General features: G+C 42.3%; 4 protein-coding genes across 4 annotated transcripts in view; all 4 read left to right on the forward strand.

Moving 5' to 3' along the window:
- Positions 1-5,727: 5,727 nt before the first annotated feature.
- LOC124264085 (sister chromatid cohesion protein PDS5 homolog C-like) lies at positions 5,728-38,902 on the forward strand. Its single transcript, XM_046698807.1, has 3 exons — positions 5,728-5,824; positions 20,187-20,254; positions 36,066-38,902. Exon 3 carries the CDS (start codon positions 36,104-36,106, stop codon positions 38,885-38,887), a length of 2,784 nt encoding a protein of 927 aa, XP_046554763.1. The 5' UTR covers positions 5,728-5,824; positions 20,187-20,254; positions 36,066-36,103; the 3' UTR covers positions 38,888-38,902.
- Positions 38,903-42,767: 3,865 nt separating this feature from the next.
- Positions 42,768-50,021, forward strand: LOC124264086 (zinc finger protein 208-like). The gene is made up of 4 exons (XM_046698808.1): positions 42,768-45,693; positions 45,774-47,264; positions 47,819-48,624; positions 48,698-50,021. The coding sequence occupies exons 1-4, from the start codon at positions 44,292-44,294 to the stop codon at positions 49,928-49,930; spliced, it is 4,932 nt and encodes a 1,643-aa protein (XP_046554764.1). The 5' UTR covers positions 42,768-44,291; the 3' UTR covers positions 49,931-50,021.
- Positions 50,022-50,672: 651 nt separating this feature from the next.
- On the forward strand, positions 50,673-51,923 carry LOC124264087 (zinc finger protein 431-like). The gene has a single exon (XM_046698810.1). The coding sequence runs from the start codon at positions 50,673-50,675 to the stop codon at positions 51,921-51,923; it is 1,251 nt and encodes a 416-aa protein (XP_046554766.1).
- A 17,172-nt stretch (positions 51,924-69,095) lies between these two features.
- Positions 69,096-72,089, forward strand: part of LOC124264088 — a 17,436-nt gene continuing 14,442 nt past the window's right edge. Inside the window, exon 1 of the mRNA XM_046698811.1 lies at positions 69,096-69,231. Within this exon, the coding sequence (XP_046554767.1) occupies positions 69,096-69,231 (136 nt within the window). The remainder of the gene's footprint in view (positions 69,232-72,089) is intronic.

A 72,089-nucleotide genomic window follows, 5' to 3' on the forward strand; every position in this document is an offset into this window, starting at 1 on the left:
GTTGAGACGTACAATGTAGAACAAAGTTTATGGATAATATCTTCTTTATTTCGTGAGTGTGACGGTTCGATAGTTTCTTGTACTGTTGTCACTCTGTATCGAAGAATCTGTATCGAAACGTCGCACTCACGAAATAAGAAAGCTGTTATCCTTACAATGTGAAGATCCGGGTTAGAATGTGCCCAAGAGGCGACTAACGGGATCGGGTGGTCAGGCTCGCTGACTTGGTGGACACATGTCATCGGTTCTCCATTGCGCAGATCGATGCTCATACTGTTGATCACTGGATTGTCTGGTTCAGACTCCATTATTTACAGACCGCCGCCATATAGCTGGAATATTGCTGAGTGCAGCGTAAAACTAAACTCACTCAGTGTATACTGGTAGTTCTTGACCGATTGTAATCAAGCACCCCAGCAGTGTACATAGGCTTATCGTGTTCTCACATGTGTGGATGGCATGATTGTTGTTCCAATTGGATCCAAGTTCGCTGGGTTTTTTAATCCAGGATGTTTTTATTATTGACGATGAAAGTAAAATATATAATACAGTATAAACAAAGTAAATAACTGGAGAACAGGATGTTTTTATTATTGACGATGAAAGTGAAATATATAATACAGTATAAACAAAGTAAATAACTGGAGAACAGGATGTTTTTATTATTGACGATGAAAGTGAAATATATAATACAGTATAAACAAAGTAAATAACTGGAGAACAGGATGTTTTATAACAGTTATTTTTCCTATGACTTTTTTCCATGACGTTTTTTCCTATGACTTCTTTTCCATGACTTTTTTTCCCATGACGTTTTATCCTGTGACTTTTTTTCCGTCCACCCATCTCCATGCAGGCGGCGTATGACGTCTGGAGGGGCCCGTCTTGAGAGGCGTTTTGGAAGTTGGATGAAGAAAACCCAAGTTCTGTGGATTGTCATGTCGGATCACATGCTGATAACGGTGTTAATACTTGCACCGAAACGTCGCACTCATTGCAATAAAGAAGTTGACTATCCATAGAACCTCATTTTCTAACTTTTCGAACTTCTAAAATGCCTCTCAAGAAGTAGTATGCGACAACTGTTCAAGCTTGGACTCGAGTATGTAATGTGTCTGCGTGATATGGAATCCTAGATGTTAGCATCTGGATCAACACGAGCGGGAAATGTGTTGTGAATATTGATCGAGGCGAATTACATATTTGACAACATGATTTTTGTCATGTCTGATATGAATATACTTCATGATTGAAGAACGCTCCGGGCATGTTAGAATGTACTGAGGGCACTCAGGGACACCCAAATAGGGCCAGCGGCCACTCAGGGACACCCCGAATCGGGGCGGTGGCCACTCAGGGACACCCGAATCGGGGCGGTGGCCACTCAGGGACACCCGAATCGGGGCGGTGGCCACTCAGGGACACCCGAATCAGGGCGGTGGCCACTCAGGGACAACCGAATCAGGGCGGTGGCCACTCAGGGACACCCCGAATCGGGGCGGTGGCCACTCAGGGACAATTAAACGAGTTCGGTTGGCGGCCACCCAGGGACAACCGAATCGGTCCGGTGGCCACACAGGGCATAACTCCTCAATAACGGGCTTATTGGCAACAAACCTTAAAGGTCACATGCAACCAAAAATCAAACATAATTAAAACACAATTATCACTTATTCATGACATATAATATACATTGCTGATTATGAAAAAAAATATAAGCGTACAATCGTAAATCAAAAGTGCAATACTTTGTACTTGGGTTTACTTCCCTAGAAACGAAGCAGCCGGGATACCGAACCCAGTCAGAGCGGGTGGGTGTGCACTCAAGTGTTACGGCTGGTTCATTTGCAGATGCCCTCACGGCTCATTTGTGTGTATATATAGAAATGTTAGGTTTTATAAATATATGCTCATTTTTTGTGTATAACATTTTGCAATCAACAGACATCATAACCTGTCATGTGTACAAGTATCAACCCTGCCTGTCTGTGTAATTACATAATGTGACAGAGACCGAACTCGGGCCATAAATCAATCATGCATTTTGTTTATGGTGTATAGCCTGATAGGTGTTACGTTCAAATTGCATGTGGTCAGTGATAGCAGCTGTGTATTGAATATTGTCATTAGCAGACAGGCAGGCAGACACATAGGTGTCAATAAAACAGACATTGAGTTTTGTCTGTGACAACGACATATCTATATCACAGTTAGAAACTCTGCCAACGCTAAATAATGACATTGCTTTTAAAGATCACATATACTCAAGGAGGTACAAATACATAAATCACTAACTGGCATCGCTATAAATGAAACCCTGTCATTAAAACTACTCACTTCGGTCTTTAATTAACTTAAATTGTCCTTTTTGACAACAGTGCACAATTCTCACCCGCGAACGAAATTTCAACCAAACAGAACTGGGCGTCTCTGTGACGTCATATATGAGGAATATGAGGGCCGATGCAGAATTCATCTACATTTCGGGGGGTAAATTATCTTGTTTATAGGTTTGTATAAGCCTGAAATCGTGACAATGTTGTTGAAAATGAAAGCTATATGTTCTCACAATCTACTGTCATTTAATTTTGTCTCCTGCTTTGCCTAGTTTCCGAGTTACAACTTGTTTTCATAGACGATTCTGTCAAAATCGATTGGTGTCGTTAGGCCCTATTTGTATAATGACTGATCCAAATTGATCCCATTTCTGTGGGTTTTTTTTACCTCGATATTTAATCATGTCATGTAAAAATCTGTTTGTATTCTCAAAACAGTGTCAGCCCATAAGTTTCCACATGCAATACAGCAATTAATACTCCCTTGTTGTAACCCGTGTTAGGTGGTATAAACCTACACATGTTATTTGTCATCATTCACTTGATGACCTGTTTGATGGGCATTTTAGAAGTTGAGTTAATGAAGAATAATGACAATAATGAATTTATAACAGGTATAATTAGTGGTAACACACTTAGATTACCCGACAAAGGTTCCCATTTGGCATTTCTTGTGTAAATATTCAACATTATAAACATCGATCAAAGGATTAACCGATATTACGCAGATTGATTAACTACTTTTCTTACACAGCGGAATTGTCAAAAGGTAGTGTTTATGTGTGTAGATTTATGAATCTATACTGAATACACTCTGTCGTGTCGGTGTCTGCGTAAAAACAACGTCCTTCTTTCAAAGGATTAACCGGCAATACATTGATTGATTGCCCATTATTGGGTAACTAAATTACTGTTTTTAAAGAAAGGCGGCCATTATGCAATTAGTTGCCAGGTGTGCTATCTTGGGTGACCAATGAGACTATACACCAGTGTGAAATACCTGAAAAGATTTATCACTTTTTCGTATATTAAACTGTTAAAAGACACATCACTTGGAACAGCTGCAGATGAATGGCATATCACTCGGTTTTGTGGATATTTATGGATACATTCCTCGAACAAGGTAATGGCCTGATGTTGTTCCTATAACTTTAATCTGTTTTAATTTTAATATTTGCATTTTGTTTTTATTCATTTGTCGTAGCATTCAACAGAATCATTGTTTTCGCCGTGAAGTGTAATGAGACAGACAACATACACTAGGGTGTGTGTGCGAATTATGATTCACATTGGCAAACGATAAAATGTCTAGATATTACAGTTCTGTTATAAAATTCACTATAAGTATCAGCAGATCGTCTGCTTTTTATTTAGTTTCAAAATGCATACAAGTATGATAATAAACTAATTAGGATTATAAGACCAAATATAAAGACGCACATTGACTAGTATCTACATACTGGTGAGTGCACGTTAACCACGTGAATGTAGCAAGAAATTTATCGCGCAGTATTGTGACTTCGACCCCCACCTCGCTTCCGTGGAAGAAATCGTTATGTTATAAGTTGTGTCATGCAAAACCCTTTTGGTTATGATTCCAATACATATTTAACTACGAGTAGAAAGTAGTTTTGATTTTCTAACTTGATGAAAACAAACTATAATCTCATTAATTCTAACAGACTTTACGACTTTCAAAAATGGCGGCGCACTATCGGGAACATCCGCCAGTCTGAGGTTACCTATGTTATATTTGGGATTACACTTTCTTAGGAAAGTACAAATTCTAGTACTTTTATGAGTTGAGCCCCATCCGGGATTCGAACTCACACCCTCAGAGTCAGGTACCCAATCGCCAGCACACAAAGGCAGCCGCCTAACCCACTCAGCTACCGCGACTTCCACAAAAATAGAAGTCGGACAACTGGTAGTCTAGACTGCGGGCTTTGTGTACCCCTCTGATAAGTGTTAATTGGCACGGCTCCCACGGGCGAAAGCTATGGTTACACAATGCCATTTAGAAAGTGTACTCGTACTTTTTGAGTTGAGCCCCATCCGGGATTCGAACTCAAAAGTACTAGAATTTGTACTTTACTAAGAAAGTGTAATCCCAAATATAACATAGGTTACATTTGACCACTTTCTAAATGGCATTGTGTAATCATAGTCTGAGGTTAAATGCTATTTAGGTTAGTGAAGCAGGCGACTTTTTGGCAACTTTTAATAGCTCGGTATTAATTAACCACATGTTTTTTAAGAATGAATTTGGTGTTCCGCATAAGTCTAACCACAAATCTTTCATATGTAATAGTTAAAATAGTACCCAAAAAAAAGTTTATTGTTTATTAATGTATGTGTCGGTCTTCAATATCCTTCACGTGACTCGGTAAGAAGAACGAATGGTGAAATAGACAAATGAAATTATATAAACAGTTAAATCGGCAATCTTCTGTCATAACATATACTATAAAAGGCTCGCGCCTGTGAAATATCAACAAAACATTAGAAAAATAGCTCACACCAAAGCCTTCACCGAGTATTCACCGGACAACCCGCTTACAAGCTGCGCGAACCTATTTCACTGCGCACATGCTATGAGCGCAGCCCAGCTACTGAAACCACTTTTCCCCCAAGCGCTGGGGGAAAATTAGTGAATCGTTTGAATTCCGATTTCGCGCGGTATTTTTCATCGCGGTAATTTTTAACTTTATAAGTTGAATTTGCATTTTTGATGATTTGTTTCGGTAAGTCCATACCGAAAGGTATCAGAATCTGCAAAGTTGTGTTTTACGTTGCAAGTGACCTTTAACAATCATAACTCTCTAGAGCGGACCCAGGCATGTTTCTGTTAACAGAATCAATGGATAGAAACATATATATTTAAAAAACAGTAACAACATAGGTGATGGGAACTTTAATATTGAAATAAACGTCACTTTTTTGTAAAGATATGATTATACAGGGACACGTGGAGCAGTACAGATAGATGTGTTCATGCAGAAAACAGGAATATCCTTAACAACATTTAATGAGACTATTTACTTTGGAGGACAGATCATATAATAATTATTATACCATAATATAGTGTCTCTCTGTTCGCAGTTAATGTTTTGACTATTACTCAACAAACACATAATGTATAAAATATATGTTATATTTGCAATTTGGATTACACTTCCTTGGTAAAATAACATATGTTCTTGGTAACTACTAACATATGTTACATTTGACCGCTTTCTTAATTGTGTTAATATAATTAATTTACGCTGGACCATATACATTTTTACTATCTTTACCTCGCACATGCGAACAATTTTGTCGGCAACTTGAAAGACAAACGAACACAACCAGTGTAGCAGCTGATTGGTCAATTCAGCCGAGCACGACCTCTCGTGTGCCCTCTGCATCAGAAAGTCAATTTGCGATGATGTTACTGGGACCGAGGTTTCCTGGTTCACCACGAGCGAAGCAATCGACAGAAGCATAGGGTAAGTTGTTCCAGCGCATTAATATTACTACTTGCGAGTTCTATTTTCAAATTGTGCATTCAATGCAGAAAAAAACACTTCTGAAAAATCAGATAAGACGGAAACATCCCGGGAATCTGGCTTCGGAAATACAGCCAAGGAAAGACAACTGTGGTGGTTCTGATTGCGCAGGATTACACGCGATTGTTTATCTGTGTTTCAGTGAGGCTTCCGTCAAACCTGGTTCATTGTTCACATGCACGTGTATGGGATGTTTGGCTGCAAACTGGTCATTTAGATGTACTCTGCTGGCAGTCACACCGTTCTCGTGCACCACCCGAACAAAGGTGTCCCGTATATAGGTCACTCTCGCCATGTTATTATGGGAAAACCCCAGTTTGGTTTGACCACTGACGTAGCAGCGTGTGTATTGTGTGTATTGTGAGGATAGCCGATGACGTGTTGCCTCAAAGCAAACATATTAGTTCAAAATATGTTAATGATACGTGGAAATGGTGGTTACTTCTGTTTTTGTTATCTATAAGATGAACTGTCGCTGTTCAGCTGCCAGGCCGTTCTGGTCCATGATCAAACAGTTTGAAACAAACACTAAAAAACATGGTCTAGCAACATTTAACAGTGCACCATCCGAAGTTCAGCTGATACGCTTTACCCACGGTATTCATAAACAAATGTGGAAATCAGATCGCTCCAGCCTTAGTGAAGCTAGACGGTATCTCTATATTAAGGATATAGTATTTCGAAAATATGTTACTGTGTTTAATATTCCTAAATATAGATTTGCGCTGCCCCACTTTAGATAAGTTCACACATGTGTCTGATAGAAAGAGGATGGTAGGGTAATATGAAACTTCCCCTCGATAGGCGACTTTGTCATTACTGTGATAGTGATGTTGAAGACAAATACCATGTGTTGTTGGTATGCCCAGTCTATGTCAAATACCATGTGTTGTTGGTATGCCCAGTCTATGTCAAATACCATGTGTTGTTGGTATGCCCAGTCTATGTCAAATACCATGTGTTGTTGGTATGCCCAGTCTATGTCAAATATCGTAAACGTTATTTATCAGCCTGTTATTATTACCACCTAGTATGGTGACATATGTCCAGTTGATGAATATTCCATGCCGAAATGCTATTTAAGTTTATCTACAGTCCGTTTGACTTAATTTGAGACCTAGAATTGCTCACTAACACAAAATCTAATAAATGCAACAAAATCAAACAGGTAATCAACAAGCATGTGCAGGTGTACCTGTACACCTCACACACCTGGCTGTTCTCCCAGCAAGTGGTCCTCCCTCGTAAGAAATAGTGAAAAGTGACAACAAAATCATGATCATTTAAACAACTTTTATATTCGGGTGTCCAAAATTATGAGACAGATCATCAAAGTTGGTCTGTCGATTTCATGTGACTGTGCAAAGTTTGATTTTGTTGCATTTATTAGATTTTGTGTTAGTGAGATTGGATTAGGTGACTCATATACCATTTAGGACATGAATGGTAATTAGGATATTAGAAATCAGAAAAGGGACACACGTAATGATTCAGTTAAGTGTCTTCTGGCGCCTGTCAGTCTGAAGTACGTTTTGGTTATGCACGTTTGAATGTTTCACAAATGACTTAAGCTCATTAACGAGGTAATTTCATAATGGAAGAATTTGATGGTACCGATGAAGGAGGCACTGATCCAGGGCGGTTAATGTCTCTCACCAACACGGGCTCATCAGTACCTGCTCCCTCGACCGTGACGGACACAGGGACTGGGCTACTGTCCACCTTGGCAGAATTTCTTCAACCTAAACAGTGGGACATTAGGAAGGGTGGATGCCTATCAGTAGGGCTGTGCAATATTACCGGTATATACCGGTTCGGTATCTCGCGATACGATTATCGCGATATGGTTCAGATTCTGCAATATATTGGGCCATCCAGAGTTAGCTCCATTTGAATTATCTGCCCTTGATTTCCATAGCAAAAAATGTGCTCTAAAAGTGCCAAATATACTTTTATATCTGTTGGTTTCATGTAACATGTTACAAGTGGAAGTGTGATGCTAAGTAGCTCAAAAATTGCCAAATATTCTACCAAATGATTTACGTTTTGTGTGTTTGAATGGTTTCATTTGGAGGAATTAAGTGGCCTCAAATTGACCAATTTTTATTTGGATTTTTTAATAGAGTCTCCGGCTCTGAGTGACCATTTAACAGTTCACAGTATTTTGTTATTTTTGTTTGTTTCATAATGGGGCAGATGATATCAATTTATCATAAAGGCCTGAGTCTTAGAAAAATTGTAAGACTGTATAATGACATTCCAGTCAAGGATCTTAGTCATTGGAGGTCACATGAGATTGTAATCTCAAGTAGTTCAACTAAATCATGCTTGTGTTTCGTTTTGCAATAGTTCATGTTAACACGTTTATTTTGGAATTGACATATAGTAACAATAATAACATACTGCATTGAAGTGCATTCTGTTTAAGCAAACAACACTGACCATGAAAATCTTGTTATACTATTGCCTTTATCATTATGTTCGTAAAACGTTGTTGCAGTACATTCCACATTAAGGCTCTACAATATTTTATTTATCTGTAAACCACTGGCATACAACCATACACAATGGGGACGGGGAGCCTGAAGGTATGGTGTAACAGCAACTGAGAAGATGATGTCGCACACAGAGAGGTATTGTGAATTTATGATGTACGCACTTGGACAGAAATCTTCCAGTCAATATATCACAATATGTATTGCAATATCTCTTAAATTATTGCAATATAACACAATATGAAAATCAGGGCCCTACCCATCAAATGCCGTTATTTGAAAATATCCCTGATAGTTCTTGTCTGATTGTAATAAAGTATCCCAGCAGTGTAGGCTTTTCTGATTTTATAATGTCTGGATGATATAGTGACTAATCCAGTTTGATCCTATTTCTGTTTTTTTTAACTTAATATTTAATCATGTCATGTAAAAAATATGATGTCTATTACCTATGATATTGAAAACACACATTAGATTTATTTGAATCCATAAACTAAGTAACCCCACTCAGATTGCTAGACAAATCTGACACTATACTTAGGAAAATAGGTATATACAATGTTTAACTTAAGTACACAGCAATACTTATGTGTATTTCTTATGCAACAATGAAGTTCCGTTCGTATCCTCAAAACAGTGTCGGTTCACATGTGTTTCAGTCCTAACATGTGTTACCACTGGCAGATGGTTAACTTCAAAATGTTTTCATTTGTTATCATATTAATGAAGATGAAAATATTATCGAGTGAAAAAGATTTCATCTTTGTTGATCAATCTATACTTATATACTATCAACTGCGGATGTGGGTGGTGCAGCAGAGGTCATGAACCAGTCAAGAATTCTGGGATATCATCTGGGTACTCACGGGAGAAAAACAACAAAAGCAACTATACCAGTCCACGGAAATTGCTCTAAATCAGTGCCCCTTTAAGTCTTGGAAGAGAGGTGATGAAGGTAATTAGTGGTTCAGTTGGGATATGAGTCATGTTTGCATGACATAGGACATTACTTCAGGGGGAGGAGCCAAAATTGTCAAAAGTACTGTTAGTTGTCCGTTGAATGGTGCACAATTCTGGGCCCCACCGTTGACTTAAGTGGTTCTCTCTGTATATTGAGAGAATGGCTCAGATGAACTTATAGCATTAAGAGTTGTACAAGAAATCAACAAGTTCTTCCAGGAAGCAACAAATCTGTGTTGTGTAACCCAGGGAAACTAGGCAATATCTGACGACCTTTGTGTGTGAATTCATTCCAAAATAAATGGACTTGAACACCACACCAGACTTATCTTTGAGTGTTCATCTTAGCTACATCATCTCCAGAACAAGAGTAGATAGAAAGATTGCCTGGGGAGAAGGGTATAACACCCCGACACTCTCAGGAAACACCTGGTGGAGATGCTTTAAGTTCTCTGTTCCCAGGGTATGAAACTCCAACAAATTTCAGCCAGATAAAGGGCTGGTTAGATGTAAAACTTGCCAGCACTGACCAGAACATACCTGCCCACAAAATATCTTCATATAATGTCTAAATTTAACCCGTGGTCAAATGTTTTTCCTGGTGTGTGAAAAGTTATGATTCTGTCGGACTTGCAACTGATGAGGAGAGGTATGTGAACTGTTTCAATCTCCTGCGATGGGCACATGCTATGTGGACCTGGAAGTTGGGTTACTGGAAAGGGTGAATTTTGCCCTTAAACTGCATGAAGACCTCTCCCCATGCCTGACAGTGAACATTAACTCCAGAGGCCCAGATAAGCTGTGTATCCGGGTAAAATACGCATAGAAAATTTCCAATTACGCATTTAAAAATAATTGTTGCGTACCAATTACGCATTTAAAATGTTAGATATGCAAAAAGTTTAAAACAAATGCGTACGGAATATATTTATAAAAATCGCTTGTGTAATAAAAAAGACATCGATTGCTATCAAGTTGTAGTGTTAGTATAGGACTAGGGTTGTACTGTCAGTATCGGATAAGTGATTTTTTTATTAAATCATTTCCATTATATTTAAGTTGGTTTTGATTAGGTATGACATAAGGCAGAACATACCTGCTTAGTTAACTTACTCATAATACTTAGGTGAGTAAAATGACTGAAATACGCACATATTTGAAAGCAGTGGGTAACTGAAAATGAGATACCAACTCAACATTCATAATACCCACTCCAAAAATTTACAGTGGGTACAGTACCCACATGAGCTAAATCTTATCTGGAGCCTTGAACTCTGTGGGCCCCGGGACTTATTGATTTTCTGGACAGTGTGGTCACTACCACTACAGTGTTATTGATTTCCTGGTGTTGGACAGTTTCAGCGGGACAGACCCCAGCAGCCTACTTGTGTGATTAGTAACTTTCTTCAGTGTTCATTGACGGTTTAGCTTGTGTACTGTGAGAGTCTGACTTGTAACGATCGTTGTACCAATTATGTGTTACATCATGATGATGAGGGTACAGTAGTTAAGGTTTCTACTCCCATTAACCATACTCGTGCCTCTCTTGATTTGCCAGCGTTCTCACCAAGTTTCGCTACTTTAACTGATCCAGTTGTTAGATCTCTGATTAGAGTCAGAGGTGCATCCTTCATTTCACCCACTTCTCAGAAAGAGTTAGATTGTTTTGAAGAGTCAGCTGTTGACACGACTGTAAATTTCAAAATGCCGTATGACAACGAGGATGGTGGAGCAACCAAAGTTAAGAAAGTGGGACAGGCTAGTTTAATTTCACAGTATCAAGGTGAATACCCAGATATGCTAGACAGAAGTGTTTGTGCATTGGCTAATACACTTTGTTCTTAATCACATCCATCTTGAGAAATGTGATAGCAGTGAATCGGGTGAGGCCAGTGCTTGGTTGAAACGTTGTGAAAAGTTCACTTCTCTGAACAATTATTCAGATGAGGGCAAGAAAGTAGCATTCATTTTGTGTAGATGGCAAAGCTTTTAAATGGTTCGAGATGAAAGATTTTGAGGATGATTCTTGGGAGGAAGTAAAAGCTTCTTTTCTTGCTATGAGCAGCAAAATTCTGTGAAAATTTATGATATGTTAGATAGGTTGTACAGTAGGAAGCAAAAACTCTGAGAATTTCGGGGACTTCCTACAAGACCTTGAACATGAGGCCAGGAGTTTTGATTGTCTTGATGACAACTTAGTCAAGGATGGTGTCATCAGGAGCTCCAAGTCCCAGATAAGGCAGTTAGTCTTGACCAGGCCTCACGATACAAAGGACGAGGTACTCGAGAGTGCAAGGATGGCGGACGCTGCTTTTGGTAGCACATCTCCCTCCTCAGATAAACTTGTGGCTGTTATAGAGGATCTTAAGGGACATATACTATCCTTAACATCAAGGGAGAACTCAGGGGACCAGAGGGACAACTCCACTGAGTGACATTCCAGAGTGTCATTCGTGACAAGTCAGGATTTCCGCCTCAAGAGCCTAGTGGGGCACTTTTATCACTCTCAGGGACAGAAGCCAGGGGTTCTGTATCGGAGGTCGAAGTCCATAGATAGACCTGGGTACTATGGACCCTAGCAGGACTATATGTCTGGGAACGGTACACAGATGCCACATCCTTGGAGGATATGCAGAGGTTGCGGTAGGACACATGTTAGTATGTCTGAGTGCTTTGCTAAATTATTACAATGCTATCGATGTGGTGGTATAGGCCACATTACCTGATTCTGTGTTTCTGAGCCAAACTTTTGCCAAAGTCACAGTGTGATGCTAAATGAGGGTTATGCGCCTGCTGACGAATTAACACACATTCATGATAATGCCATTAAGAGCATTTACAATTGAAGAGCCAAATCACAGAAAGAACAGTGATTTGAGTGATGTTGTTATTTTGACATGCAGTGTGGGACTATCCCATAGCAGGGTTACTGTTAGGATAAGATCCAGTGAAATCATACAATGTGCTATGTGACTCAGGTGCCTGTTTGAGCTGCATGAAATCAGTTGTTTTCTCATCTAACGAAAGTGAGAATAAATATATATTGAAAAACAAGGTGCAAGGACATTGGTTGGAGCAGATTGGAATCAGGTAGATGTGTTAGGTAGATGTGTCAGGTAGATGTGTCAGGTAGATGTGTCAGGTAGATGTGTTAGGTATATCTCAAGAATTGATCTGGAGTTGCATGTACTTTCATCATTATCTGTCGATGAATTGTTAGGTTTAGATTTCTTGAAGAGACAGAAAACTGCCATTGGTGTAAGCCGCAGTACATTGACTCAGAAACTTACACTTACGGACTTGCAGAGTCGAAGTTCGTTGCTTACTCTTTTGCTACTTCCAGTGTCCAGTACAGAGACACTATGTAGAAGATAAAGCTACTCTGTTTATAATTTTACGGTCCTTTATCGTTGATAAACATTGAAAACAGTGTAGCTTTTTCTTCATTCTAGCACGACTGATAAGCGTTTTAAAACCGAACTGTTTGGCGCGCAAGAACACAAGGCTTGAAGGGGCCTTTTTCCTGGAAATTGCTTAGTATCGTCCCATTGAGGGACAGGTTGTGTAATCAACAAAATGAGACATTTTGAACAACATAAATGCTTTTCAGGAACCAGTATGCTTGTATTTGTTACAAGTAGCATACATAAATATAAAAAAGTACAGTTTATACTGTGAGCAAGTACAAGTATTTGATTTTTCTCAAGCGAATTATTGATCTCCCCTACTGTATGACAATCGACTCGTCCCAATTCAAGCCGTGAAGTTAAAAGCTAAGTTTAATTAAGCGTAACTTTATTCAGGGGAATTTTTAATAACTGTTGATAACCACCCTACTATTCCCAGTTTGGAAAAGACCTAAGATGGCACGTTTTATGTGGGATACATGGACAGTGGAAGTGGAAGGACTTGGCATTACGACCGGGACGGAAGCGGTCAGGTTAGGACGTGTGGTCCGAAGTGTTTTGTCGACGTCAACATACGTAGATCTGGACCCGGTTTGAATATACTGCCGCTTTTGCGCTGCTGATAGATTTTCCAGCTTTGTAGTTTCTTCACTGTGATTAGGTTCCAGAAATATTCCATCAAACCATTCGCTTTTCACTTTAAAAAAACCCAAAGATGCTGCCGAGATAGAAATTGCCAATGTCTGACATGTTTGTTTACAAACAATGGGGTCAACGAGTTCATTGTCTTCATACGCGGTGAATCGGTCACTTTAATTAGCGGTCTTAAACTGCCATTTAAGTACGGTTTTGATGAGCTCTCAGCCAATAAGAATCGAGTATCACACAATGTCTGCTAGAATACCTGTTTAAGTGGATGACCCAGACATTGAATTATGGGTCATTGAACCAATTGAGTCCATTACAAAATCTTTACATGTGTTAGTACTAGATGAATCACTTCACCCTTATATCAAATACATCATTTAGATTGATGAATGCTACCAGTTGAGAAATTCAAATACGGTTAAATATGGTTAATAGACAAAGTTGTCTTCCATAATATGTAGAGTTTGAACAGTGTTGAAGACAGCATACACACCATACAAGTGGACACAGGTGACTGGTGATGTAAGTTGACCCTGACAGTAGGACTCAGGTGCTAGGGGACGGTTCTTTGACTGATAGTGTTGGACATTTTGTGACACTGACATGTCCCGATAAGGTTTCGGCCATGCAGTTAGGTACACGAGGTACTTGCCTCCATGTCGATACACAAAGTGGCCTATCATTACAGTTTGGCTCACCTGTTGACGGCCCATCTATCTGTGTACCCTGTCAGTGGTGCCGGTGGCCTATCATTACAGTTTGGCTCACCTGTTGACGGCCCATCTATCTGTGTACCCTGTCAGTGGTGCCGGTGTCGGTGACATCGCTGGGAGACATACATTTTTTGCCTGGTCAGAGGCCGTTGTGAATATGAAACATACTTATGATTCAGCTGAATATGAATAGAATTGGTTGCTAAACAAACGTAAGAGATTAACAGGAATGATTACCTATGACTCGGACTGAACCGATTGGTGATTAAACAGTTTAACAAGGTCTTTAATATGAAGTATTTGACTAACCCAGAAGTAGTGAAGTACTACATATTATTTTCTCATGAACAGAGACCGTATGAACAATGCACGCTGTTCTGCAGTCTATTTGATGTGGTAAACATCCCTTGTGGGAGAGTGATATGTTGGATGGTACATTGGTGACGACCAATTGGGATTGTTGGATATTGCTTCACTAAGAAGAGATACTGGCTTGATCATAAGGAGAAGGAACAGAGGGTTTGAAATCACGAGCCTTTTTGATGTTGGGGACCATTCAGCTTCACACTTATGTGATGATGACACTACTGACGAAGTGGAACTCAACACCCATGGCGACATGAGTTTTAGATACCTATGGTGTTCATGTGGTACTACCTTTAGTCACAGGTAAGGAATCTGATGTCTGAACAAACACAGTATCATACACTGGTAATAGAATCGTGTGAAAACTCCAAATACCCAAAACCTCTAAAGGACAGAACTACTCACCTACTACACAGCTTCTATGGTACTTTACATCTGACAAGACAGTACTACTATGTCTCTATGATGTTACCAGTAACATCCAGTGACAAGACAGTACTACTATGTCTCTATGATGTTACCAGTAACATCCAATGACATGACAGTGCTACTATGTCTCTATGATGTTACCAGTAACATCCAGTGACAAGACAGTACTACTATGTCTCTATGATGTTACCAGTAACATCCAGTGACAAGACAGTACTACTATGTCTCTATGATGTTACCAGTAACATCCAATGACAAGACAGTACTACTATGTCTCTATGATGTTACCAGTAACATCCAATGACAAGACAGTACTACTATGTCTCTATGATGTTACCAGTAACATCCAGACAAGACAGTACTACTATGTCTCTATGATGTTACCAGTAACTAATGACAAGACAGTACTATGATGATGTTACCAGTAACATCCAATGACAAGACAGTACTACTATGTCTCTATGTACTACTATGTCTCTATGATGTTTACCAGTAACATCCAATGACAAGACAGTGCTACTATGTCTCTATGATGTTACCAGTAACATCCAATGAAAGAAACACTAAACTTTATGAAGTAAAGTCATCAAGACAGTATTAGTCTTCGAGAGCTGTAAAATTAGCAAAACAGAGTTAAATAATTTACACAGACCAACTGACCCTATCTTTATGAATACCTGGATACTGATATGGGACATGCAGTGGCTATCAGGAACTTCATGTCTCAGCTTATTTGGACTCAGTATTCTTGTATGATTGATGTTTAATTGTTATGGACAACTTACTTGTGTGTAGGTCTGAGCTTAAGTCATCTGTCATTCGCATGGGACATGCTCTACAACAGGAGGGGCATGTATAATCAGGCTGTTTAGAATTGAAAACATTTCAATTACATTTGATAAACATTTAAGGAAAATATAAAGTCAAGTAGGGAATGGCCATTGTACTTGGGAAGTGCATTGACCAGAGGAATCGAATTCTTAATGATTCACTTTTCTTGGGGAGTAACAATTTTTCTGAATTGACATGAGTAAGGAGGAAAGGTTCAATCTCGTGACTCTACACAATTAGGTGGATGGACATTCGGGATCTAGATGGTCAGTTTGTCGATAAAGGGGCACACAGAGGATCTAAAATGATTTGATTAAGTATCTTCTGGCACCTACTAGTCTGAAATATTAGTTGGATATGTCAATATTTGGTTGACAAATGGCTTAAAGCTACTTGATGAAGTCATTTCATACTGGAAGAATTTGATGGTGCCATAAAAGTCTTGGAAATATGCTAATGAAAGTAACTTGTTGGTCAGTTGGGATGTAAGTCATATTTGCATGCATTAGGACATTATTTTGTTGGGAGGAGCCAAACCGGTCATGAGTACTATTTTGCTAGTTGTCCGGTGAGGTGTGGGATTCTTGATTTGAGAGGTTCTCTCTGTATTGAGATGAAGCAGAGGATGAATGTTTGGTATTGAGATGAAGCAGAGGATGAATGTTTGGTATTGAAATGAAGCAGAGCGATGAACGTTTGGTATTGAGATGAAGTAGAGGATGAACGTTTGGTATTGAGATGAAGCAGAGGATGAATGTTTGGTATTGAGATGAAGCAGAGGATGAATGTTTGGTATTGAGATGAAGCAGAGGATGAATGTTTGGTATTGAGATGAAGCAGAGGATGAATGTTTGGTATTGAGATGAAGCAGAGGATGAATGTTTGGTATTGAGATGAAGCAGAGGATGAATGTTTGGTATTGAGGAATGAAGCAGAGGATGAATGTTTGGTATTGAGATGAAACAGAGGAGGAATGTTTGATATTGAGATGAAGCAGAGGATGAACGTTTGGTATTGAGATGAAGCAGAGGAGGAATGTTTGGTATTGAGATGAAGCAGAGGATGAATGTTTTGGTATTGAAATGAAGCAGAGGATGAATGTTTAGTATTGAGATGAAACAGAGGAGGAATGTTTAGGTATTGAGATGAAGCAGAGGATGAACGTTTGGTATTGAGATGAAGCAGAGGATGAATGTTTGGTATTGAGATGAAGCAGAGGATGAATGTTTGGTATTGAGATGAAGCAGAGGAGGAATGTTTGGTATTGAGATGAAGCAGAGGATGAATGTTTAGTATTGAGATGAAGCAGAGGATGAATGTTTGGTATTGAGATGAAGCAGAGGAGGAACGTTTAGTATTAGAGATGAAAACAGAGGAGGAATGTTTGGTATTGAGATGAAGCAGAGGATGAATGTTTGGTATTGAGATGAAGCAGAGGAGGAACGTTTGGTATTGAGATGAAGCAGAGGAGGAATGTTTGGTATTGAGATGAAGCAGACGATGAACGTTTAGTATTGAGATGAAGCAGAGGAGGAATGTTTAGTATTGAGATGAAGCAGAGCGATGAATGTTTAGTATTGAGATGAAGCAGATGATGAACGTTTAGTATTGAGATAAAGCAGAGGAGAAATGTTTGGTATTGAGATGAAGCAGACGATGAATGTTTGGTATTGAGATGAAGCAGAGGAGGAATGTTTGGTATTGAGATAGAGCAGAGGATGAACGTTTGGTATTGAGATGATGAAGCAGAGCGATGAAGCGTTTGGTATTGAGATGAAGCAGAGGATGAACGTTTGGTATTGAGATGAAGCAGAGGAGGAATGTTTGGTATTGAGATAAGCAGACGATGAAACGTTTGGTATTATTGAGATAGAAGCAGGCGATGAAGCGTTTAGTATTAGAGATGAAGTAGAGGATGAAGCGTTTAGTATTGAGATGAAACAGAGGATGAGCGTTTGGTATTGAGATGAAGCAGGCGATGAACTTTTAGTATTGAGAGATGAAGCAGAGGAGGAATGTTTGGTATTGAGATAAAAGCAGACAATGAAGCGTTTGGTATTGAGATGAAACAGAGCGATGAATGTTTGGTATTGAGATAAAGCAGAGGATGAAGCGTTTAGTATTGAGATGAAACAGACTGATGAATGTTTGGTATTGAGATGAAGCAGAAGGATGAAACGTTTGGTATTGAGAGATAGAAGCAGACGATGATGTTTGGTATTAGTAGGATGAAGCAGAAGAAGGATGAACGTTTGGTATTGAGATGAAGCAGAGGATGAACGTTTGGTATTGGGAGTTGTACAAGAAATCAACAAGTTCTTCCGTTAAGTTGTGAATCTGTGTTTTGTGTAAACCAGAAAAACTAGGCAACATCTGAGGACCTTTGTGTGAGAATTAATTTAAAAATAAACAGACTTGAACAACATACTGGACTTATCTTTGAGTATCCATCTTAGCTACATCATACCCTGACCAGAAGAGAGACATAGTGTCTAGGGAGAAGGGTATAACGCCCAGACACTCTCAGGAAACTATAACCAGGATATTTAGAGTTGAAAACATTATATACATTTTATGAATATTTAAGGAAAATTTGAAGTCAAGTTAAGAAGGGTGAATGTACTGGGAAAGTGCATTGACCAAGCTAACCGAACTCTTATTGATTCACTTTTCTTGGGGAAGAACAATTTCTCTGAACTGACATAAATGAGGGTGAAAGGTTCAAACTGGTGTTTCTACACAATTGGGTGGATGGACATTTGGGATACAGATGGTCAGTTTGGTCAGTTTGTCAATAAAGGGGCGCGCATTGGATCTGAAATGATTTGATTAAGTATCTTCTGGCACCTACCAGTCTGAAATATTAGTTAGATATGTCAATGTTTGGTTGATGGATAGCCTTAAGATAACTAGCAATGTCATTTTATCACAGGAAGAATTTGATGGTACCAAATAAAGTCTCTGAAAGGGACTAATGAAAGTAACTAATTATTAAGATTGGATATGAGTCATTTTTGTATGACGTAGGACATTATTTCGGGGGGGAGGAGCCAAAATTGTCAGAGATACTGTTTTGTCACATGTCGAGGGAGCAGAAGCGATTCTGGGCCCTACCGTTGACTTGAGAGGTTCTCTCTGTATATTGAGAGAATGGCTCAGATGAACTTGTAACTTTAGGAGTTGTACAAGAATCCAACACATTCTTCTATGAAGTTTGTTTATCTGTGTTGTGTGTCGACCAGGAAAGCTAGGCAATATCTGAGGACCTTTGTGTGTGAATTCATTCCAAAATAAATGGACTTGAACAACACACCAGACTTATCTTTGACTATCCATCTTAGCTACATTATCCCCAGAACAAGAGTGGATAGACAGATTGCCTAGGGAGAAGGGTGTAACACCCAGACACTCTCAGGTAACACTTACCCAGTGCCGAGAATCAATACTTGTATCAACAGAATCGGTCAAGTCAAGCATGTCCTCTAGTTTGACTTAATCAATGGGTATTGACAAACTCAACTGCGAAGCCTGCTGCTGCTGGCTTTGCATTGCCATGTACCCTATAATTTACTATCATGGAGTAATAATTCATTATTGAATATTACCCTGCAAGCGATATGTATTAGGATTCAGATATTAGGAAACTATACAGAATATTAGTTTCACCATGATCTGTTACAGCTTAGAGAAAAACACCAGTTTAAAGTAATAAAAACTCATACTATTAAATAAAAGGTATATAATTATGACTACATAGTTTGAAAGATGTTTTCTACATTAATCCTTGCCAAAGGTAATAAGGACTTGTCTGTTAGACACGTCTTTCAGTAAGACAAAAGCTATGTCTACACTGTTAAGAAAGTGATTTTTAGAATCAATTCTATAAAGTAACCTTGTCATCTCCTATATAAGAATAACATTAAGCAAACACTTCAAATTAGGGTAATTAAGACTTATCCCAGAGTAAGCTCGTCCGCTGTAATGCCATAAGCATCCAAGCATCCAGCAAATGTGTCAACAAGATTAGTGTCAGTTGAATTAGGATTAGCAGGATTAAGTACTCCCCTCTGTCAGGTCATTTCATTGGTCATTGTAGGGCACACCTCATTTTGTATCATCAATGAATAGTAATCTTTTTTGTTTCAGTTTTAGATAGTTAGAAAGTCCAAATGTAAGTCAGCAGGATTTAGACTCTCCCAACACAGGTTAGCTCTAGCCCTCAGTCTGGAGGGTTGTACCAACTCTCTGTGGCCAGAGATGTACACCCCATGTTATTCTATTCTTGTTGATAAAATTGTAATTAGCTTCTTGTAACTTCATACTCTTTGCTGAGTTAATTCACCATAACCAGACCAGCCCAGCCAGTTAGAAAGGGGTTTCACCGAACCTCACTGTTACCTTACACAGGGACCACAACAGTACTGTCCAATACGAGTTGTTTTCTGTCCCACAGATCCCCGTGGAAGGAGCTGACGATGGACCTGAGATCTCAAAAAAAGTGAAAAACATCATGTGAGTCGTGTAAGTATAAAACTTTATTTTCACTTTCAGCTAATCTTGATGTGGTCAGATTTTGTTTTCATGTAAGCTCATTTTGTTTTCTTTTGTAACTCTGTGTACCAATACAGACAGCAGCTACATGTTACAAAACAAAACTATGCGTGCAGAAATAGGCTCTAGGCATCATTTTCAGTACTAACGTAGGCAGATGCACAGGCATCTAGGACTGCTGTTGCAGGTTAATCTTGTGATTTTTTAATCTGTACACTGATCTTTATCATCCAAAACTGTGTTCCACTGGAGATACTGCTTGTGTGAGATCACACTAAGAGATATCGTTTCGACAGTAAATTGTGTACAATGCCCTAACATCATAAAATTACATGACTCACAATGCTATGACGTCATGAACTTGATGGCGTCACACAGACATGACATTGCTGCACTGCAAGTCTAATGGTACTACCGTGTTAAATAGAATCTCACCCAAGTTTGTACTGATATAAAATTATATCAACACTTGTTGATAAAAGTAAGGCTCGGATATTTATAACTTTATCAACTCGTGTTGATAAACTTTGATATCAGTCGACACTTGGGTGAGATTCTCAATATATTTAGACATAGCAATTTCGAACCCCCTGCACCCCCCATTGGCTCTGCCAACGCAAAAAAAAATCTTCAATGTGATCTTAAGTCATTTTCAAAAGGGTGGTGGTGGTTTGAACCCCCTCAACCCCCTCTGGATCCGCCAATGCTTGCAGATATTCTCTGAATCTCGGTTTGTGTAAACGTCCAGCAAGATGGGATAATACCTGAGGATCATTGGGTGTATTATCTTCCAAACTCTATGGACTTGGTGGACACACCAGGCTTATCTTGGAATAGAGATGTCGAGCCACATCAGCCTAAGTAGTTTCAGCATTGCTTGTCTTGCCAAAGACATAGGTTCACTGTGTGAAGTCCAGTTTTGGTGTGCCCATGATGTTCTGGAATATTGCTGAAAACAGTACAGAACCCAACTCACTCACTCAAACTCACTCACTCACTCACTCACTCACTCACTCACTCACTCACTCACTCACTCACTCACTCACTCACTCACTCACTCACTCACTCACCAACCCACTCACCAACCCACTCACTCACTCAGAGGTACAGATAAGCTGCGTATCTGCGTAAATTACGCAAATATCTATGTGAAAACCCAATTCATATTAAGTCTGTCGAGTACAAGTACTCTTGAAGTTTTGTAAATACTCAATAAATTTGATCTGCACACGAAAATGTCAAATCTTTGTTTGTGTACCGGTGAATTAATTCCTGTAAGTAAAATCTGAAAATGAACATCAACTATCCTTGTATGATTTGACAAGCTGGGCAAATGTTGTTACCTCCCTTTGTTTAGTGACTGACGTGCACATACTCTTAGGCAGTGTCTGTTACTCGACAGCGATGCCTATACAACTATTGTTACTGATTTTACACCGATGATAGGAGTATATTTTCATGTGACTATTTGTTGGCATCCAAACAATGGGGCAGGAAATCATTAGCATGAAAAGTTCAAGCAAACACTTTATCTACGTACATACAATTTTACAATTAATCCAAAATTGGCTGTTATTTTTTATTGAGAAATGGAAGAACCCAGTTAAGTATTTCAATTGAGAAAGGGAACACAACCACATTGACATATGTGTATATAATTTATTCACATGATATCATCATGTTGTCATGAATAACATGTAATGAAATGTTCATACATTGTATGGTCATCTCTATTCATATATGGCAATCACAATTAGGTGGTAAAGTTTATGCTTAATTTGAAAACGAAACTTCATTTATGTGTCTGTAAAAGATTTATTGGCGTTAAGACAAATACATCTAGTGTTATGGTTTATGGTGAATGTGGTAGATTCCCGATGCACATATTTTCTCAAGTTAAGGCTATCAAATACTGGTTAAGATTGTTGAACATGCCTGCACATAGATTTCCCAAAATGTGTTACAATATGATGATAGTTTAAGATAAACAGGTACAAAAGTATTTGGGTAATGAATATATGAAAACATTGCTGTTTAAAACTGGTTTTGGTAGTGCACGATATGACCAAAACGTTAGCTGCTACCCTAATTTTATCATGTCAATGACTCAAAGACTTAAGGATATTGATGTGCAGACACGGTTTGAATCGCTGACTCTTATCAAACTCATGTTTCTATTATAAACTTTTTAAAGAGCAAATACGTCTGGAGTGGTACCTCTCAGTCTAAGATAACAGTAAAGACGTTCCGAGTTGCATTATCACGTCTGTCTCATGATTTATGTACAGAAACTGGACGCTATACTAATATTAATCGACAAGAGAGACTATGCCAACTACGTGATTTAAATACTGTCGAGGATGAGTACCATTTCCTTCTTGTTTGTCCGCTGTACTGAGATCTTAGAAGAAAATATTTACCAAATCATTTTTATAGATATCCAAACATTATTCAATTTATATCATTACTAACAAGTACAAACATTTAAATGCTTCAGAATTTATCAATGTTTATATTCCATGCAACATTGCTGAGAAAGAAAAATAATAATACTTTAAAAAATGTAAAAGTTACTACTTGGGCGAATATAAATGTTTGTATGTTTTATGGACTATAGGCCTGTGGACTCTTCAGTACTGAATAAAAGGTTGGATCTCCGTTTAAAAATCTCTCTACTCTCCTGAGAACTGAGTGGGCTAATTAAGCTGTTCCATTATTGCTGTGGGGTGAGGGTAATTAATCCCTGTACTCAAGTGTTTGAAGAATGGCTGTCTGAAGAATGGGGGGACACCTTTGACTCACTTTCATCAGAGATTATTTGTTTAGATGTTCAAGTCAAGTGATGTGAACTCTGCTCAATAAGTCCCTGAAGATTCCCCAACCCGAGTAGTTTTTAATTTTTTGGGCTACAAATGTTGACTTTCGGAAAAACACTCTACTTCAAGATATTTGTTTTTACATACTTTATACATGATTGGAGTTCAGATTTAAGTTTTAAATTTTTTGGTCAGAGTTATTTTAAGTATAAAATTGCATCAAATTATTATTGAGCATTCATTTTTATTCTTATGTATTATAACTATTATAAATTATGTCATTAAACCATGGTATTTTTATGTGAATGGATGATGGGTGTATAAATTCTTATCGATCGATCTATTTATTATTTGATTGACATCAGAGGGGTTATTAGGTCGACTTATTTCTTCAAACAGGAAAACCACAATCATTGTTAACACATTAAACATCACTACTACACTTGTCTGTATTCTTCACAAATTAAAATATAATATATTCCCAAAACAACGAAACACAATTGTGAAAAATAATCACTCGATTAACTTTTCTGTTCGTAATGTGATAACATGTATAATGTCCCAAAACTTCTCTCTGCTGTGTGGGTAAATGTACCAAGTTAAACACTGATAACAGCATCAAAGTGATCATGGTTGTTTAATATACCATGTAAATACAGTCAGAGCATGGGTGCACAAGAGGGGTATTTTCTTGCCTGGAGGGGCATAGGGCCAAATGAAATAAATCTGCTGGTTCCAATAACACCTCTTTAAAAGTTAAGTTAGGTAGGTAGGAATTTTTTATTTTTGTACGTATTTTTTTTAGAATTAAAGTATAAACTAATAACACATGTATCAATGTTTAATGGTTTATTCAATCAAGATTGCAGGCATCGTATCGACTTTCTCTATCAGAATGACCGATATCTGTCGGCACCCGAAAAACAATGGTATCTGAAAGCTTATTTTATTCAGTCAACTTAAACAAAATAGGGTCGGCCCCAGAATTCAAAGGTCGGTTTGGTAATCGGGACCACAACATATTTTTTTTCTTTTAGGCCTCCACACCCGGTATAGTCTAGCCCAGGCTGTTTTACACACCTGGTATAGTCTAGCCCAGGCTGTTTTACACACCCGGTATAGTCTAGCCTAGGCTGTTTTACACACCCGGTATAGTCTAGCCTAGGCTGTTTTACACACCCGGTATAGTCTAGCCCAGGCTGTTTTACACACCCGGTATAGTCTAGCCCAGGCTGTTTTACACACCGGTATAGTCTAGCCCAGGCTGTTTTACACACCGGGTATAGTCTAGCCCAGGCTGTTTTACACACCGGTATAGTCTAGCCTAGGCTGTTTTACACACCGGTATAGTCTAGCCTAGGCTGTTTTACACACCCGGTATAGTCTAGCCTAGGCTGTTTTACACACCCGGTATAGTCTAGCCCAGGCTGTTTTACACACCCGGTATAGTCTAGCCTAGGCTGTTTTACACACCCGGTATAGTCTAGCCCAGGCTGTTTTACACACCGGTATAGTCTAGCCCAGGCTGTTTTACACACCCGGTATAGTCTAGCCCAGGCTGTTTTACACACCGGTATAGTCTAGCCTAGGCTGTTTTACACACCGGTATAGTCTAGCCTAGGCTGTTTTACACACCTGGTATAGTCTAGCCCAGGCTGTTTTACACACCGGTATAGTCTAGCCCAGGCTGTTTTACACACCGGTATAGTCTAGCCCAGGCTGTTTTACACACCCGGTATATAGTCTAGCCTGGGCTGTTTTACACACCGGTATAGTCTAGCCCAGGCTGTTTTTACACACCCGGTATAGTCTAGCCTAGGCTGTTTTACACACCCTGTATAGTCTAGCCCAGGCTGTTTTACACACCCGGTATAGTCTAGCCTAGGCTGTTTTACACACCCGGTATAGTCTAGCCTAGGCTGTTTTACACACTGCATAGTCTAGCCTGGGCTGTTTTACACACCCGTATAGTCTAGCCTAGGCTGTTTTACACACCCGGTATAGTCTAGCCTAGGCTGTTTTACACACCGGTATAGCTGTTTTTACACACCGGTATAGTCTAGCCCAGGCTGTTTTACACACCCGGTATAGTCTAGCCCAGGCTGTTTTACACACCGGTATAGTCTAGCCTAGGCTGTTTTACACATCCTGGTATAGTCTAGCCCAGGCTGTTTTACACACCCGGTATAGTCTAGCCCAGGCTGTTTTACACACCCGGTATAGTCTAGCCTAGGCTGTTTTACACACCAGGTATAGTCTAGCCTGTTTTACACCGGGCTGTTTTACACTGTTTTTATAGTCTAGCCCTAGGCTGTTTTTACACACCGGGTATAGTCTAGCCTAGGCTGTTTTACACACCTGGTATAGTCTAGCCTAGGCTGTTTTACACACCGGTATAGTCTAGCTGTTTTACACACTGGCTGCTTTTTACACACCGTATATAGTCTAGCCCAGGCTGTTTTACACACCGGTATAGTCTAGCCTAGGCTGTTTTACACACCGGGTATAGTCTAGCCTAGGCTGTTTTACACACCGGTATAGTCTAGCCTTGGCTGTTTTACACACCGGGTATAGTCTAGCCTAGGCTGTTTTACACACCGGTATAGTCTAGCCTAGGCTGTTTTACACACCGGGTATAGTCTAGCCTAGGCTGTTTTACACACCCGGTATAGTCTAGCCCAGGCTGTTTTACACACCGGTATAGTCTAGCCTAGGCTGTTTTACACACCGGTATAGTCTAGCCCAGGCTGTTTTACACACCGGGTATAGTCTAGCCTAGGCTGTTTTACACACCGGTATAGTCTAGCCTAGGCTGTTTTACACACCCGGTATAGTCTAGCCCAGGCTGTTTTACACACCGGTATAGTCTAGCCTAGGCTGTTTTACACACCCGGTATAGTCTAGCCCAGGCTGTTTTACACACCGGTATAGTCTAGCCTAGGCTGTTTTACACACCCGGTATAGTCTAGCCTAGGCTGTTTTACACACCTGGTATAGTCTAGCCCCAGGCTGTTTTACACACCGGGTATAGTCTAGCCTAGGCTGTTTTACACACCGGGTATAGTCTAGCCCAGGCTGTTTTACACACCGGTATAGTCTAGCCTAGGCTGTTTTACACACCGGTATAGTCTAGCCTGGCCAGGCTGTTTTACCACACCGGTATAGTCTAGCCTAGGCTGTTTTACACACCGGTATAGTCTAGCCTAGGCTGTTTTACACACCGGTATAGTCTAGCCTAGGCTGTTTTACACACCGGGTATAGTCTAGCCTGGGCTGTTTTACACACCGGTATAGTCTAGCCTGGGCTGTTTTACACACCGGTATAGTCTAGCCTGGGGCTGTTTTACACACCGGGTATAGTCTAGCCTAGGCTGTTTTACACACCGAGGTATAGTCTAGCCCAGGCTGTTTTACACACGGGTATAGTCTAGCCTGGGCTGTTTTACACACCCGGTATAGTCTAGCCTAGGCTGTTTTACACACCGGTATAGTCTAGCCTAGGCTGTTTTACACACCGGTATAGTCTAGCCTAGGCTGTTTTACACACCCGTATAGTCTAGCCCTAGGCTGTTTTACACACCGGTATAGTCTAGCCTAGGCTGTTTTACACACCTCGGTATAGTCTAGCCCTAGGCTGTTTTACACACCAGGGTATAGTCTAGCCTGGGCTGTTTTACACACCGGTATAGTCTAGCCTAGCTGTTTCTACCAAGGTAGGCTGTTTTACACACCGGGTATAGTCTAGCCTAGGCTGTTTTACACACCTCGTATAGTCTAGCCTAGGCTGTTTTACACACCGGTATAGTCTAGCCCTAGGCTGTTTTACACACCGGTATAGTCCTAGCCTAGGCTGTTTTACACACCGGTATAGTCTAGCCTAGGCTGTTTTACACACCGGTATAGTCTAGCCTAGGCTGTTTTACCACATAGTCACCTAGGCTGTTTTACACGCGGTATAGTCTAGCCTAGGCTGTTTTACACATCAGGTATAGTCTAGCCTAGGCTGTTTTACACACCCGGGTATAGTCTAGCCTAGGCTGTTTTACACACCGGGTATAGTCTAGCCCTAGGCTGTTTTACACACCGGGTATAGTCTAGCCTAGGCTGTTTTACACACCGGTATAGTCTAGCCTAGGCTGTTTTACACACCGGGTATAGTCTAGCCTAGGCTGTTTTACACACCGGGTATAGTCTAGCCTAGGCTGTTTTACACACCGGGTATAGTCTAGCCTAGGCTGTTTTACACACCTGGTATAGTCTAGCATAGGCTGTTTTACACACCCGGTATAGTCTAGCCCAGGCTGTTTTACACACCGGGCTATATAGTCTAGCCTAGGCTGTTTTACACATCGGGTATAGTCTAGCCTAGGCTGTTTTACACACCTGGTATAGTCTAGCCCTAGGCTGTTTTACACACCGGTATAGTCTAGCCTAGGCTGTTTTACACACCGGGTATAGTCTAGCCTAGGCTGTTTTACACACCCAGTATAGTCTAGCCTAGGCTGTTTTACACACCGGGTATAGTCTAGCCCTGGGCTGTTTTACACACCGGTATAGTCTAGCCTAGGCTGTTTTACACATCAGGTATAGTCCTAGCCTAGGCTGTTTTACACATCGGGCATAGTCTAGCCTGGGCTGTTTTACACACCGGCATAGTCTAGGTTATAGGTCTAGCCTAGGCTGTTTTACACACCTGGTATAGTCTAGCCCAGGCTGTTTTACACACCGATATAGTCTAGCCTGGGCTGTTTTACACACCCGGTATAGTCTAGCCTAAAGCTGTTTTACACACCATAGTCTAGCCTAGGCTGTTTTACACACCGGTATAGTCTAGCCTAGGCTGTTTTACACACACCGGTATAGTCTAGCCTAGGCTGTTTTAGGCTGTTTTAAACACCCAGTTATAGTCTAGCCTGGGCTGTTTTACACACCGGGTATAGTCTAGCCTAGGCTGTTTTACACACCTGGTATAGTCTAGCCTAGGCTGTTTTACACACCTGGTATAGTCTAGCCTAGGCTGTTTTTACACACATCCGGTATAGTCTCTAGCCCAGGCTGTTTTACACACCTGGGCTATAGTCTAGCCCTAGGCTGTTTTACACACCTGGTATAGTCTAGCCCCCAGCTGTTTTACACACCTGGTATAGTCTAGCCTAGGCTGTTTTACACACCCGGTATAGTCTAGCCTAAGCTGTTTTACACACCGGGTATAGTCTAGCCTAGGCTGTTTTACACATCAGGTATAGTCTAGCCTAGGCTGTTTTATTACACCGGTATAGTCTAGCCTAGGCTGTTTTACACATCAGGTATAGCCTAGCCCAGGCTGTTTTACACATCAGGTATAGTCTAGCCTGGCCTGTTTTACACACCCGGTATAGTCTAGCCTAGGCTGTTTTACACATCTGGTATAGTCGGAGCATAGGCTGTTTTACACACCTGGTATAGTCTAGCCCATGGCTGTTTTACACACCGGTATAGTCTAGCCTGGGCTGCTGTTTTACACACCGGTATAGTCTAGCCTAGGCTGTTTTACACACCCGGTATAGTCTAGCCCTCGGCTGTTTTTTACACCCGGGGTTGTACACACCTGGTATAGTCTGTCCTCTAGCCTGGGCTGTTTTACACACCTGGTATAGTCTAGCCTAGGCTGTTTTTACACACCCGTATAGTCTAGCCCTGGCTGTTTTACACACCAGGTATAGTCTAGCCTAGGCTGTTTTACACACCGGTATAGTCTAGCCTAGGCTGTTTTAAACACCTGGTATAGTCTAGCCTAGGCTGTTTTACACACACCTGGTATAGTCTAGCCTAGGCTGTTTTACACACCGGGTATAGTCTAGCCTAGGCTGTTTTACACACCTGGTATAGTCTAGCCTAGGCTGTTTTACACATCGGGTATATAGTCTAGCCCAGGCTGTTTTACACATCAGGCATAGTCTAGCCTAGGCTGTTTTACACACCGGGTATAGTCTAGCCCTATAGGCTGTTTTTACACACCTGGTATAGTCTAGCCTAGGCTGTTTTACACACCGGTATAGTCTAGTCTAGCCTAGGCTGTTTTACACACCGGTATAGTCTAGCCTAGGCTGTTTTACACACCGGTATAGTCTAGCCTAGGCTGTTTTACACACCCGGTATAGTCTAGCCTAGGCTGTTTTACACACCGGATATAGTCTAGCCTAGGCTGTTTTACACACCCGGTATAGTCTAGCCCCAGGCTGTTTTACACACCGGGTATAGTCTAGCCTAGGCTGTTTTACACACCGGGTATAGTCTAGCCTAGGCTGTTTTACACACCGGGTATAGTCTAGCCTAGGCTGTTTTACACACCGGGTATAGTCTAGCCTAGGCTGTTTTACACACCGGGTATAGTCTAGCCTAGGCTGTTTTACACACCGGGTATAGTCTAGCCAAGGCTGTTTTACACATCAGGTATAGTCTAGCCTAGGCTGTTTTACACACCCGGTATAGTCTAGCCCAGGCTGTTTTACACACCGGGTATAGTCTAGCCTTGGCTGTTTTACACACCCGGTATAGTCTAGCCTAGGCTGTTTTACACACCGGTATAGTCTAGCCTAGGCTGTTTTACACACCTGGGTATAGTCCTAGCCTAGGCTGTTTTACACACCTGGTATAGTCTAGCCTAGGCTGTTTTACACACCTGGTATATAGTCTAGCCTAGGCTGTTTTACACACCGGTATAGTCTAGCCTAGGCTGTTTTACACACCAGGTATAGTCACACCGGTATAGCCTAGGCTGTTTTACACACCTGGTATAGTCTAGCCCAGGCTGGGCTGTTTTACACATCGGGTATAGTCTAGCCTAGGCTGTTTTACACATCGGGCATAGTCTAGCCTAGGCTGTTTTACACACCGGTATAGTCTAGCCTAGGCTGTTTTACACACCTAGCCTAGTATAGTCTAGCCTAGGGCTGTTTTACACACCCGGTATAGTCTAGCCTAGGCTGTTTTACACACCGGTATAGTCTAGCCCTAGGCTGTTTTACACACCGGGTATAGTCTAGCCTAGGCTGTTTTACACACCGGGTATAGTCTAGCCCAGGCTGTTTTACACACCGGGTATAGTCTAGCCCAGGCTGTTTTACAAATCAGGTATAGCCTAGCCCAGGCTGTTTTACACATCCGGTATAGTCTAGCCTAGGCTGTTTTACACACCGGGTATAGTCTAGCCTAGGCTGTTTTACACATCTGGTATAGTCGAGCATAGGCTGTTTTACACACCTGGTATAGTCTAGCCCAGGCTGTTTTACACACCGGGTATAGTCTAACCTAGGCTGTTTTACACACTCGGTATAGTCTAGCCTAGGCTGTTTTACACACCCGGTATAGTCTAGCCTAGGCTGTTTTACACACCCAGTATAGTCTAGCATAGGCTGTTTTACACACCGGTATAGTCTAGCCTAGGCTGTTATACACACCCGGTATAGTCTAGCCTAGGCTGTTTTACACACCGGTATAGTCTAACCTAGGCTGTTATACACACCCGGTATAGTCTAGCCCAGGCTGTTTTACACACCCGGTATAGTCTAGCCTAGGCTGTTTTACACACCGGTATAGTCTAGCCTAGGCTGTTTTACACACCCAGTATAGTCTAGCTTAGGCTGTTTTACACACCCGGTATAGTCTTGCCTAGGCTCTTTTAAACACCGGGTATAGTCTAGCCCAGGCTGTTATACACACCCGGTATAGTTTGGCCTATAGCTGTTTATTCCACGGGGTATACTCTGGCCTGGACCAAGCTATACGTAGAGGGTAATGTCCGAGTAACTGTCCATTCCTTAAAAATAATGGAGCCGAGGCCGCGGAGTACAAATTAATTAAATATGTAACATACTGCTTGTGAAATTCTTCAAAGATCTCGTGTAAGATATAGGATTCAATTCTCTTGTAAATAACAGCATTCATGTGTGTATGGAGGACAAGTAGGATGAATATGTCTTGAAAACTCTGCCAGAATATAACTTCAATTTGTAATGAGCTGGCTGCAGGATGGGAGTTATCTCCCTTAGTCTTGTGGTGCCAGCCAGTCTCATGTGCTGTTTGATTATACTCCCTTATTCCATTGACCAATGACTTTAGCTTGTGGTGCCCGCCAGTCTCATGTGCTGTTTGATTATACTCCCGTATTCCATTGACCAATGACTTTAGCTTGTGGTGCCCGCCAGTCTCATGTGCTGTTTGATTATACTCCCGTATTCCATTGACCAATGACTTTAGCTTGTGGTGCCCGCCAGTCTCATGTGCTGTTTGATTATACTCCCTTATTCCATTGACCAATGACTTTAGCTTGTGGTGCCCGCCAGTCTCATGTGCTGTTTGATTATACTCCCGTATTCCATTGACCAATGACTTTAGCTTGTGGTGCCCGCCAGTCTCATGTGCTGTTTGATTATACTCCGGTATTCCATTGACCAATGACTTTAGCTTGTGGTGCCCGCCAGTCTCATGTGCTGTTTGATTATACTCCGTATTCCATTGACCAATGACTTTAGCTTGTGGTGCCCGCCAGTCTCATGTGCTGTTTGATTATACTCTCGGTATTCCATTGACCAATGACTTTAGCTTGTGGTGCCCGCCAGTCTCATGTGCTGTTTGATTATACTCCCCGTATTCCATTGACCAATGACTTTAGCTTGTGGTGCCCGCCAGTCTCATGTGCTGTTTGATTATACTCCGTATTCCATTGACCAATGACTTTGATGTGGTGCCCGCCAGTCTCATGTGCTGTTTGATTATACTCCCCGTATTCCATTGACCAATGACTTTAGCTTGTGGTGCCCGCCAGTCTCATGTGCTGTTTGATTATACTCCCCGTATTCCATTGACCAATGACTTTAGCTTGTGGTGCCCGCCAGTCTCATGTGCTGTTTGATTATACTCCCTTATTCCATTGACCAATGACTTTAGCTTGTGGTGCCCGCCAGTCTCATGTGCTGTTTGATTATACTCCGTATTCCATTGACCAATGACTTTAGCTTGTGGTGCCCGCCAGTCTCATGTGCTGTTTGATTATACTCCTTATTCCATTGACCAATGACTTTAGCTTGTGGTGCCCGCCAGTCTCATGTGCTGTTTGATTATACTCCTTATTCCATTGACCAATGACTTTAGCTTGTGGTGCCCGCCAGTCTCATGTGCTGTTTGATTATACTCCCTTATTCCATTGACCAATGACTTTAGCTTGTGGTGCCCGCCAGTCTCATGTGCTGTTTGATTATACTCCCTTATTCCATTGACCAATGACTTTAGCTTGTGGTGCCCGCCAGTCTCATGTGCTGTTTGATTATACTCCCTTATTCCATTGACCAATGACTTTAGCTTGTGGTGCCCGCCAGTCTCATGTGCTGTTTGATTATACTCCATTATTCCATTGACCAATGACTTTAGCTTGTGGTGCCCGCCAGTCTCATGTGCTGTTTGATTATACTCCGTATTCCATTGACCAATGACTTTAGCTTGTGGTGCCCGCCAGTCTCATGTGCTGTTGATTATACTCCATTATTCCATTGACCAATGACTTTAGCTTGTGGTGCCCGCCAGTCTCATGTGCTGTTTGATTATACTCCCCTATTCCATTCCATTGACCAATGACTTTAGCTTGTGGTGCCCCAGCCAGTCTCATGTGCTGTTTGATTATACTCTCCCTATTTGATTCCATTGACCAATGACTTTAGCTTGTGGTGCCCGCCAGTCTCATGTGCTGTTTGATTATACTCCCTTATTCCATTGACCAATGACTTTAGCTTGTGGTGCCCGCCAGTCTCATGTGCTGTTTGATTATACTCCCTTATTCCATTGACCAATGACTTTAGCTTGTGGTGCCCGCCAGTCTCATGTGCTGTTTGATTATACTCCCTTATTCCATTGACCAATGACTTTAGCTTGTGGTGCCCGCCAGTCTCATGTGCTGTTTGATTATACTCCCGTATTCCATTGACCAATGACTTTAGCTTGTGGTGCCCGCCAGTCTCATGTGCTGTTTGATTATACTCCCCGTATTCCATTGACCAATGACTTTAGCTTGTGGTGCCCGCCAGTCTCATGTGCTGTTTGATTATACTCCCGTATTCCATTGACCAATGACTTTAGCTTGTGGTGCCCGCCAGTCTCATGTGCTGTTTGATTATACTCCCGTATTCCATTGACCAATGACTTTAGCTTGTGGTGCCCGCCAGTCTCATGTGCTGTTTGATTATACTCCCGTATTCCATTGACCAATGACTTTAGCTTGTGGTGCCCGCCAGTCTCATGTGCTGTTTGATTATACTCCGTATTCCATTGACCAATGACTTTAGCTTGTGGTGCCCGCCAGTCTCATGTGCTGTTTGATTATACTCCCCAGTTATTCCATTGACCAATGACTTTAGCTTGTGGTGCCCGCCAGTCTCATGTGCTGTTTGATTATACTCCCGTATTCCATTGACCAATGACTTTAGCTTGTGGTGCCCGCCAGTCTCATGTGCTGTTTGATTATACTCCCGTATTCCATTGACCAATGACTTTAGCTTGTGGTGCCCGCCAGTCTCATGTGCTGTTTGATTATACTCCCGTATTCCATTGACCAATGACTTTAGCTTGTGGTGCCCGCCAGTCTCATGTGCTGTTTGATTATACTCCTTATTCCATTGACCAATGACTTTAGCTTGTGGTGCCCGCCAGTCTCATGTGCTGTTTGATTATACTCCCCAGTATTCCATTGACCAATGACTTTAGCTTGTGGTGCCCGCCAGTCTCATGTGCTGTTTGATTATACTCCCGTATTCCATTGACCAATGACTTTAGCTTGTGGTGCCCGCCAGTCTCATGTGCTGTTTGATTATACTCCCTTATTCCATTGACCAATGACTTTAGCTTGTGGTGCCCGCCAGTCTCATGTGCTGTTTGATTATACTCCCTTATTCCATTGACCAATGACTTTAGCTTGTGCCCGCCAGTCTCATGAACCCCCATTCCATTGATACTTGACTTGAAGAGTTTGATGCTCCAGATCATTTTCTATCCAGAGAAGTACCAACTCTTGAAGTTAGCTGAAGAGGCGTACAGGGGCAGGATTCTATCTTTGTTGGACAACAGCATCACTATGTCTCAAAATTAATTGTATTGTCACTGGCCTGTCAGCACAAACATGGGTATTGATAATTGTTACAGTTTTACCAAAGTTCCAGTAAGAGTCGAAGAGGCGACAATAATTTACTGGGTCCACTCATTACTGGTGAAGGAAGACCCATTATGTGTTGATAAGTTCAAACGATATGTAAGCTGTTCATTTACTGCAACTTGTAATGCATGAAATACCACTATGCCAGGTTTTCATTTGAAGTCAACTTTATGTTGTATATGTTATGGTTTTTTTCTTATCAGAATGGGTTTTCATAATTTCAGAAAATCAGAAAGCACATACACTGTCCATTTTCATTTTTTTGTACAGTGCCTGCTTTTAGTGCCACCTGGCTGATAGGCTTGGCTGCATGTACAATTGTTGTCACTGGTTATAAAACATAGCATAGATGCTGGTTTAGCAATTGTCATAACACATGCTCAGTATCAGATACATTCAACAAAACCAGAAGGAATAGATGTCTCAAATCAAGTACATTGTTGTCACATACAAGATGGACTTGGAAGCATCACTGCAGCCAACTCCAGTCTGGTAGCACAACAATGTTGTCATGTACGAGATGGACTTGGAAGCATCACTGCAACCAACTCCAGTCTGGTAGCACAACAATGTTGTCATGTACGCGATGGACTTGGAAGCATCACTGCAACCAACTCCAGTCTGGTAGCACAACAATGTTGTCATGTACGAGGTGGTCTTTGAAGCATCACTGCAACCAACTCCAGTCTGGGAGCACAACAATGTTGTCATGTACGAAATGGACTTGGAAGCATCACTGCAACCAACTCCAGTCTGGTAGCACAACAATGTTGTCATGTACGAGGTGGTCTTGGAAGCATCACTGCAACCAACTCCAGTCTGGGAGCACAATAAATGTTGTCATGTACGAGATGGACTTGGAAGCATCTCTGCAACCAACTCCAGTGTGGGAGCACAACAATGTTGTCATGTACGGGATGGATTTGGAAGTATCATTTGAAACCAACTCCAGTCTGGGAGCACAACAGTGTTGTCATGTACGAGATGGACTTGGAAGCATCACTGCAACCAACTCCAGTCTGGGAGCACAACAATGTTGTCATGTACGAGATGGACTTGGAAGCATCACTGCAACCAACTCCAGTCTGGTAGCACAACAATGTTGTCATGTACGAGATGGACTTGGAAGCATCACTGCAATGCAGCCAACTCCAGTCTGGTAGCACAACAATGTTGTCATGTACGAGATGGACTTGGAAGCATCACTGCAGCCAACTCCAGTTACTTTTACCTTTGTCCCCATTTTACCAAAATTGCAACAACATCGTACCAACATTGCAGCTTCATTGCACCAACTTTCCACAGTAATAGATGGCTAATTATCTCCCGATGTTATACCTATGAGTGTATGCCAAACCAAGGCAACACGTGCCATTGTCGCCATGCAGAACAACAAGCTGGATATGTTACATGTCATCTGGTGGAACAAAAATATTATGTGTACACGGGATAATTCTTCAAAATAAGGTTTGACCCAGAAGATCTTGTTTAGAATTGGTCTTCAGCAACTCATGATTGTTGCAAGAGACAACCAACGGGATCGGATGGTCAGTTTCGCTGACTTGGCTGACACATATTGTTGTATCCCAACTGCGTAGATCAATGCTTATGCTGTCGATCACAGGATTTTCTGATCCAGACTGGACCACCTACAGATGGCTGCCATGTAGCTGGAATATTGCTGAGTGCGGCGTTAAACAACATGCAAACAATACAGTATTAGTCATAATCTAGATGGATACAAGAGTTTACACTTTCATAGCCTGATTTTGTTGTGTCCTTTCAGTTGTGAACAACACTGATCCAAAGCCTGTAGCTGCCAGTATGAAGCGAAAAGAACCCCAGCCTTTCCTGAGGTATTTGGTGGATGAGAAGAAGTTTGTGCTTATCAGACCATGCAGGAGAAAAAGACACGAGAAGAAACAACAGAGTTCACAAGTTACCAATATCACAGCAGATCATAGCAACAGTCTACAGAAGTCAGATGATGATGCCAGTGCTTTTGAGAAACACAGTAAACGTTCACAGAAGTTTGAAGAGGTCGCCAGTGCTTTTGAGAAACAAAGTAAAAGTTCACAGAAGTTTGAAGAGGTGGCCAGTGTATCTGAGAAGCACAGTAGATATCCACAGAGATCGGTTGACGTTGCCAGTGTCTCTGAGAAACACAGTAAAAGTTCAAAGAAGTCTCAAGAGGTCACCAGTGTTTCTGAGAAACAAAATAAAAGTTCACAGAGGTCAGATGAGATTGCCAATGTCTCTGAGAAACATAGTAAAAGTTCACAAAAATCTGAAAAAGTCGCCAGTGTCTCTCAGAAACACAATAAAAGCTCACAGAAGTCTGAAGAGGTCGCCAGTTCTTCTAGGAAACATAGTAAAAGTTCTGAAGAGGTGGCCAGTGTTTCTGAGAAATCAAGGAAAAGTTCACAGAGGTCAGATGAAGGTGCCATTGTCTCTGAGAAACACAGTAAAAGCTCACAAAAATCTGAAAAAGTGGCCAGTGTTCCTGAAAAACCAAGTAAAAGTTCACAGAAGTTACATGAGGTCACCAATATCTATGAGAAAAACAGTAAAAGTTCACAGAAGACGAATGTCTCCAGTGTCATAGAAAAACCCAGCAAGAGCGTAAAGTCAGATGTTGTCTGCAGTGTCACAGAGAAACCCATTAGGAGTGAGAAGTCAGATGTCTCCAATGTCACAGAGAAACCCAGCAAGAGTGGGAAGTCTGATGTTGTCTGCAGTGACACAGAGAAACCCAGCAAGAGTGGGCAGTCACATGTTGTCTCCAGTGTCACAGAGAAACACAGCAAGAGTGGGAAGTCAGATGTTGTCTCCAGTGTCACAGAGAAACCCAGCAAGAGTAGGAAGTCAGATGTTGTCTCCAGTGTCACAGAGAAACCCAGCAAGAGTCGGCAGTCAGATGTTGTCTCTAGTGTCACAGAGAAACCCAGCAAGAGTGGGCAGTCAGATGTTGTCTCCAGTGTCACAGAAAAACCCAGCAAGAGTGGGCAGTCAGATGTTGTCTCCAGTTACACAGAGAAACCCAGCAAGAGTGGGAAGTCAGTTGTTGTCTCCAGTGTCACAGAGAAACCCAGCAAGAGTGGGAAGTCAGATATTGTCCCCAGTGTCACAGAGAAACCCAGCAAGAGTGGGAAGTCAGATGTTGTCTCCAGTGTCACAGAGAAACCCAGCAAGAGTGGGAAGTCAGATGTTGTCTCCAGTGTCACAGAGAAACCCAGCAAGAGTGGGAAGTCAGATGTTGTTTGCAGTGACACAGAGAAACCCAGCAAGAGTGGGAAGTCAGATGTTGTCTCCAGTGTCACAGAGAAACCCAGCAAGAGTGGGAAGTCAGATGTTGTCTCCAGTGTCACAGAGAAACCCAGCAAGAACAGGAAGTCAGATGTTGTCTCCAGTGTCACAGAGAAACCCAGGAAGGGTGGGAAGTCAGATGTTGTCTCTAGTGTCACATCAGATGTTGTCTCCAGTGACACAGAGAAACCAAGCAAGAACAGGAAGTCAGATGTTGTCTCCAGTGTCACAGAGAAACCCAGGAAGGGTGGGAAGTCAGATGTTGTCTCCAGTGTCACAGAGAAACCCAGCAAGAGTGGGAAGTCAGATGTTGTCTCCAGTGTCACGTCAGATGTTGTCTCCAGTGTCACAGAGAAACCCAGCAAGAGTGGGAAGTCAGATGTTGTCTCCAGTGTCACAGAGAAACCCAGCAAGAGTGGGAAGTCAGATGTTGTCTCCAGTGTCACAGAGAAACCCAGCAAGAACAGGAAGTCAGATGTTGTCTCCAGTGTCACAGAGAAACCCAGCAAGAGTGGGAAGTCAGATGTTGTCTCCAGTGTCACAGAGAAACCCAGCAAGAACAGGAAGTCAGATGTTGTCTCCAGTGTCACAGAGAAACCCAGGAAGGGTGGGAAGTCAGATGTTGTCTCCAGTGTCACAGAGAAACCCAGCAAGAGTGGGAAGTCAGATGTTGTCTCTAGTGTCACATCAGATGTTGTCTCCAGTGACACAGAGAAACCAAGCAAGAGCAGGAAGTCAGATGTTGTCTCCAGTGTCACAGAGAAACCCAGCAAGAGTGGGAAGTCAGATGTTGTCTCCAGTGACACAGAGAAACCCAGCAAGAGTGGGAAGTCAGATGTTGTCTCCAGTGTCACAGAGAAACCCAGCAAGAGTGGGAAGTCAGATGTTGTCTCCAGTGTCACAGAGAAACCCAGGAAGGGTGGGAAGTCAGATGTTGTCTCCAGTGTCACAGAGAAACCCAGCAAGAGTGGGAAGTCAGATGTTGTCTCTAGTGTCACATCAGATGTTGTCTCCAGTGACATAGAGAAACCCAGCAAGAGCAGGAAGTCAGATGTTGTCTCCAGTGTCACAGAAAAACCCAGCAAGGGTTGGAAGTCCGATGTTGTCTCTAGTGTCACAGAGAAACCCAGCAAGAGTGGGAAGTCCGATGTTGTCTCTAGTGTCACAGAGAAACCCAGCAAGAGTGGGAAGTCACATATTGTCCCCAGTGTCACTGAGAAACCCCTTGAAGGACTGAGAAATCAGTTGCCAGGAATATTCACAAAACACTCACCATGTTGCAGAATACAGATGGTGTTTTAGATGTCTTAGCTAAACAAAGGCAACAACAAACAGAAAAAGAGGCTTCAGTTGTTTTTGACAAATCAAGTAAAAGACTGCATAATGCACATCAGGCCAACAATGTTTCTGCAAAATGCATCCTCAGAACACAGAATCCAAATACAGCTGAAAGTGTTTCTGGTGCTCAAAACACAAAGCTGCAGAATTCAGAGAAGACTGAAAGTATTTTTCATGAACTCAACAAAACACTGAAATTAGATAAAGTGGAAAATATTTCTGGTAAAAGCAAATCAAAGCAAAAGAATTCTGATGGTGTAAAAGATAAGAAAATTTGTGTTTCTAAAGAGGAAAGTGCCATACAACACCCCATTGTAGGTGATGAGGCAGCAGATTTACTGAAAGAGCAACATCCACATCAAACTGAACACTCAGATGTGAGTAAGAAGTCTGAATTCATGTCACAGGAAAACGTTCAAAAGAGTTTCAGTAATTTTTCAAGCTCTGCAAGTCATGATAATAAGGCAAAGCATCATCAAAACATTCATGGTTCTCAGAGTCCTGGAAACAAGAGTGACTCAGCTCGTCACAAGCCAAACCCTGACAATTCTAATGCTGAGTGCATTCATACAAAACAATCAGCATCAATGAACAATGAGAGACAAACTTTGATATTCGACAAGACAGAATTGCATCTAAGGCACTTATATGCGATTCATTTTGCCAGATTTCTGAGATTTCTCAGAAAGCCAGCAATGTGGACGAGTGTTTTAATGTACCATTTACAAGTAAGTGTGAGTTTGTGTCTCCTGCTTCAAAGAGACATTCACATGATGTTGGAGCACCACCAGAACCAACAGCCATTGAAAGTGTTCCTGAACGTTTACCTGCTGTTGAGGGGACTCCAGAAGTAACACCAGTTGATAAGGATTCTTTAGATCTCAGGACAAATTCTGAAGATTCAAGTGAGATAAGTGGTTTTGCAATGTTATCCAGGACAGATGGTCACGTTGAGATGATTGACAAACAGTGTGTGAGACGTGTGTCTGCTCCATCAAGCACACCTCTGCCTGGTCAAAGATATAACTGCCCCAAAGCAGATAGATATTCAGATCAATGGCAATATGAAAATAGACATGGGAAGGGCAATGTCAAACAGAAAGGTGGACCAACACCCACAAACTCCTCACCAAACTCGAACAAACAGAAGAAGACGTGAGACTTCCTCTACATCTCAAGGATCAGCTAACATCTCTTGGTCTAAAGCTAGACATCACTCATCTGGAAGTTCCAGATCAGTTTATACTGATGAACTTGAAAGTCATAGATACGAAAGCAAGTACAATCGTATGTCGTCCAGCTGCAGAACTGTAGAGGCTCGTGAAAAACTTTTCAAAGAAGAGACAGGACACTCAAGGCCAGAATACAGAAGGTCACATCAAAGAACCAGAACATGGTCAAAAGAAGGTCAGAGAAGCAGCGGTCAAGGAAGTGTTAAGGAGCACAGGCACAGAGACAGACAAGAACCTGATTGTTCTCCGTCAACAAAGAAAAGATCACACAGACATGAGTCACAGAGGTCTGGACACAGAGAGGATTTTCCTCTTTCTCATAGGCTAAGACGTACTAGAGAATGGCGGAGAAACAGGGTACAAAGAGGCCAACACTGCAGTACTCCAAGCAGTGGCTTAGAAAAGCAGATATGTAATGGAAAAGAAATATTCCCAAGTAGATGGTTAGAAGAGCAGTTTTACAGAAATAAAAATCACCCAACTACTTTGTTAGAAGGGCAGTTTTCTAGAAATAAGAGATCCCCACATCTATCGCTTGAGGATCAGTTTTCTAGAAATAAGAGATCTCCAAATCTATCGCTTGAGGATGAGTTTTATAGAAATAAGAGATCTCCAAATCTATCGCTCGAGGATCAGTTTCATAGAAATAAGAGATCTCCAAATCTATCGCTCGAGGATCAGTTTCATAGAAATAAGAGATCTCCAAATCTATCGCTCGAGGATCAGTTTCATAGAAATAAGAGATCTCCAAATCTATCGCTCGAGGATCAGTTTCATAGAAATAAGAGATCCCCAAATCTACAGCTGGAGGATGAATTTTATAGAAGTGAGAGATCCCCAAATCTATGGCAAGAGGATCAGTTTCATAGAAATAAGAGATCTTCAAATCTATGGCTGGAGGATGAATTTTATAGAAGTGAGAGATCCCCAAATCTATGGCTAGAGGGTCGTGTTTCCAGAAATGAAAGATTAAAAAGTAGATCAACAGGAGACCAATTTTATGGAAATGAAAGATCCCCGAGTAGATTGTTGAAAAAGCAGTCTTTTGGTGGAAATGAAAGATCCCCGAAGTAGATTGTTGAAAAAGCAGTCTTTTGGTGGAAATGAAAGATCCCCTGAAGAAACCATACAAGTCAAATGTGTCTCAGGAATATTCAACCACAAAAGATCTGATTACTCCACAAAGATCTTCTAGATGTCAAGATGATGGTGTGATGTCAGGGAGAAAGAGAAAACGTAGCAGTGACAGTTTAAGGACACCTCATTGTAAATTCACAAGGAACAGATCAGTTACTGATTTACGGGAAAAACTGGACAGTTGGAAAAACAAGTCTCGATTAGATTTGAGAGTAACTGATGGGGGAGAAGCAGGATTTACAGGTTATGGCAACGAGAGTTATGATCGAAGTACAGAGCAATATAGGACACCCAGACAGGTGGAAGATCATAGTGAACAGTTGATGTGGGAGACCTCACCATCTCGTTTTACGGATACATCACATGAGAAGATATCTTACGAGAGTGTCAAAATAACAATCAATGGTTCATTTACAGACAGTTCTGCTTTGTGCTCACAAGGTGAAAACAGTGATTTTTATGTTAACAGTGATTCAGATGTAAATACTGTATGTTGTGAAAGAATTCCAGAAGATTTGTGCATATCATCTACTTCTGCAGCCACAGTATTTGTTAACGAAGATTTGCAAACTAACAAAAGTGTTCCAAAGTCCTTTAGCATGACCACTAGACCAGAGGCCAGAGCAAGACGGCAAAGTAATTCACAGAAAACCAAATCTTCAGGGTTAAAGCAATTGCTAAGTATTCTGACCAAAGCAACCGTCACAGTTCTTCCAAGTCCTGAAACATCTAGTGTTACAGAGTGTGCAATGGAAAACCTGGAAAACACTGAACCCAAACGTTGGGATAATCATTCATGTATGAAATATCAACACACAAGTACCAAGGATGGTGGGCTGGCAACGAAAAGCGATGCTCCGTGTTTGTGTGTAGAGCATGGACTGTTAACTGCGCAACCAACCTTACCTGTTTCCAGTGCTGACACATCTGCAGAGGCAAGATTGGGCAAACAGCAGACGTCTGAACGTGATATGCAAAACATAAATAATCTTCATTTGAATGTCAGAGATTCTCAGATATCCCCGACTACTTCCAGTGAATCATTAATGCCAGCTAAGGAAAGGTCATCTCTCACCATTATGCTTCCTTCCACACAACCAGCTAAACACTGTGTTAAGTCAGTATACTGGCCACAACTAGCTGAGCAGCCTGTTGAATCAGAGGACAGGTCACTACCAACTGAGCACCCTGTTGAACCAGTGGACAGGTCACTACCAACTGAACACCCTGTTGAACCAGTGGACAGGTCACTACCAACTGAACACCCTGTTGAACCAGTGGACAGGTCACTACCAGATGAAAACCAGGTTGAATCCGTGGACAGTTCACAACCAACTGAACACCCTGTTGAATTAGTAGACAGTTCACAACTAGCTGAACACCCTGTTGAATCAGTAGACAGTTCACAACCAGCTGAACAAAGTGTTGAATCATTTGACAGGTCACAACTAACTGAACACCCTTTTGAATCAGTAGACAGTTCACAACCAGCTGAACAAAGTGTTGAATCATTTGACAGGTCACAACTAGCTACACAACAGGTTGAGTCAGTGGACAGTTCACCACCAGCTGAACACTGTGTTGAATTGGCAGACAGTTCACCACCAGCTGAACACTGTGTTGAATTGGCAGACAGTTCACCACCAGCTGAACACTCTGTTGAATTGGCAGACAAATCCCAAACTGCAGAACATCAATCAAGAATCTCATTCAAAGCCAGAAATGACACCTTTGCCAGAAAATATCCTCAGTCAGGTGATACCCTCCAGGAATGCTTGACAGTGTGTAGTGAACAAGTTGTTGAACAGCAGCATATCAGTGCAACAGAATCTGATGCTGTACCTGAGTTGTGCAGGTTTGTTGACAATGAACTTCCTAATATTGAGCCCACTGCTGTTGTTTCAAAGGACTGTGTGACCAAGCAGGTTATATGTGAACAATACAAGGCAGAAAGGTCTCCTTATAACGTTGTGCTAGAAGACATTTCTTCACCTTCTGAAACTGATGCCGAGTCACAGGACAAAGTTCAACCTGATGTGAGTCCTGATAACCAAAGCAAATTCTACGAATGGATATCGTCAGGTGAGAATTCTGAAAGTGGTTGGAATGTTCAGCCGTCAAACTGTGACTCTCGCTGTGGCGTTGGAGCACAGTCTCAAACTGTTGACAGGGGGATCGACATTTCTGTAGAATCTGATAACAGTTCATGTTGGAAGAGATTGTCTTTGGAGGGTTCCACAATACAAGAGCCAGAACAAAGTAATCCGCTCTGGGACAATCATTCTGTCAGTGAAACAAGCTTCCTGCCTCCCTTCAATGACCATCCCCGGAGTGTGCAGTGTGAAAGTTTAGACAGTTCACATAGTCCTTCTGAATTGATTTCGGGGGTAGAAGAGGATGAGCCAGATAGGTTTGATGTATCACATCAGAGACATGTCTTGTTTGATTTACATGGAAGAGATGCAGCTCCGTCTACAGGAAGGAAATGTTTTGGAGTGTCAAAAATATGGTGTGAGTCTAAGTTATTTCACAGAAAAGCATCTGAAGCAACAGAATGTGCACCTGAAACATCGAGACTTGCTGAAGACAGAGACAATCTCACTGATGCTGAATCTAATCTGTGTGATATCTTGACTCAAGACAAAGAAAGTGTTTTGAGAGATAAATGTAATTGGCAAGATGTGGAAAGATTAGCTCAGGGCAAAGAAAAACTGACAGATGAAAACAAAACTTTGTCTAAAGTTGATGCTTCCAATAATCGTCAGACAGAAAATCCCACCGTAGCCACAGTGGTGTTCAGCAGAGTTGATGATAGTGAACTTCATCGTGGGCCAACCGTAACAGAAGACAAACAAGCAGGAAGTGACTGTGATAAAGTAATAACATATAAATCAGACCCTGAACAAAACGATTCTTTGGAAAAAAGCAAACCTTCAGATGCTGTCCACACTTGGAAGGAGTCTGACAACAGTGTAACTAAGGCTGGAAGGACTTGTGGAATGGAAAATGTTCTTCCTTTGCCAGTGATCCAAAATATTCAGATTAAAATTGAACCTCCAGAAGAAGACTGCTGTTCAACCAGTGATTGTGTCAGTGAGGAGAGGACTGCAATAAAGCAAGAGCCATTAGAAAAAGATGATGGTGGCATGCAACAAGATGAGAGTTCTCTGTTAAACATTCAAGATGTTAAACTTGAAGATAACAGGGATCAAGAAAATGGTGTTGTAGATGCAGAAGGTCGTCAGAAGGAGGAGTCTGGTGATAATCAGGGAAGAATGGACTGGTCAGATGAGAAGCCATCAGAACAGGACTCCCTCAGTGGAGGATGCAGTAATGACTCTGAAGGAGACTGTGGTAATGATAATGATACTGGGCTCTTCGTTGGTCCTTTCAGTGACCCAGAATCTGACAGTGACAGTGATTTGCCTTCATTCCAACTTTTCCTTGGACTACATCAAGGAAAGGGCAGTGATGAAAAAAACAGCTCTAGAGTTGAGGTTACCCAGAGAAAACTACCCATACAATCACAGCATGGTCATAACAAAATTATGAATGGAAACAAATTAAATAAGAAGAAAACAACCACCTCATCAATGAACAGCCAGGTTGTGAAGACTGAGGCAGAAGAAGAGGAGGATGTCGGACTACCGGTACAGGCAAGTGAATGTTCAACTGAAGAAGCCGATGCAACAGGTCCATCAACTGACTGTCATCAGCTGAATCATATAGCTAAACAAGAATTATGTTTTGAAACATTCAATACTGATGTATCAGACAAGGACACACAGTTGGAAGCAGCCCATGGGTCTGAAAGAGTGTCAAAAAGTCTTGTGGAGGAATCATCCAGCACAGTGAATCCTGAAAATTCATGTTCCAAATCAAGACTCCAATATGAGACATCTTGTGTTTCCAGTCTTGATACAAAGTCGTCAAGTCATTCACGCTCACCAGGTCACAAATCAAAGAAATCATCTGACTTGGGCTACAAACATGACTATTCCTCAAGACAAAGGACAATAAGACATCATTCCAGTGATAATTCAAAACAGAAACGAACTTCTTCACAGGGCAGACATCAGATATCAAAGTCTTCGAGTCAGGCATCTCCTTTAAGGAGTCAAAGAGGTAAAAGTATTATCCACAAGTCTTCCACTTCACCATCATCATTATCAGCAGCAGCATCAGGAAGATCTACATCCAGTACCACTAATGCCAGTGAACAGTATTCTGTTTCTCGTGATATGAACAAACAGTATGAGGAATGCCGTATGACGACCTCAGCTTCCGAGGGAGGTGATTCAGGGGACAGACCTGAACAGGTGGCTCCTACTAGTCATGCCAAGAGAGGTGATTCAGGGGACAGACCTGAACAGGGGGCTCCTACTAGCCATGCCAAGGGAGGTGATTCAGGGGACAGACCTGAACAGGTGGCTCCTACCATGCCACAGGGACAGACCTGAGCCACTGCCATGCCAAGGGAGGTGATTCAGGGGACAGACCTGAACAGGTGGCTCCTACTAGTCATGCCAAGGGAGGTGATTCAGGGGACAGACCTGAACAGGTGGCTCCTACTAGTCATGCCAAGAGAGGTGATTCAGGGGACAGACCTGAACAGGTGGCTCCTACTAGCAGTGCTACAGCTATTATGATTTCTGAAACTGAAGCAAAGAAAGCAAAAAGTTCAACTAATGTGTCAAAGATCAACACTGCAGGTCCTTCCAGTTCTGCAGAATTAAATGACAATATTGCATCAAATTCGGAAACATTCAATGCAGAATGTTTCAGGAGTAAGCAAGTTTACAATGCCGAACATCCAGAGATGACTGAGTTTGCCAGTAGTTCTGTTCAGGAGATGTCTCCAGAATCAAAGGTCCAAAGAAACATGAAGCAGCAACCATATTCAAACCCTTGTCACAAATCCTTTAATTCCCAGTTACAACAACCTGCAGATCAGTCTACTGTGGACACTGCAGCACATTCATCTGAAGATGACAATAATGAATCTGGGAGTCTTGATTTGGAATTGAAGCCAGAGTGTTCAGTTATTCCCAGAGCCAACAAAACTGGCCTGGACCAAGACAGTTCGGGAACCCCAGTCAAATTAGAAAGTGACAGTCAAGGAGAAGAAAATGTGCAGCCTTTTAGTTGTCATGTGTGTCTCAAGAGCTGTGCTTCTCAGTCTGCTCTGAATCACCACCTGATCATACACAGGGACCGCACATTCAAGTGTGGCATTTGTAACAAAGCATTCTATTCCACAAGTAACCTGACCCAACACATGACTGTTCATACTGGAGGGAAACCTGTTCAGTGCAACATTTGTGGAAAGACTCTCTCTTGCCAAGGAAAGATGAAAGTACACATGCGTTCACATACAGGTGAGAAACCGTATGAGTGTACTGTCTGCGGAAAATGGTTTACTGTTTTCTCCTCATTGAAGTCACATCAGATTATACACAACAACTTATCGATAAAATGTGAGTTTTGTGATAAAGTGTTTAAGGATCCCAAACTTTTGGCAAGACATGTTAAGGTTCATGGTGAACGAAAGTTCTATTGTGATGTATGTGGTAAGCCATTCAAGCGTTCTGCCCATCTTAAAGTGCACATAAAGATTCACACTGGACAAAAGGATTTCAAGTGTTACGTTTGCAGTGCAACATTTGCAGAGAGTCATGGCTTGAAAACTCATATGGTGGTCCACACTGGAAGAAGGAGCCACAAATGTCATGTGTGTGGAGATGGTTTTTCTCAGTTTCATAATCTAATGCGACATCTTAAAATCCATACTGGGGCAAAGCCATATAAGTGTGATGTGTGTCAAAAGGAATTTGCAGACAAAGTTTCTTTCAATTTACACATGAACATTCACACAGGCCAACGTCCATATTCCTGCAAAATATGTGACAAGACGTTTGTCCAGCCTGCCCATCTTCGGAACACATCAAAGGGTACACAGAGAACGAAGACATGAATGTGAGATGTGTTACCGTAGGTTCCTTGATTTAGAACAACTTGAGTCACACAGGAAAGTCCACACTGATGGAAGACCCTACCAATGTAACATCTGCCTGACGGGCTTCTCCAATCCGGAATCATTAGTGCGACATAAGCTGGTGTTCTGTAAGAAGAAGAGGAAGCAGTTTGTGTGTGATGTCTGTGATCTCAGGTTTACAACCGCTCGTACGTTGAGGGCACATGAGAAACGACACACTCAACAAGGGGAATTTCCTTGTGGAATATGTGCTAAAAAAGTTTCTATTGTTGTCCAGTCTGAAGATACATAAGAAAAAGGTCCACAATCAGGAAACTTTGAGATGTGATTTTTGTGATAAATCATTTTCAGAGTCTGAAAGTTTACAGTCTCATTACTCTGAACACCGAAAAGATGGTGGTTTCGGATGCACTGTTTGTGAAAAGATAATTCCTGATTTGAGCGATGTGAAGTCTCACATGAAAAAACATAGAAAGAAAAATTGTGATAAAACACCAAAGTGTAACATTTGTGACATTACCTTTTCCGCAGTTAAAGGTTTAAGAGCACACAACAAAAGGAAACATCCTGCTGAAGAAGGTATGAAGACGGAAGATACTGTGGACTCACCCAACATCCAGGAAAATCCTGATGCCAGTGGAAATAATTCACATTCAGGAAAGAATGACAGTAGTTTTATTTGTGACAAAAATAATTCATATGCTACCAATTTGAAAAAACACATTTCAGAGCAACAGAATGTAAAGGACGAAAGAGAAGATTGTGATGGCATACCTACAGAAGAATCCAGCATGACTGCAGATTCAGGATTGTCAACTCAGCAAAACAAAGGAGGTGAAGAAGTGAGCAACACAGTGAAGGTGACCACAGTTTCCTCAGATCAAAGTGCTGAGTTGAAATGTAATATATGCAAGCAGTCATTCACAGATATCTGCCATCTTAAGAAGCACAAGAGACATCAGTGTCATACAAGCAAACCAGAGAAACAGATGGACAAGGATACTGTAGTAGATGGTACAGAGACTGGTGAAACGTCCTCAGGAGACAGCAGAGAAACTTTAGCAGGTGTTCCCAAAACTCAGCAAGCATCCACTAAAGAGAATAACAGAGACATAATACCAGGTAGTGACAAGTCTGGTGTAATATCCCCCAAACAGAAGGACACAGTACCAGATAGTGACAAGTCTGGTGTATTATCCCCCAAACAGAAGAAGGGCATCATACCAGATGGTTCCAAGACTGAAACATCTCCCAAACAGAAGAAGAGAGAGAATATACCAGTTGGTTCCAAGACTGGCGAAACTTCTCCCAAACAGAAGAAGAGAGAGAATATACCAGTTGGTTCCAAGACTGGCGAAACTTCTCCCAAACAGAAGAAGAGAGAGAGTATACCAGTTGGTTCCCAAACAGAAGAAGAGAGAGAATATACCAGTTGGTTCCAAGACTGGCGAAACTTCTCCCAAACAGAAGAAGAGAAAGAGTATACTAGTTGGTTCCAAGACTGGCGAAACTTCTCCCAAAGAGAACAAGGACACTATGCCAGTTGGTTCCACGACTGGCGATACACCCACAAAACAGAGCAAAGCAAATGCTGAAACACCTACTCAACAGAACCTGTTCAGGTCATATGAAGGAACGAAACAATTCAGCTGTGATGTGTGTAAGAAGTTTTATTCTGATGCAGTCCATTTGGAGAAACACAAGCGAAAACATACAGAATGGACCGAATCAGGTCAAGACAAGTTGTTGGGGTCTAGAAAAACAAAACGTGTTAGTGATGATGGCGATAGTAAGGACTCACCCATGGCCAAGAAGATAAAGCTTGAGACTTTTGCCATCTCTGAGGAGGAACATACTCCCACTCAGAAGAACTTCTCATGTACTGTATGTGACAAGAGTTATTCCTTCGCTGCACTTCTTGAGCGTCACATGAAAAAACATTCCAGCTCACCCTTAAAATGTGACCTTTGTGGTAGGACATTTTCTGACAAATCCCATCTGAAACATCATAAGGAAAAACATCACAAGAAGGATGATGTGACAGAGAAGGGGCTTGCTGATGAGAAGGTCCACAAATGTGATGTTTGTGAGAAAGTGTTCATCCAGAAAATATCTCTTGAAAAACATATGAACATCCATGTTGGAGCAAAACCATATAAATGTGTTCACTGTGACAAGTGCTTTGGTGACAGCAACAGTCTTAAGGTGCATACGAGACGACACATCGGGGAGAAATCTCACGTTTGTGAAATTTGTAACAAAGCTTTTTATGAGAAAACTGGATTGACTGAACACTTACGTATCCATACAGGTGAAAGGCCTTTCAAGTGTACATATTGTGACCACAGATTTTCTGACCGAAATACTTTGAAACATCACTTAAAAATACACACTGGATCCAAACCATATTCATGTGACAAATGCCAGAGTACTTTCAGGACGTCCTCGGCACTGAAAAGTCATCAACTGTCTCATTCTGAAGAACGGCCTTTCAAGTGTGATATTTGTGAAAAAAGTTTTAAAAGCAAAGTTGCGCTCGATGACCACACAAAGATTCATATTGGAGATTATCCTTTCAAATGTGAACAGTGTGATAAGGCCTATACAACGAAGGCCGGTTTGAATGCACATACCGACTCATAATGCAGTCAGGAACCAGGAGTGTCAGGAGTGTGGGAAAAACTTTACTACATCAAACAATTTGAGACAACATATGTTGATTCATAGCAGACTACAGAACTTTAAATGTGAGAAATGTGGCAAACGTTTCACCACTTCCTCCAGTCTCTATGTACATATGAAGACCCACAGTGATGACAAGCCCTACAAGTGTCAGCAGTGTGACTTCAGCACCAGGGAATATGGCAATCTAACCAAGCACCAACTGATCCATACAGACCGCACAAAGACATTCAAATGTGATATATGTGACAAAGCATTCTATAAACCAAGCTGTTTAAAATCACACCAGCTGACACATTCAGAAGCACGTCCCCTTAAGTGTGAAGTATGTGATGCTTCATTTAAACAGCCGGGATCCTTAAAGATTCATATGCGCCTCCACAATGATGTAATGCCGTATAAGTGTGATGTTTGTCACAAAACCTTCAGGCAGAAGTCAAACATGAAGACACACATGATATCTCACACTGGTGTCAAACGGTTCAAGTGTGAGGAGTGTGGGAGGAAGTTTGTTTGCAAGCAGTCTTGGGATAAACACATGCTTCAACACAAGGGGATTGAGAAAACCAAGTCAGAATGTCCGGTCTGTCATCAAATGATAATAGATTTAACAGGTCATATGAAAATCCATACTGGTGGAAAGCCGTTTCAATGTGAGTTATGCCCAAGCAGCTTCAACAGGAAGGACTCGTTGCGTTCACACATGGTCACCCACACTGGCCTTAAAGCTCATAAATGTGACATCTGTTCAAAGCAGTTCTCACAGAAGTCTTCCCTTGTCACCCACATGAGGTTCCACGCTGGACTGCGCAACTTTAAGTGTACAATCTGTGATAAAACATTCACCCAGTCTTCCCATCTCAGGACCCATGAGAAAGGAGTCCACAAGAAAGAGCGAGACCATAAATGCAAACTGTGTGGAAAGGGCTACCTTAATTCAGGGCATCTCCGCGAACACATGCGATCACATACGGGAGAGAAACCGTATGTCTGTGCAGTGTGCAAGAGGGGATTCACAAGATCACATTGTTTGAAGTCACATATGCTAGTGCACACAGGAGTGAAGTCCTTCAAGTGTGACGTGTGTAGCCTCTCCTTTGCTCATGCCAATACCCTGAAAGTTCACATGAGAACGCATACCGGCGAGAAGCCTTATACTTGCGACCAGTGTGATGCAGCATTTGGTCGATACGACAGTTTACAGCAACACAAGCTGTCACACACAGGGGAAAGGCCATTCTCTTGTACTGTGTGTAGCAAAACATTCCAAACAAACTCAGGTTTGAAGTGTCATATGTCTGTGCACACGGGTCAGGTCTTCAGGTGCGATGTCTGCGACAAGACGTTTGCATCACAACAAACCTGCAAGGAGCACCAGAGGACTCACACAGGAGACCTGCTGCAGTGTGGTCAGTGTGACAAGACTTTCACAAATAGGTCATCACTGAAGAGGCACAAACTGACTCATTCTGAGGCACAGTCCCTGGAGTGTGAGATATGTGGCAAAGTTATGTCCGGACTGTCTTCAATGCATAATCACATGAAGCTGCATAAGGAAAAGAAACATAAGTGTGCCGAATGTGGTAAGATGTTTCACAAAGCTGCGAGTCTCAGAGCTCACAGGTACAAGCATAATCCCGAGGACAAGCCATACACATGTGATGTTTGCGGGAAGGCGTTTCCGCTCGCAAGCACCCTCAAGGTGCACAAGACCACACATCTTGATAAGCTGCCCTTCCATTGTCACTTCTGTCAGAAAGGATTCGCTCAGAAATCCAACATGAAGAAACACATTAAGGTGTGCCATGAAGATGAGACGAAATCGTCAGCATCTGAGGAACTTGATGAAGGGGCCGTGCTAGATGATGAATCTGACTCCCAGTCCGTCATGGGGGAAGAAGAGACAGAAGAAGTGACAGAAGAAGAGACAGAAGAAGCACCGGGTAACATTTAGGTCATGAAGAATTGTCCAAGTAATCGTGCTTTATGATGAAGAGGCACTCAGACATGGCGGAATCGTCATAAGACATTCTTGGATACTATGTTCAGGCAACTAAGTTTGTAGGGTGAATATGTGATAGGCATTGAGATGCTGGAAGAACATGAAACTATGATGGATGTGAGCATCCCAGCCCAGAGTTTCCCACACCGCCATAGCTGTTGACCAGTTCTTACAGTGTACTGGTCATGTACTGGTAGTGAGTGAGTGATTCTTGTAGCAGTGTTCGGTAGTATCAGGGTGGGGTCACCGGCAACACTATCCATGGTGGGAACTGAACCTGGGTCTTCAGTGTGGTGAGTGGATGCTGTACCACTCGCCTACCAACTGCCCCTTCAAGCCCTGACATGAAAGAGAGTAGAATGATGAATGTTTGATAGGCTGTTAACACAAACACTTGTTGATCTGTAGAGAATACCCTTGTACATAGTGTATATACTTATATACATACACGTTTTATTTATTGACTGTTGGTGTCCATAGACTGGTGTATATCATAATCTATAACTATACATATATATATACAGAAATTCATCGTGAGTTTGAATGGCAAGAAGAAATATCTGGGCAGTACTTCCTACTGCACATTAAATGTTTGATTGTTGGCCAGACCTGGTTATTTTTGTGGTCATTTTGTAAATGTGTCAGTATACTTTCTTTATTGTACTATTTATTTATTATTATTTACTGCTCAGTTTGAGAATATTATGTATTTATTTACTTATTTTAAAGACTTTGATCTGAAAAGTATTCAGTATTGAATTAAATATGTGTTTTAATTATCAACTCACCTGCAGTTCAAATGTTTGGAGATTGAGGAGAAAACTGGTTGCAGGAGGTAACACTGTGATGATTGTGGCACACAACTGTGTCGGTTGTCCAGATATGGTGAAGAATGGCTCCAACTACCAGCAACAGAGAACCGTCTTCATTAGGATTCCGTCACATTGTGATGTGTCCCATGTGTGTGGTGAAACACATGGCCTTGGGTTCAGTTTCCAGGTGTGTCCTGGAAAGAATTGTGGTAGGGAGTAGGTGAGATACCTGTGTTATAATGAAATAGGTGATATACCTGTGGTATAATGAAATAGGTGTAATACCTGTGTTATAATGAAGTAGGTGTTATGCCTATGTTATAATGAAGTAGGTGTCATACCTGTGTTATAATGGGTGGACCTGTGTTATGGTAAAGTAGGCGATATACCTGTGTTCTAATGCTGTGTGACCAAGTTCATAGATTTCTTCCACCTATGATTGATGCATTGTACTCTGTGGTGCGTATGATATGGACTTGAGTAATGGAGACAACAACCCATCAACCCAGCAGCATGTAGAATAGGGATGACTTTCTAACAATATTACCCTATGTTAGTGAGGCGTCAGCAGTAGGGTTATCCCGTGAAGAATCCGGGTTAGAGTTGGTGTTCAGCAACCAATGCTTATTGTAAATGTCAACAAACAGGACTGGGTGGTCAGGCTCGCTGTTGGTGACAAATGTCATTGAATCCCAGTTGATCATGCTGTTGATCACTGGATTGTCTGGTCCAGTCTCGATTTTTCACGAACCGCCACCATATACAGTCAAATCCCGATGAGTCGAATGCCGGTGTCTCGAATATTATGCATAACTCGAAGTACCTGTCGGTCCCGACCATTCCCTGTTATAGTTATCGTCATTTGAATACCGGTTACACGAACTCGACTCATAAATACACACGATGACTTGAAATGGAAATTTGGTCCCATGAGATTCAAACAACAGCAATCTTGTATACTTAAGCCGAAGTCAGTCAATGAGAAGTTGATTGGTGTAGCAAACTGATCCAATTAACAAACCAGCACGGCTCACAACTTTCCGCCATTGACGGGTGAGTTCAAAAGGCAGATTAGTGATTTTACAGAAATCCCTGTCTGTGTTAATCAGACTGGAACTGATAAGGTGCCCCTATTAGTGATAGGGAAATCATTAGATAAACAAATGCTTAGGTGGAGGAATTAGGACTGGATCATCTTTTTCTCTACCCTCATAGACATGAGTATACACCGATAAGTCAAATTTATTACTTGGTCCCCAGCGATTCGACTCATCGGGATTTCACTGTAGTTGTAATATTGCCGAGTGTAGCATTAAACAACTAACCAATTTAGCATGATTGGTCTTATTTGAGACACCATTATTTGTTCAAGGAAAATGTAGTCTGGCGATGAGAAAATAAATACTTCTCATTTTAGATTTAAAATATGACTTACTGCATGAGAGTAGTAAATCTCTGGGTATTAATTGTATTGTTGCCAACTAAATGAATTTGTTTAGTATGTTCATGTAACTTACCATCTCTATATTCGTAAGAAAGTAAGAGAGTTTATGGATAACAACTTCTTTGTTATATATGATGCGATGTTTCAGTATGGATTCTTATACCATTGTTAAGCAAGAGTCTTGCTTGACAACGGTATAAGAATCCATACCGAAACGTCGCATCATATGTAATAAAGAAGTTGTTATCCATAAAGTATCTCACTTTTTATTAGGCACCAACTTCTATATGCCAATCAAACAGATCATCTCTATATTCAACATGCATAGTTGTTGAACTTCCTTGACTGGCATCTGGAAGATGGTGTGATGAACAATGAGTGCAGCTCTATTGATGTATTTGTTTTATTATGAGACGATCGACATTTCGATGTTGCTACTAACACTTGCTTCATAACAAGGTTAGTAGTTACACCAACAGGTCGCTGTGTTAAACAGGAGTTGTTTGTCCATATCCACGTTGATCATAATTGTATAGTAATGCAGGCAGGGTTGAGGTGTTTAATTTATCTGACCATGTCAAATGTGTACTCTTTTTATGTGTTGCATTTTAATGATTTGATAATATTGAGCTGGTTGTTCTGTTTCTGTTTATTACGTACACACATCTCTCAATAACTTTTGAAGTCGACATTTTGCAGAAATGGTTCTACCTATGGTGCCTGTGCTAAATTGGTCTCAGTATTCTGATCTAGTTTTGTATGTGGACAGCGTGGTGGTCTGTCTCAGATGTGGAAAGCGTGGTGGTCCGTCTCAGATGTGGACAGCGTGGTGGTCCGTCTCAGATGTGGACAGCGTGGTGGTCCGTCTCAGATGTGGACAGCGTGGTGGTCCGTCTCAGATGTGGACAGCGTGGTGGTCCGTCTCAGATGTGGACAGCGTGGTGGTCCGTCTCAGATGTGGACAGCGTGATGGTCCGTCTCAGATGTGGACAGCGTGGTGGTCCGTCTCAGATGTGGAAAGCGTGGTGGTCCGTCTCAGATGTGGACAGCGTCGTGGCAAGTTTTGCTCCTTACTCAACCATCTCAGCATTTTCCATTATGAGATTTGATATGGTATACACAGCAGTATACACTAAGAGATACACAACTGCATCAAATGTCAACACAATACGGTTTGACTGTAACATACCGTGCATTATGACATCTGTTGCATAATATACCATGTGGTATGACATGTTACACGATATATCATGTGGTATTACATATGTTGCATAATATACCATGTGGTATGACGTTACACAATATACCATGTGGTTTGACATGTTACATAATATATCATGTGGTATTACATATGCTATATATAATATACCATGTGGTGTGGCATATTACAAAATATACCATGTGGTATGACATGTTACACGATATACCATGTGGTATTACGTATGTTGCATAATATACCATGTGGTATGACATGTTACACGATATATCATGTGGTATTACATATGTTGCATAATATACCATGTAGTATGACATGTTACACAATATACCATGTGGTTTGACATGTTACATAATATATCATGTGGTATTACATATGCTATATATAATATACCATGTGGTGTGGCATATTACAAAATATACCATGTGGTATGACATGTTACACAATATACCATGTGGTATTACATATGTTGCATAATATACCATGTGTGGTATAACATGTTACACGATATACCATGTGGTATTACATATGTTGCATAATATACCATGTGGTATGACATGTTACACAATATACCATGTGATATTACATATGTTGCATAATATACCATGTGGTATGACATGTTACACAATATACCATGTGGTTTGTTACATAATATACCGTGCAGTATTACTGATGTTGACTTATTACTATGTTTTGTTCTGTACGTGATATTTGATCTTCAGTGACCTCCAACATTGAGTGAACCATTCCTGACATGATGTGTGTGTGTGCGTGTGCGTGTGTGTGTGCGTGCGTGCGTGTGTGTGCGTGCGTTCACAGAAGTCGGGTCAGATTCTAGCCAAGGGACAGGTGTCCCATAGTTTTGGACTATTTTATCTGGATCCTACCAGCTCGGTCCTGTTTCACGAACAGACCTTCCTTCCATTGATTACCCAGGGACTCACGGAGATTTTGCAATATGTTCATTTTACATTTTTGTTGTATTTAACTGTTATTTGCACTCAGAAGTATGCTAATAATTCTGTGATGTTGAATAAAGTGAGTTCAGGTGATCGGATCTGCAGCGTTTGTTTGGCGCATGATTTGTTGGGCTGGGGATTATGTTTGATACATACATACATGCATGCATGCATGCACACACGCACGCACACAAATACGTACAGGCACACGCACACGGGAGTCAGATAACCAAAGTTTTAATTACAGTTGACAAGTTTTAATTACAGTTATAATAGTTTTCATATTCCCAGAGCTAAACATACGTCACATTAGGTCTGTGCTTACCCCACGAAACTTTGCAACTACTGGGTTACTGACAGACAACTTCTCTTCGCCAGCCTAGGAAGCCTTCCTCCCGTAATAAACCCATACATACTGGAGATAGTGATGTTCCAGAGGAAGACACACAATCCTTTGAATGATATACCACTTGCTTGACAAAGACATTAGAATCTATGTCGAAACGTCGCCTATATAGAATAAAGACGTTGTATATCCATAAAAATAGTCCTCATTCTACATCTACCCAACTTCTAGAATGCCAATCAAAGAAGTCACAGAATCCTTGTCAAACCATCGCAAAACCTCACTTATTGACTCTGCAAAAGCAACAGGATAGTCTGAAAATCCGTGTCATAATAAGCTGCGTTCAGAAAAATACCATAGCATTGTATCCTTACCTGACGGAGCAACATCATGCGATATCAGTACATCATGCGACATCAGTACATCATGCGACACCAGCCCACAACGGGAGACCGACAGGAACCTTTGCATGAACCGAATGAACTGTGGCAGCAGTCCCAAACTTCCACTAGATGTCTGTGTTAATTCTAATAATATGAATAAATTACAAGGGGTTACTCCAAATTCTTGATTTTCTAAAGGCAAAAGTACAGGTTAGATAGAAAGAAAGGCCAAATGGGAAAAGACAATACGTTATCAAACAAAAAATAATTAAAAACAATCTTGTAGCCAAAAGTTTGTTGGTCGACTCAACTAAGATGTGCACGAAATGGCAATTGCAGAATTCAGATGCTATTCCAATCAGAAGGGAAATATTCCCGTGTTTGTCTTTTAATCCCTTGAACTTCATGCTCGATAACGAGGGTTACCCTCCCGGGCCCACAGAGCACAGATCCCCAACACCAAACAAAAGTACTAGAATCTGTGTACTTTACTAGGAAAGTGTAATCTTAAACATCGCAGGATACGTTTCACCACTTTCTAAATGACATTGTGTATTCAGAGCTTTCGCGGGGAGGGTGGGTAGCCGAGTGGTCAAAGCGTTCGCTCGTCACGCCGAAGACCCGGGTTCGATTACCCACATGGGTACAATGTGTGAAGTCCATTTCTGGTGTCTCCTGCCGTGATATTGCTGGAATATTGCTAAAAAGCGGCGTAAAACTAAACTAACTCACTCACTCGCTCGGAGCTTCCGGCCATTGGATCCATGTCAATTTCCTCAAAGAGGGACACAAAGTTCGTGGTCTAGACTACCTGTTGTCCGATTTGTGAAAGCCGTGGCGGCTGAGTGGGTGAGATCGCTGTGTTTGTGTGCTGACGGATCGGGGGGAACAACCATTTGGAAATAAGAAAACAATCCGTACAAGTGATTATTGTTTGTTCATGTGATTGTGTCTACAAATGAAATCACGAAATATGCATACAGCCAAATGTTATTTTGACAAAAGAAGAAAACCTTTTCTGTGTGGCCAATGCACTCACGGTATTCAGGCATTTGAACCCTTTGAATTATCGCAGCTGTTGCTTTATCAAAGTCAATATTCCAAGGAGACATGGTCACATGACTATTTGAAATGGGTTTTTTTATACACCCAACCATGGCACATTGTATCTTTTGAAAAAACAATGTAAGTACCAGTATAGTATTTAAAGCTTATTACCTTCTTGAAGTACGCTATGTCCTTCTGGTTGATTAACACCCGTGAAGGTCCGGGTTACAATATTGATCTTAAGTAACCCATGCTTGTCGTAAAAGGCGACTAACGGGCTGACTTGGTTGACACATGTCATCGGTTCCCAATTGCGCAGATCGATGTTCATGTTGTTGATCACTGGATTGTCGAGACTCGATTATTTACAGACCACCGCCATATAGCTGGAATATTGCTGAGTGTGGCGTAAAACTAAACTCACTCACTCTGGTTACTTAACTTGTCTCAGCAGGACAGTAAGGGGAGGGAACTTTTTCATGTCAATTTGTATATCGAACCAAATAATACTCCTTGTGGAATGGAAGAACATTTTCACGGGGAAACTCTGACTTGTCTTAACAAGAAACCTGGCGTGCAGACAAGCTGGTAAATATATCCAGGATGGATGACAACACCATGGACAAATGGTAAGGGTTCACATGATAGGGACTCATCCAAGGGTTTCTTTTTGGGGTTGAAACTGATGGATGTCAGTCCAAACGTGGAACTACGGGATGCAGTTGGAGTTGTCATTGCGTTCATTTTGAGGGGCGGTGGGGTAGCCTAGTGGATAAAGCGTTCACTCTTCGCACCGAAGGCCTGAGTTCGATTTCCCACATGGGTACAATGTATGAAGCCTGTTTCCAGTTTCCGCCGTGATATTGCTGAAATATTCCTAAAAGCGGCGCAAAACCCAACTCACTCACTCACTTAATTTTGTTTATCGTCACGATATGGCTGAAATATTGCCTATGTGACGTTAAATATTAACTCACTCACTCACTCACTCAATTTTGATGTAAGTAACAGGGGGAACACTTTACAAGTAACAGTAAAAATCTGTCAATTCTCTTACGATTCGAAATATTTTATAACTTAGAAAAAGCTTGCCTAACGACTACAATGTTGAAATACCGACTCGGTAGTGTGTATGAATCACCATCCCAGACAAGATCAGGTCATAAGCCTATCAGCCGGAAGGCAGTTTTTACGCCATTAAGCAGCCTCGCCCGAGACGTGAGCACACAACGGCGCCATGCTTCCTCTGGTTCTCACCCTGACTCTGGCTGTCCTGGTTCCGGCCAGTGAAGGCAGTGTCCGCACGGACCTACTGGACCTGGACACTATGCTACAACGCATGGACAGACAATTGGTTGCTGTTGAAAGGGCCGTCCTGAAATCCTGTACCAGCTGCGGTGAGTTGAAATTGAAAACGATTAATCAATTGACGATTCTGTGGAAGCATGTGCTCAGAAAGACTGGAAGCCCATTTGTTTTCGTCAGATTTATCATTGTTTAAAATATTACCAAAGATCACTCAATGACCAGGGTCCAGTCTCTCAAAGGTATTAAGAACGCTGCAACTGTCTTATCTGATATACATAGACATGTTGAGATGGATGAGAAGCTGAATAGGATCTTGCTAGGGTGAAGGATGGCGAGGGCATCACCCACTTGGCGACACCAGCAGGTAGGGTTGAAGGTTGGGAGGGCATCACCCACTTGGCGACACCAGCAGGTAGGGTTGAAGGATGGGGTGAAGGATGGCGAGGGCATCACCCACTTGGCGACACCAGCAGGTAGGGTTGAAGGATGGCGAGGGCATCACCCACTTGGCGACACCAGCAGGTAGGGTTGAAGGATGGCGAGGGCATCACCCACTTGCCGACACCAGCAGGTAGGGTTGAAGGTTGGGGAGGGCATCACCCACTTGGCGACACCAGCAGGTAGGGGTGAAGGATGGCGAGGGCATCACCCACTTGCCGACACCAGCAGGTAGGGTTGAAGGATGGCGAGGGCATCACCCACTTGAAGGGTAGGGTTGAAGGTTGGGGAGGGCATCACCCACTTGGCGACACCAGCAGGTAGGGGTGAAGGATGGCGAGGGCATCACCCACTTGCCGACACCAGCAGGTAGGGTTGAAGGTTGGGGAGGGCATCACCCACTTGGCGACACCAGCAGGTAGGGTTGAAGGTTGGGGAGGGCATCACCCACTTGGCGACACCAGCAGGTAGGGTTGAAGGTTGGGGAGGGCATCACCCACTTGGCGACACCAGCAGGTAGGGTTGAAGGTTGGGAGGGCATCACCCACTTGGCGACACCAGCAGGTAGGGGTGAAGGATGGCGAGGGCATCACCCACTTGGCGACACCAGCAGGTAGGGTTGAAGGATGGCGAGGGCATCACCCACTTGGCGACACCAGCAGGTAGGGTTGAAGGTTGGGGAGGGCATCACCCACTTGCCGACACCAGCAGGTAGGGCTTGAAGGTTGGGAGGGCATCACCCACTTGCCGACACCAGCAGGTAGGCGACACCCAGCAGGTAGGGTTGAAGGTTGGGGAGGGCATCACCCACTTGCCGACACCAGCAGGTAGGGTTGAAGGTTGGGGAGGGCATCACCCACTTGGCGACACCAGCAGGTAGGGTTGAAGGTTGGGGAGGGCATCACCCACTTGCCGACACCAGCAGGTAGGGTTGAAGGTTGGGGAGGGCATCACCCACTTGGCGACACCAGCAGGTAGGGGTTGAAGGTTGGGAGGGGCATCACCCACTTGCCGACACCAGCAGGTAGGTAGGGTTGAAGGTTGGGGAGGGCATCACCCACTTGCCGACACCAGCAGGTAGGGTTGAAGGTTGGGGAGGGCATCACCCACTTGGCGACACCAGCAGGTAGGGTTGAAGGTTGGGGAGGGCATCACCCACTCTTGGCGACACCAGCAGGTAGGGCATGAAGGTTGGGGAGGGCATCACCCACTTGCCGACACCAGCAGGTAGGGTTGAAGGTTGGGGAGGGCATCACCCACTTGGCGACACCAGCAGGTAGGGTTGAAGGTTGGGGAGGGCACCCACTCACCCAGGTAGGGTTGAAGGTTGGGAGGGCATCACCCACTTGACACCAGCAGGTAGGGTTGAAGGTTGGGAGGGCATCACCGACACCAGCAGGTAGGGTTGAAGGTTGGGGAGGGCATCACCCACTTGCCGACACCAGCAGGTAGGGTTGAAGGTTGGGGAGGGCATCACCGACACCAGCAGGTAGGGTTGAAGGTTGGGGAGGGCATCACCGACACCAGCAGGTAGGGTTGAAGGTTGGGAGAGGGCATCACCGACACCAGCAGGTAGGGTTGAAGGTTGGGGAGGGCATCACCGACACCCAGCAGGTAGGGTTGAAGGTTGGGGAGGGCATCACCGACACCAGCAGGTAGGGTGAAGGTTGGGGAGGGCATCACCGACACCAGCAGGTAGGGTTGAAGGTTGGGGAGGGCATCACCGACACCAGCAGGTAGGGTTGAAGGTTGGGGAGGGCATCACCGACACCAGCAGGTAGGGTTGAAGGTTGGGGAGGGCATCACCGACACCAGCAGGTAGGGTTGGAAGGTTGGGGAGGGCATCACCACCGACACATCAGCAGGTAGGTTGAAGGTTGGGGAGGGCATCACCGACACCAGCAGGTAGGGTTGAAGGTTGGGGAGGGCATCACCGACACCAGCAGGTAGGGCTGAAGGTTGGGGAGGGCATCACCGACACCAGCAGGTAGGGTTGAAGGTTGGGGAGGGCATCACCGACACCAGCAGGTAGGGTTGAAGGTTGGGGAGGGCATCACCGACACCAGCAGGTAGGGTTGAAGGTTGGGGAGGGCATCACCGACACCAGCAGGTAGGGTTGAAGGTTGGGGAGGGCATCACCGACACCAGCAGGTAGGGTTGAAGGTTGGGGAGGGCATCACCGACACCAGCAGGTAGGGTTGAAGGTTGGGGAGGGCATCACCGACACCAGCAGGTAGGGTTGAAGGTTGCAGTGTCTAGAGCTGCTGCTTCCAGGTCAGTCATTTAACCTTCTGTTAGGTTTGGGGATGGGGATGGGGATGGGGGATGGGGGAGCCCATATGAAGTCCGTGGATTTACTACTTGCCTATTGTATATATAAACATCTCCGCCTTGTCAAACTTTTCAGTTCTACATTTCCTTAATCATTTGACAGGATGGTGTGCTGGGCTGGAGAATATACACAATATGAATTACATATAAATATAGATTACAAAAATTACATATTTCTTATCTTAAGAGCGTTAATAAGAAATTTACCTAAGTTACATAATTGTGAAGTTAAAATATATAAGATGTAAAACAGACAAAATACTATAGCAATATTACCAAGATTAGGATACATGAAATACACAACAATTGTACAGAACAACTGCACCTTGTGGGTGGGCGCTTTGTAGATATTGTTATTGCTATTACCTTGATTGACTGATGTTACGTACGGTGTTTAAGACGACGTTTATACATATAGAAACCCCTATACATATAGAAACCCCTAAGGCGTTACAGTTGATATTAGCTTGCATTATAACAATGATTAGCTCTGAGGGAGATAATGGTGACAGTGAATTATTGTAAAACTTCTTAATCATATCAGCACGGATATCTGTATAGAGGTTACATTTCACCAGAAATTCATCTTCAGTCTCACCATGATCACAACATTTGCAAATGCGACCCTGGAGAAGGATAGGGGGACGACTAAATCTTCCAGACTAAATCTTCCAAAGAAAAGCAAGATTTATAGATGTCAACGTCTTCATTGTGAATAACACGACGATTCGGAGTGTATACTTGCACCTTCATCAGGTGAATGGTGGGGAGTATGAGGGGATATATATATATATATATATATATATATATATATATATATATATATATATATATATACTCCTTACTACAAACGGGATAACTGATGACTCCTTACTACAAACGGGATAATTGAAGACTCCTTACTACAAACGGGATAATTGAAGACTCCTTACTACAAACGGGATAATTGAAGACTCCTTACTACAAACGGGATAACTGAAGATTCCTTACTACAAACGGATAATTGAAGACTCCTTTCTACAAACGGATAATTGAAGACTCCTTACTACAAACGGGATAATTGAAGACTCCTTACTACAAACGGGATAACTGAAGACTCCTTACTACAAACGGGATAACTGAAGACTCCTTACTACAAACGGGATAATTGAAGACTCCTTTCTACAAACGGGATAATTGAAGACTCCTTACTACAAACGGATAATTGAAGACTCCTTACTACAAACGGATAATTGAAGACTCCTTACTACAAACGGATAATTGAAGACCCCTTACTACAAACGGATAATTGAAGACTCCTTACTACAAACGGGATAATTGAAGACTCCTTACTACAAACGGATAATTGAAGACTCCTTACTACAAACGGGATAATTGAAGACTCTTTACTACAAACGGGATAATTGAAGGCTCCGGATACTACAAACGGATAATTGGGATAATTGAAGACTCCTTTTACTACAAACGGATAATTGAAGACTCCTTACTACAAACGGGATAATTGAAGACACTTTACTACAAACGGGATAATTAAAGACACTGCACTACAAACGGGAAAATTGAAGACTCCTTACTACAAACGGATAATTGAAGACTCTTTACTACAAACGGATAATTGAAGGCTCCTTACTACAAACGGATGATTGAAGACTCCTTACTACAAACGGGATAATTGAAGACTCCTTACTACAAACGGATAATTGAAGACACTTTACTACAAACGGATAATTGAAGACTCCTTACTACAAACGGGATAATTGAAGACTCCTTACTACAAACGGATAATTGAACTCTTTACTACAAACGGATAATTGAAGACTCCTTACTACAAACGGATAATTGAAGACTCCTTACTACAAACGGGATTATTGAAGACTCTTTACTACAAACGGGATAATTGAAGACTCCTTTCTACAAACGGGATAATTGAAGACTCTCTACTACAAACGGGATAATTGAAGGCACCTTACTACAAACGGGATAATTGAAGACTCCTTACTACAAACGTGATAATTGAAGACTCCTAACTACAAACGGGATAGTTGAAGACACTTGACTACAAACGGGATAATTGACGACAGTTTACTACAAACGGGATAATTGAAGACAGTTTACTACAAACGGGATAATTGAAGGCTCCTTACTACAAACGGGATAATTGAAGACTCTTTACTACAAACGGGATAATTGAAGACACTTTACTACAAACGGGATAATTGAAGACTCTTTACTACAAACGGGATAATTGAAGACTCCTTACTACAAACGGAATAATTGAAGACTCCTTACTACAAACGGGATAATTGAAGACTCCTTACTACAAACGGGATAATTGAAGACTCCTTACTACAAACGGGATAATTGAAGACTCCTTACTACAAACGGGATAATTGAAGACTCCTTACTACAAACGGGATAATTGAAGACTCCTTTCTACAAACGGGATAATTGAAGACTCCTTACTACAAACGGGATAATTGAAGACTCCTTACTACAAACGGGATAATTGAAGACTCCTTACTACAAACGGGATAATTGAAGACTCCTTTCTACAAACGGGATAATTGAAGACTCCTTACTACAAACGGGATAATTGAAGACTCATTACTACAAACGGGATAATTGAAAACACTTTACTACAAACGGGATAATTGAGGACACTTGACTACAAACGGGATAATTGAAGACACTTTACTACAAACGGGATAATTGAAGACTCCTTACTACAAACGGGATAATTGAAGACTCCTTACTACAAACGGGATAATTGAACTCTTTACTACAAACGGGATAATTGAAGACTCCTTACTACAAACGGGATAATTGAAGACTCCTTACTACAAACGGGATAATTGAAGACTCCTTACTACAAACGGGATAATTGAAGACACTTTACTACAAACGATATAATTGAAGACTCCTTACTACAAACGGGATAATTGAAGACTCTTTACTACACACGGCATAATTGAAGACTCCTTACTACAAACGGGTTAATTGAACATTCGACCGCATTTTGTCTCCACTGCACTCACTCAGTAGAAAGACCGGAGATGATATCTCTGGGTCTTTATTGACTTGCCTGAAGGCTCTATCAGAACCAGTCGAAATAGTCAACATTTGCAGCGCAGCTCTAGGCAGTGATAAGTGCAAAATACAATAAATAATGCTGTACAGTAAAAAACGGATTGCCCGAACACGTCATGGAACACATCTCATGACAACAACAAAAGCACACATTGCATGCGTAAAACATGCTGATTAGGGGTATAAATGATCGTCGGCAAAAAAACGTTATCATTTTAGCTGTACATCCGCAAGTAGAGTTTTTTTTGCAATGACAAGATTGTCACCAGAGGAGCGAGAACGGGCGTTGGGCATGTTGCAGGTTGGCACATCAAGCGGGATTATTGCCAGACGATTTGGTTGCCATCATTCCACCATCATAAGACTTGCCAACAGGTACCAACAAACAGGAACCACCAGGGACCGCCAACGTCATGGCCAGGCACGTGGCAAAAACAAAATTGCATCATAATTTCCGCCTTGCAATTTATCCAGTTTTGGACTTCAATCCAGACTGAGTTTATAATTCACAATTCCATAAATCATGACAAATTAATATCGGCTATGAACATATCACAAATTGTACAAACAGGAGAGTTTATGTATCCAATCTTAAACAAACAATTTCCAACTGGAAGGATTTGTTTGATAATTCTATATTGAAGCCACCCGATCAAACGTGGTGTTGTCTCGGTCTTTGTGTCACAAGTTCACTGGTGATTACTAGCTCGAGCAATTGCTCCATGAAAACTCAACCAAGAACCTAGGATCAAACCTTAATACTGAAATCAAGCTTTCTTCGAGAATTACTTAACCACCACCCACGTGTTTTAATATAATAAGTAGGAATAATGCGTTGAAAACTGAATTCCACTTCTCGGAATAGTAGATGGCTGAGCGGACATCAGAGTCGGTGCAATACGCCGAGAGTGTAACATTAGTGGAATCTGTACCTACACAAAACATCTGTTACTGAAGTGTTAACCTACACAAAACATCTGTTACTGAAGTATTAACCTACACAAAACATCTGTTGCTGAAGTGTTAACCTACACAAAACATCTGTTACTGAAGTGTTAACCTACACAAAACATCTGTTACTGAAGTGTTAACCTACACAAAACATCTGTTACTGAAGTGTTAACCTACACAAAACATCTGTTACTGAAGTGTTAACCTACACAAAACATCTGTTACTGAAGTGTTAACCTACACAAAACATCTGTTACTGAAGTGTTAACCTACACAAAACATCTGTTACAAGTGTGTTGAATGTCAGTGGTTCTGTTTTGTAGATCCCAGGTGTGAGGAATGTTTTGGACATGTGATCAGGAGGGATCTATCCAAGGACCTAGATGAGCTCATGGACAGCTTTAAGACTATCTCGGCCACCATAGGCGCCTGTAATGGTAGGCTGACCCTTGGAATCATTTAGCGGGTTATGGTAATGCTGTTTGATTCTACCGATCGGATATTAATCAAACATTTAGTCATCTTGCTCTCACATTAATCTTTCATGGAGCACTGAACACAATCACGTGTATGTCACCCCCCCCAGTCACGTGTATGTCACCCCCCAGTCACGTGTATGTCACCCCCCAGTCACGTGTATGTCACCCCCCCAGTCACGTGTATGTCACCCCCCAGTCACGTGTATGGCATACCCCCCAGTCACGTGTATGGCTTACCCCCCAGTCAAGTGTTTGGCATACCCCAGTCACGTGTATGTCATGCCCCAGCAATCTTTCTACATATTATCTGTCAACTTCAAGCGAGTTGGTTTTGTCATGTTCCAGCCTCACGATCCCCAGTTTGACCTATTATCTTGTTACTCCCCAAAACCGCAACATCTGCAATAAATGCATCACCAACTTCAGGCAACAAAATATGCAAAAATATTTCTGTGTGTTTGAGATAGGTAGACGCTAGAATCAAACTTAGATATTAAAGTGCATAAAGAAGCAATTTGAAACTACAGTTGCTTGTCGAAGTGACTCTCCCTTCATGTTTACACAAAGAGCTTGTTTTGGTGACACTACAAACTCCCTTTCAGATGATGTAATCATAAGGGCATAACGTTTCCTAATGTTTTCACTTATTCATGCTTGAGGTCAAAGGTTCAAACTAAATAATGTATGGTCGGTCGCACAAGTGTCAGCTCTCAACGCTTTGTCAACAGGGCCATCTTTTATATCTGGACACAATGTTTTTGAAATAATAAAATGGGGGTGTCCTTCAAAACCAACCCCCTCTAAATCTAAATCAAGCAATCCAAATCATTGACTGATGATTATGACGTGAAGTCATCCAATACTATACTAGACATATTTTATGTGATATATATTTGGGCATATCATTACCCAAACGGTACCAAATGACTGTTCGTTTTTCATTTTCTGCAATTATTTTTAGAAATATTATACCCCTCTGGTTGTGACAACTAATATACTCTTTAAAAAAAGTAGGTAACCTGAACTTTCAATTTGGTTGAAAGTATAAACGTTAACAAACAAAGACAGACAGACATCTTATGAACGCACCACCATCTCTTTTATCACCCACCCTTCCTAAACACAACGCATGGGATGCACGTGTACAACGCAGTAGCCTCATTCAAGTGCATGAGGTGTCATTCTTGATTTTGACGGTTTTCGGGAAGGTCGATTAAACAATGTAGACCTTTATCTTGCATCTGTTGATCACACAGTTGTTAGTGTCTGTTTCTGGCTGTTTGTTTACAATGCGGCGTATGGAACACGATTAAGGTTTACGTGCAACTGGCAGGTAGCACTACCGAGCGTCAGGTGGCCAATACCTTCCATGTTCCCAGGTCTGCTGGCAGGTAGCACTACCCGGCGTCAGGTGGCCAATACCTTCCACGACCCGAGGTCTGTTGGCAGGTAGCACTACCCAGCGTCAAGTGGCCAATACCTTCCAATACCTTCCATGTTCCGAGGTCTGTTGGCAGGAAGCACTACCCAGCGTCAGGTGGCCAATACCTTCCAATACCTTCCAATACCTTCCATGTTCCGAGGTCTGTTGGCAGGAAGCACTACCCAGCGTCAGGTGGCCAATACCTTCCATGTTCCGAGGTCTGTTGGCAGGTGGCACTACCCAGCGTCAGGTGGCCAATACCTTCCATGTTCCGAAGTCAGTTGGCAGGAAGCACTACCCAGCGTCAGGTGGCCAATACCTTCCATGTTCCGAGGTCTGTTGGCAGGTAGCACTACCCAGCGTCAAGTGGCCAATACCTTCCATGTTCCGAGGTCTGTTGGCAGGTAGCACTACCCAGCGTCAGGTGGCCAATACCTTCCATGTTCCCAGGTCTGTTGGCAGGTAGCACTACCCAGCGTCAGGTGGCCAATACCTTCCATGTTCCCAGGTCTGTTGGCAGGTAGCACTACCCAGCGTCAGGTGGCCAATACCTTCCACGTTCCGAGGTCTGTTGGCAGGTAGCACTACCAAGCGTCAGGTGGCCAATACCTTCCATGTTCCCAGGTCTGTTGGCAGGTAGCACTACCCAGCGTCAGGTGGCCAATACCTTCCATGTTCCGAGGTCTGTTGGCAGGTAGCACTACCCAGCGTCAGGTGGCCAATACCTTCCATGTTCCGAGGTCTGTTGGCAGGTAGCACTACCCAGCGTCAGGTGGCCAATACCTTCCATGTTCCGAGGTCTGTTGGCAGGTAGCACTACCCAGCGTCAGGTGGCAAATACCTTCCATGTTCCGAGGTCACTCACAAGCAGACTTTTGAACAGATATCATCAAACCCAAAATGTTGAAGATCAACCCCGTTCAGGTCGTCCAAGGTCAGCAACAAGAGTACAGGAACCAGGCTTTAAAACATCCAGCTGTAACGGCCAATCAAATTGTAGCACATCTGTGTCAGACTACTGGTGTTCGAGTTACCGGTAAGACGATTAGGAATCGCCACCATGCAGCTCATTTGCATGTTCGACGGCTCCAGGTTCAGCCACCCTTGACCGATCGTCACATGGCTGTAAGAAGAGAATGGTCTTGTGCACGTAGACACTGGATGAATCGTCGTTGGTCACGTGTCATGTCTTCGGATACTGGCGCCATTTGTTGTCCTATCTGCACGGCATTTCGGTCGTCATTTCGTTTTTCAGGATGACAACGGCCGTGGTCACCGTGCACATGTCGTGAAGAATCACCTCTAGCAACTCAACATCTATCGTTTGCCATGGCCAGCAATGATCCCTGATCTTTCCCCCATCCACGCGTCTGGGACATGACAGGGAGGCGTGTACGTCAACGTCAAAGGCCGCGACTAAGCTGGATGAACTTGGTCGTGCGCTTCGGGAAGAGTAGAACCGACTACCCCAATTGGCCATTGGGAGACTCACACGCAGCATGCCTCGTCATCTGAATAAATGTCTGACCCTTCGTGGTGGAATCACACACTACTGAATGAAAATCGTACACATGGTCATTTCACGTCATACACCAATCATCTTTCAAGGACGACTACTGAACAACCAGCTATGGTCATAAGGAAGTGCAAGTAGTGATATTCCCTCAAAACATTCATTGTTATTATATGATCATTGACTGGCGCCGATGTATCTCCCACTTTATAATGAAGTTCCCCTACTGTTTTGAAGAGTATATCTCGTTATCCATATTACCCACATATGTGAATCTTCGGATATGGCTTTGATAATGATTCCTTCAAAACATAAAGGACAAAAAAAGTTAGGGATATTTGTATTTATATGATTGATATTTTATTAGTGTGTCAATGAATAAATAGATCATTATTCATAATTTCAAACACTGGACATCGAGAATATAGTTATGCCGAGTACGTTTTGATCACCTCTCGTATTTTAATCAAAGGGCAGATTCACTGAAAAATAAAGGCTTTTTCTATAAAATGAGGGCGGTGGAGTGGCCATGTTGTTAAAGTGTTCACTCGTCACGCTGATGACCCGGGTTCGATTCCCCTCATGGGCACAATATGTGAAGCCCATTTCTGGTGTCCCCCGCCGTGATACAGCTGGAATGTTGCTAAAAGCGTCCCAAAAGCAAACTAACTCACTTGTTATGAAATAAAACCAATAAAGCATTAGAATCCTCAAGCGCTTTGAGCCCCAGAGCATGTGTTTTGAACTAGTCAGGAGTATGTACTATTTGTTTGAAAGGCTCTTAGGTTTTGAAAATGTGATACCAAGGGACATGACAAGTTTCCTGTTTTGACGATGTGTCCGAGGGATTATACATATTTCTCTCTCCCTGTTAGGGTCAGAACCTTGGTGCAGTATGAACCAAGTGGGCTGTCAGGATGACCCTCCCACCAGCCCCCTCTTCTGTATGATGTATGTAATCTATGCAACCTGTTAGACCTGACCTGTGATACCAAGCTGACAAGTGGGCTGTCCGAGGATGTCCCCTCCCACCAGCCACGCCCTTTCTGTATGATGTATGTAATCTATGTAACCTGTTAGACCTGACCTGTGATACCAAGCTGACAAGTGGGCTGTCCGAGGATGTCCCTCCCACCAGCCACGCCCTCTTCTGTATGATGTATGTAATCTATGTAACCTGTATGATGTATGTGACAAGTCTATGTACCACCACGCCCTGTTAGACCTGTAACCTGTGATACCAAGCTGACAAGTGGGCTGTCCGAGGATGTCTCCTCCCACCAGCCACGCCCTCTTCTGTATGATGTATGTAATCTATGTAACCTGTTAGACCTGACCTGTGATACCAAGCTGACAAGTGGGTTGTCCGAGGATGTCCCTCCTCCCACCAGCCACGCCCTCTTCTGTATGATGTATGTAATCTATGTAACCTGTTAGACCTGACCTGTGATACCAAGCTGACCAAGTGGGTTGTCCGAGGATGCTCTCCTCCCACCGGCCACGCCCTCTTCTGTATGATGTATGTAATCTATGTAACCTGTTAGACCTGACCTGTGATACCAAGCTGACAAGTGGGCTGTCCGAGGGTGTCCCCTCCCACCAGCCACGCCCTCTTCTGTATGATGTATGTAATCTATGTAACCTGTTAGACCTGACCTGTGATACCAAGCTGACCAAGTGGGCTGTCCGAGGGTGTCCCCTCCCACCAGCCACGCCCTCTTCTGTATGATGTATGTAATCTATGTAACCTGTTAGACCTGACCTGTGATACCAAGCTGACAAGTGGGTTGTCCGAGGGTGTCCCCTCCCACCAGCCACGCCCTCTTCTGTATGATGTATGTAATCTATGTAACCTGTTAGACCTGACCTGTGATACCAAGCTGACAAGTGGGTTGTCCGAGGGTGTCCCCTCCCACCAGCCACGCCCTCTTCTGTATGATGTATGTAATCTATGTAACCTGTTAGACCTGACCTGTGATACCAAGCTGACAAGTGGGTTGTCCGAGGGTGTCCCCTCCCACCAGCCACGCCCTCTTCTGTATGATGTATGTAATCTATGTAACCTGTTAGACCTGACCTGTGATACCAAGCTGACAAGTGGGTTGTCCGAGGATGTCCCTCCCACCAGCCACGCCCTCTTCTGTATGATGTATGTAATCTATGTAACCTGTTAGACCTGACCTGTGATACCAAGCTGACAAGTGGGTTGTCCGAGGATGTCCCCTCCCACCAGCCACGCCCTCTTCTGTATGATGTATGTAATCTATGTAACCTGTTAGACCTGACCTGTGATACCAAGCTGACAAGTGGGTTGTCCGAGGATGTCCCCCTCCCACCAGCCACGCCCTCTTCTGTATGATGTATGTAATCTATGTAACCTG

This window comes from Haliotis rubra, unplaced genomic scaffold (genome assembly GCF_003918875.1).
Source record: "Haliotis rubra isolate DU_JTF1 unplaced genomic scaffold, ASM391887v1 Scf909, whole genome shotgun sequence".
Lineage (NCBI taxonomy): Eukaryota > Metazoa > Mollusca > Gastropoda > Lepetellida > Haliotidae > Haliotis > Haliotis rubra.

Coding starts and splice junctions, on each gene's coding strand:
- LOC124264085 (XM_046698807.1), top strand. CDS start 36,104: ATGAAGCGAAAAGAACCCCAGCCTTTCCTGAGGTATTTGGTGGATGAG.
- LOC124264086 (XM_046698808.1), top strand. CDS start 44,292: ATGGAAAATGTTCTTCCTTTGCCAGTGATCCAAAATATTCAGATTAAA. Junction 47,265..47,818: donor TACACAGAGAACGAAGACAT/GAATGTGAGATG, acceptor CCTTTTCCGCAG/TTAAAGGTTTAAGAGCACAC. Junction 48,625..48,697: donor AGAAGAGAGAGAATATACCA/GTTGGTTCCAAG, acceptor GTTCCCAAACAG/AAGAAGAGAGAGAATATACC.
- LOC124264087 (XM_046698810.1), top strand. CDS start 50,673: ATGGTCACCCACACTGGCCTTAAAGCTCATAAATGTGACATCTGTTCA.